Source organism: Beta vulgaris, chromosome 6 (assembly GCF_026745355.1).
Source record: "Beta vulgaris subsp. vulgaris cultivar EL10 chromosome 6, EL10.2, whole genome shotgun sequence".
In the NCBI taxonomy this organism is placed as follows: Eukaryota; Viridiplantae; Streptophyta; class Magnoliopsida; order Caryophyllales; family Amaranthaceae; genus Beta; species Beta vulgaris.
This window is the reverse complement of record NC_079207.1, coordinates 8732972-8804042: the sequence shown is the minus strand read 5'-3', so window position 1 is coordinate 8804042 and position 71071 is coordinate 8732972. Positions and strand designations below refer to the sequence as shown.

At 36.7% G+C, this 71071-nt stretch overlaps 7 protein-coding genes and 1 long non-coding RNA gene across 9 annotated transcripts in view; 6 read left to right on the top strand and 2 right to left on the bottom strand.

Moving 5' to 3' along the window:
• LOC104895491 (uncharacterized) overlaps positions 1–1805 on the top strand; it is a 3479-nt gene extending 1674 nt beyond the window's left edge. Inside the window, exon 2 of the long non-coding RNA XR_790302.4 lies at positions 1460–1805. This is a non-coding gene — a long non-coding RNA (uncharacterized LOC104895491). The remainder of the gene's footprint in view (positions 1–1459) is intronic.
• Positions 1806–2660: 855 nt separating this feature from the next.
• On the bottom strand, positions 2661–5724 carry LOC104895490 (uncharacterized). Its single transcript, XM_010682013.4, has 6 exons — positions 5507–5724; positions 5343–5369; positions 5183–5245; positions 3173–3251; positions 3048–3093; positions 2661–2908 (listed from the first exon to the last, which is right to left on the bottom strand). The coding sequence occupies exons 1-6, from the start codon at positions 5546–5548 to the stop codon at positions 2899–2901; spliced, it is 267 nt and encodes an 88-aa protein (XP_010680315.1). The 5' UTR covers positions 5549–5724; the 3' UTR covers positions 2661–2898.
• Positions 5725–27712: 21988 nt separating this feature from the next.
• On the bottom strand, positions 27713–31671 carry LOC104895489 (protein NRT1/ PTR FAMILY 5.5). The gene is made up of 3 exons (XM_010682012.4): positions 31450–31671; positions 30299–30525; positions 27713–29242 (listed from the first exon to the last, which is right to left on the bottom strand). Exons 1-3 carry the CDS (start codon positions 31466–31468, stop codon positions 27890–27892), a joined length of 1599 nt encoding a protein of 532 aa, XP_010680314.1. The 5' UTR covers positions 31469–31671; the 3' UTR covers positions 27713–27889.
• A 3947-nt stretch (positions 31672–35618) lies between these two features.
• On the top strand, positions 35619–37871 carry LOC104895488 (tetraspanin-8). Its single transcript, XM_010682011.4, has 2 exons — positions 35619–36198; positions 37149–37871. The coding sequence occupies exons 1-2, from the start codon at positions 35746–35748 to the stop codon at positions 37434–37436; spliced, it is 741 nt and encodes a 246-aa protein (XP_010680313.1). The 5' UTR covers positions 35619–35745; the 3' UTR covers positions 37437–37871.
• Positions 37872–42900: 5029 nt separating this feature from the next.
• On the top strand, positions 42901–44930 carry LOC130591757 (uncharacterized). The gene is made up of 4 exons (XM_057395657.1): positions 42901–43447; positions 43527–43657; positions 43733–44152; positions 44223–44930. The coding sequence occupies exons 1-4, from the start codon at positions 42901–42903 to the stop codon at positions 44928–44930; spliced, it is 1806 nt and encodes a 601-aa protein (XP_057251640.1).
• An 8773-nt stretch (positions 44931–53703) lies between these two features.
• Positions 53704–56336, top strand: LOC104895487 (tetraspanin-8). The gene is made up of 2 exons (XM_010682010.4): positions 53704–54359; positions 55927–56336. Exons 1-2 carry the CDS (start codon positions 53841–53843, stop codon positions 56200–56202), a joined length of 795 nt encoding a protein of 264 aa, XP_010680312.1. The 5' UTR covers positions 53704–53840; the 3' UTR covers positions 56203–56336.
• A 1432-nt stretch (positions 56337–57768) lies between these two features.
• On the top strand, positions 57769–66113 carry LOC104895486 (fumarate hydratase 1, mitochondrial). Of its 2 annotated transcripts, XM_010682008.4 has the most exons (17): positions 57769–58007; positions 59632–59749; positions 60045–60194; positions 60307–60417; positions 60641–60724; positions 61517–61615; positions 62646–62696; positions 62780–62829; positions 63406–63487; positions 63593–63687; positions 63765–63831; positions 63963–64013; positions 64265–64360; positions 64986–65084; positions 65208–65237; positions 65338–65403; positions 65651–66113. In XM_010682008.4, the coding sequence occupies exons 1-17, from the start codon at positions 57871–57873 to the stop codon at positions 65735–65737; spliced, it is 1473 nt and encodes a 490-aa protein (XP_010680310.1). In that variant the 5' UTR covers positions 57769–57870; the 3' UTR covers positions 65738–66113. The 2 variants fall into 2 exon arrangements, with proteins under 2 accessions (XP_010680310.1, XP_048501970.1); XM_048646013.2 differs by lacking the exons at positions 57769–58007; positions 59632–59749 and having other exon boundaries at positions 60057–60194; positions 60616–60724.
• Positions 66114–68810: 2697 nt separating this feature from the next.
• Positions 68811–70840, top strand: LOC104895485 (ubiquitin-like protein 5). Its single transcript, XM_010682007.4, has 2 exons — positions 68811–69099; positions 70588–70840. Exon 1 carries the CDS (start codon positions 68878–68880, stop codon positions 69097–69099), a length of 222 nt encoding a protein of 73 aa, XP_010680309.1. The 5' UTR covers positions 68811–68877; the 3' UTR covers positions 70588–70840.
• Positions 70841–71071: the final 231 nt, after the last annotated feature.

The following is a 71071-nucleotide window of genomic DNA, read 5'->3' as shown; positions in this document are numbered from 1 at the left end:
GCTTATTTCAGATTTAATCAGGTCAGCCAGATTAGATCAGATCAGAAAAAATAAGTTCGGATTAGATCAGATCATGTTTATATTTAAAAACTCATTATTACTATTAAATATCTTTCATTACATATTAGTAAAAATTATAATAATTGAATATTAATAAAGTACTCATCGAGACAAATCAAACAAGACCCCATATGATTATATATTTTTCTTATATATTGAGAAAAATCTAAAAGATTGTCTCTAATTGTCAATAGTGGTGAGATTCTAAGTGAGAAAGATAAAAAAAAAATACAAAGGGAGTATTATTATCTATTAGTACATTTGTTCAAAAGGATTATTATTGTTGTTGTATTTATTAATTATTAATATTGATAATTATTATTAATCTTGTTGTTATCATTATAAATATCATTGTTATCATTATCTTAAGTTATTTTGTTGTTACTAAATAATAGAAAATTAAAAGTCACGTGTTAAGAACATAAGATTGACGCAAAAATAAGAAATATATAAAATATGATAGCTCAAATTCATCACAACGAAACGACTAAGTTCAGATTACATTTCAAAATAAGCTAAGTGCGAGATACAAATTATAAATTTAGATTCGGTATACCTCTTCCTACCGAATTCCAAATCTCTCTAGCTATTTGAAGTTGCACGCTATTTATTTATTTCTTGCGCAAGTCATAGTTGTTTGTACATCTTATTTTATTTTATATGAAAAAAAAAGAGTTGAGTCTACCGACTTCTCAAGTGTGAAACATTTTTTTAAGAGAAAGTGTGAAATATTGTATAAGTGCTCTTATAAGGTAATGGCTTGGGTTATATAATTATGCACTTATACAATTATTTTTAGTAATAATGATTATTATTATGATTATAATTATCGTTGTTGTTCTTATAATAATGATAATAATAATAATAAATAATTATTAATAAAAGTTGTGTAAAAGTTGTAATAGAAATAAAATGATAATAATAGTAATACTATAAATAAGATCTTATAATGTATTGCATAATAATGAATTACAAAGTAACAATATAATAGTATATATATATATTTATAAAAGATAAGATCTTGTAAATCAGATCAGTTCAGATCAGATCAGAAAAAATAAGTTCAGATCAGATAAGTTTAGATCAGAAAATTTCAGGTGAATTAAACATAGCCTTAGTTGTGACACTTTTAAAATCACGGACTCTTAGGTAATTTTTGGAGAGGAGAGAGATAGAGAAAAAAGACGTACTCATTCTTAACTTTTTACGCAAAAGCAATGAGAATTATGTACAATAATGACAATATTTCACCTAAATAGAAGCGAAATATATCGTAATACGTTAGATTAATGAAAAAAATTATTCACATAAGTTCAAGAAAATATGATTTTTAATATCTATCAATTAATTATTTTTGGTAAATTCTTCTCAAAAAATAAAATTCTTGGTAATTTTGCAGATCCAGCAATGGCAAGCACGATTTCAGTTACACAACATTTAAAATGCTACCCAACGGGTTATTATTGTGTATATTCAGAAGATTGCTGTGAAGGAGTATGCGATTTAAATATGGGTCAAGGTGGTGGTTTTTATGGTATGTGTTGTATTGTACAACCACCACCTATCTATTTCGACTGCGGCTGGTAGGTTGTAGCCAAGGAAACGATTCTAAGAGTGAATGATTGAGTCGTTAAGTTTAATAAGCGATGTTGGCAACTAAAAGTTATTCGTGTTGCTACTCGTATAGTTTTATATGTACACCTCAAGAAAGTATGTGAATCGACTCAAATTATTTTGAAGCTATAGCTTTGTTGTTGTTGTTGTGATGATGAATGTTACATCTTATTGTCCAACATATACATACTTGTCTCTTTGTTGTTCTTTATTTTGGCGAAAATATTAAAACATACTTCCTCCGTTTAAAAATAGTTATATCATATTCAGTTATTGAAAATAGAATATATTTTGTTGCTGAAAGATATGCTCAAAATAAACATTTGTTGAAATAAAAGATTTACTTATCAAAAATGGAGTAAATTTACTGGGTACATGGTGTCAACCGTACTCCTGGAAACACAATAGAATTTTCACATTTACATATTCAATCTCATCTTATACTTTAATTATCTTTGATGATTTTAAAAAATATACAATACGACGATCTAACAAGATCTCATACCATTATGTTATTCCTGAAGCTTCTTTTAAAAAATTAAAGATAGGGCAAGGAAGTTGTTCAAATTTCACATTTGCGCTCTGATCCAACTAGAATGACCACCATTATGGCATTATCAAGTATCAACCAAAGCAATGATAAAAGAGCACGCTTACTCTATATGCGATGTCTCATTTCAATGACCAAGGTAACGCAGGTCTACCAAATAAGCAAAATTCCTCCATATCCCACAAACTCATTCAAGCAAAATAAAGGTCCCAAATGGGAAAACTCCGAACAAGATTATGTTGCATCCTCAAGAGTCAAGACTTAATTTTCATAGCTCTCATTAGGCTGAAACGATCCCGTCACATGATCCAAATGTGTGGTAATCGATGATTCAAAGACTTCGTTCACTCGAATATACCATCTACTGTAAACTACACACATACCTCAGAGTCATAGAACAGAGTGACATTCCCCATAAAGGGACAGTATGAGCACGTAATCAAACCCGAATATACTACTAGATATGAGAAAAGACATCCATCGATCCACTAATTCACAATCATCAATGATCATAGTACATTTCAACTATACGGAGAGGAGGCAAATGCCAGGAGTAGATACTACCATTAATCAATAAGTTTACACAAACAAAACTTCTACGGGGAGTGAGCAGTTTGCAGCGGCTTTCAGACCAACACTTCCATTACTGCAGAGCAAGTGCGCATCACTGGGACTCATTTTCCACTGCAAAGATATACAGACAAAAGAAGAATTAGGTTTTCAAGAGAGGACCGAAATAACATACATCAGAAAACAGAAATGCAAATGACAGCGGTTAAAAAAAGACTAACAAAAGTGACATAAGTAACAAGATTTGACTTACGAGTTCATCATCAGAGTAATATTGTCTCCTTTCAAAAGAATCCTCCCTGAACAAAAGGAAACAATAATAAGAAACTTGAAAGAAAAACTACCATATAAAAAATATTGAGCAAAAACTGCGTTCACCTAGTGGTTTATTGGTCTTCTTTTTAACGTTCACCTCTTCAGCATCGTCTAAAACCAAATTCATGTACTCATCAAAGCCCTAGAGAAGAGATCATGAGTCAAAACATATACATATACGAGAAACCAGATAAAGGATCATATAGAGATAGATATCAGCAAATTTGACAAACACGACAAATCACTTCTGAGGTGGAAAACAAATACTTCTGCAAAACTACCCCCCCTCCCCTCTAATACTGAGTTCCAGGTTTAGAATGAACTCCCCATCATAAATTGACCAAGTGAAGCAAAACGAGGTGATTCAAAAACCTTAACTCCCATTATAAATCAACTCGAAAAAATTTCCAAGGTAATATCTTATATACACATGCGTTTTCCATATGAGATGAGAAACACTTAATATAAGCATCTTCTCTAGCCTGTTTGGCAATAGCGTTTTAGGCAGCGGGTAGCGGTTGGACAATGTCAAAACGCTACTTATGAAAATTATGAGTGTTTAGTGAAGTAATGGTTGCATTAGCGGGTCGCGGTTTGAATAGATTATGGGTAGCGGTTGTAGAACGTTAATGCAAGTAACGTTTGAGATTTATAGGTAGTAGTTAGCGAATAAATACTATGTAATGAATGTCATTTATTGTATTTTACAATTTCAACCGCTACTTTTGCCAAACACTCCTAATTAAACAATTACTTTAAACGCTAATCTCTAACAACTACTAGTAGACAACTACCCCAACATCTACAACTACTAGAACCGCTAGTTTTGCCAAACAGACCCTCTATATGCCAAACAGACCCTCTATATGCACCTAATCAAAGAAGAAAATATCAGAAATCCTAAAACCTCTTTTCTATACTTTTGCTGAAGTTGTTATCTTTAGTCAACTGTAATACCTTAAGGTTGCTTGGTAGCCAAGGTCCAAAAAATGGATTCAAGTGCCCTACTCTAAAAATAAAGAGTATATAGGACCAACACAGAACTCAATAATTAAAAACCTCCACTTTGAAATTAAAAATTGTGCCAAGCGTTAAAGGAGCCTTAAAGCCGCATGACCCGAAAATCCTAAGGTACTAGAATTATCAACAAATTCACAAGATAAAGAGGGCCACAACATGCAACAATGATAACTCTGTAAGTTGTTTCACCACCGCTGGTCCTGGCAGGCTGGTACTACCTCAACATATCCCCCTCAATATCACTACCAACATATTTTTGCGTTCATCATTTGAAACTCAAGGTGCTTCAAACAAAACCAGAACCAATTCTTATTGCCATACTTTTCCAGCTAGAAGTAAGTCCTTCCACATGTTATTTAGCAGCCTAACAAATTGTTCTCAAAACAATTGTTCAAACAAGGTCATGTCATCTTTTGTTACAGGGAAAACAACCCAAACTCAATGAAAATTAAGTAAAAATAAATATGACAACAATGGCACTAAAACCGATGACATTCACACAATGTAACTTGAATTAGCATTATCTTCCTAATACTACACTCATTGTTGAGAGACCTGCTTAATTCAAGGTGATGAAACTAAGAAAAGCGAAGCAGTTTTTTTTCCTCCATATTCAGATTATGGGTGTAACAAAGTTCCACAAATTTCTCGTTCAATCCTTCTCTACGTGCCACCTAGTTCTATAAGGCGCGAGGTACACCAAGGAGCAAAGGGTCCCTTGAGTCTAGGCACGAGGCGCAAGGCAAAGGAGTGCGCATCTATCTCATAGGGACGGCTCACCTTTACTAACAATTTCTTCTTTTTTTTTTTGGTTTTGTAGTTTCAAAATTATAGTGCAAGGGTTTCAATTGATCTAAACAATCTCAACTTTAATCCACAATACATGTGCACACAATTTACTAACAAGCGAGCATCCTCAAACCCTAAAAAAATTCTCAACACCTGAATAAATTCTATTTCGAACCCTAAATATAGAATTAAAACTAAAAAAAGAAGCAAAAACACCAATTCAACAATAATAAAATTACTCAATAAGAAAAAAAAAATGCTTACAATTATACGGCCTTCAATCCTCAGATCCTTCTGCTCAAACAGCCAAATCTGAATACGAGCTTTCTGCAATTCAAAAGGAAAACAAACAAACAAAAAAATCATAAAACAATAAACAACAAATAACAATTTCTTTTGTTAAAATCAGGAAGTTGAGACTTACGCTTTGAAGAAACCTGAAGATCAGGTTCTGAAGAATTCGACATCAGAAAAAAAAAAAAAAGCGTCGCAAAGAAGAAGAAAGAGAAAGATGAGTGAGATCATAAAAGTAAGAGAAAACAGCAAAAAATTAAATAGAAGATGGAAGTGAGAAAGATATGAAGTTACAATAGGCTGTGTCATAATACGCTGGACTTTGGTGCTCGCCATTGTTGCTGCTTTGAAAATTTGTCTGCTGCTAAAACCCTAGATACAGTGCTACACCACCGAAATAGAGACTAAAGAGTAGAGAATAGAGAGAGACGACGAAGAAACCCTTAGCGGAGTATAGTTTCTTACTTTCTACTACGCTCTTCGGCCGTCTTAGCCCCAACTTTTTCTTTTGGAATAGTTCCTAATACTAACTCTGGTCTCTAGTCTTTATTAGTGTACCTCGTATTTTATTTTGGGATATCTCTTATTATTTTACTCATTTTTTTTTGTTTTTATTTTTAGAATGAGACCATTTTTTAATCACATATACATTCAACTTTAACATAAAATAATAGTTTATCTTTCATTCTATGTCCCACAATATTGTTTTTCCTAAAATTTTGTACAAGATAAACGGGTATACTAATAAAGATCGAAGAGAATAGTCAGGAAAAATGCCAAATCTCGAAGTGTTATGCATAAGAATGCAGTGTTCTCACTAAATATCTCCGAGTTTTTGATTTATTCACTAGTTTTTAAAAAAATTCACCAAGTATTCTTCAATTTCTTAGTTCTACATCAAAATGCCCTTAATAACTAAACGTGGTAAGCTCTATTCGTCACTAACCCTAATTTTTTTTTAAAACCCAGATTAACCCCTTGAACCTAACCTCCAATCCCCAACCCCTAACCCCTTAACCATAATCGCTAACCCTAACCCTTAACCACCAGTCCACCCCCTAAACCCTAACCACCACCACATCTTTGCACCCCTTACCCCTTCCCCCCACCCATCCCCCATTGTGTCAGCCCCCACCCTCGCATCCTAGCAGTTCAACATGCCCCCTCCCCCACTCCTTTAATTTGAAGTACAAACAAATCAACTCATAAATCGAGGAAGCTCTGAATTATTGGAGGAGAAAAGATAACAGTAGTGAAACTCGATAAATCGAAGGGGGGGGGGATTGCGGGGGTGGGAGGTGCGGAAATCGAATAGGTAGGGGGCTGCTAGGCTATGATGTAGTGGGTGGGGGCTGCTAGGCTACGGGGTGGGGGAGGGGGATGAGATGGTGGGGGTTGGCGGAGGTGGTGGAGGTTAGGATTCAGGTGGTAGACTGTGGTAAGGGTCAAGGGTTAAGGCTTAAGGGGTTAGGGTTAAGGATTAAAGGTTGGAGGTTAGGGGTTAATTTGGATTAAATAAAAAATTAGGTTTAATAATTAACGAAGTTGAACGTCATTAGTCATTAAGGACATTTTGATTTATTACCAAGAAACTGAAGGTTACCTCATGAATTTAAAAAAGTGCGATGGTACCTAATGAATAAACCGAAAACTCGGGGAATACTTGGTGAAAAACCGTAGAAAAAAAAGTATATATCAATGGCAGTGTTCTGAATAAATTGCATTATATTTCACGAATCAGTAAATGTTGTATTATAGTTTATGTATGTTGTATATATAAACCCAACGTCATGCTCAGTTTTACCATTGACATATCGGTATTTTCATCAATTACACTCGATTTTTCAGGAAATTCACGCGATACTCTTGCACTTTTCAAAAAAAAAAAAGGTACCACTCATATTTTTGATAATACACCTAATTAAATTCCCTTAATGACTAATGGCGGTTAACTCCGTTAGTCATTAACCTTAATTTTTAACTTGAAAGCCTAATTAACCCCTAATACTAACCCCTACCTCTAATCCTAATCCATACCCAAACCCAAAACACTAAATCTAACCCTAAACACCCGTTCATCACCCTCTCACCACCCCTACAACCCCCTCCTCTACCCCCAGCAGCCTTAACCACCCAACCCCCATCCAGCAACTGACCCCAGCCGACCCATCCTCGACCCCACCTTACACCCTTTACCCACCCAACCCTGACCCCACCTCACCGCCAACCTAGCCCCCACCCTCCCCCATCCTCGCAGGCCGCAATCCCCCACCCCTTCTCTGGCCTTTCCTCTTTGTCGTTGCCCTTTTTGAAGTCGTCTTTGTGAGCACCTTCATCTCAACTTCACAAACCTTAAACCGTCCATCTCTCATCGCTGCCCTCTTCGTGGTCGTCTTTGCGCACGAACCCTAAACTCCCGTTCTCTCGTCGATGCCACAACTCCCACGAGAAGACGACCCAGTGTCCCTCCCTCCTCTCCTTTGATTTCTGCGAGCAGACTAGATGAGGTTGATTTGGGGCTAGGTGTGGGTGAGGTGAGGTGAGGTTGAGGTTGGGTGGGGGTGAGGTGGATTCGGGGTTGGTCGGGTTGGGATAAGAGGTTGGGTGGCGGTGCTACTGCTAGCTGAATGGGTAGGTTGGGATAAGAGGTTGGGTGTTGCTGCTAGCTGAATGGGTAAGTTGTACCTATGAATTTTTTGTTTGTTCTAGATTGTACCTCTCTGTTAAGTCAACGATGAGTTTTAAGTTAGTTTCTTATTATTAATTCTCTAGACTTAATTGAAAGCAAGAAAAATTTGTCGGCTTTGAAAGAATTAGACAGAATGGAGAAGTAGCGTTAAGTTTGACGGAAAAATTTCCTCCTAATGTAAGTATAAAGAACTAGGAATAAGAAAATAAACCGATAACTTAAAGTTGATGTAAGTATATAATACATTACATTTCTAGCCGAAATCGAGAAGACTTAGTTTTACTTAGTTTGATGTTGTTGAATTTAAATGTAAGTCAATATATGCGCAAACTTGGTCGTTTGAGTGAAAAAATTTAAGTTCAAGCTGGAGTGCTAAGTAACCAATATTCAAACAATGAAACTAATAAGATGTAGTTGTTGATGCCTTTTGTATCTATGATAACTAATTATTAGGCCCGGGCTACGTCCCGAGTAAGGAAAATTTTCATTTATTAAAATTATAATTTAAGTTGATAACACTAAATATTATTTGGTCTAGGGGTTAAGACTTTAGTGTATGTTCTTGAGGTCCCGGGATCAAACCTTATACTATGCAATTTCTAAATTTTTTTATTGTTGTGGATTACATGGAGTAAAACTCCCTTAAGGAGAGCGCCACGTGGCACCGTTTATGGCTTAGGCACGCCTTTTAATATATTAGTATAGATATTTGGAAAAATGGATCAGAATACCCCCAACTTTGGGCGGTCCGCTTTTAATACCCCCAACTTTAGATTATTTTTAAATAACCCCAACTTTGGAGGTGGTCCGCCGAAAATGCATCCATATGACTTGTAACCTATTAACAAGGTAATTTTTTTTTTTATTCCATCCTCTACTTCTTCTTCCTCCATTACAACCACCACCTAGCCACCAGCCCACCACTACCACGACCTCCCACCAGTCCCACACCCCATCCCCACCCCAGCCACCCACCGGAATCTCCCCAACCCGAGCGACCACCTTTAAACCCCTCCTCCCCAACCCAGCCACCAAGCCACCACCTTTGAACCCCTCCCCCCCCCCCCCCCAACGCCCAACCATCACCTTCGAACCCCTCCCCTCCATGCCCAGCCCAACCACCACCTTCGAACCCCTCCCCTCCACGCCCAGCCCAACCCTTGCATCCCCCCAACCCCACCCTCGCAGCCTCCCCCTCCCCACGCCACCCCGTCGAATTCCCGCCCACCCACCACTGCTCACTGCCACCGTACGAGACCCAGAGAGAGCCTCCACAACCTTCAAGAAGGAGGCGGCACCGAAGCGAGAGGTGAAAGACGACATAGCGAAGTGGTTGTTGAAGGTGGTCGAGAACAGACAAAGAAGAGAGAAATTAGAGGTGGTTGTTGGTGGGAATGAAGGTGGAGACGAAGGTGGTAGGGAGGAGAGAGAAATGGTGGTGAGGGAAGGTGGCAGTGGGGGTTGGGGTGGGGGGATGAGGAAAGTAGAGAGAGAGATGAGCAGAGGGGGGTGGGGTTTTTGGTTTACCAGTCCATCTGGTCATAACAAGTAAATGGTGCATTTTTGGCGGACCACCCTCAAAGTTGGGGGTATTTAAAAATAATCCAAAGTTGGGGGTATTAAAAGCGGACCGCCCAAAATTGGGGGTATTCTGATCCATTTTTCCTAGATATTTAACCTGAGCTAAGTCAGGCTAAAAATTATATGTTCCTCAATTAGTCAAATATATGACTATTTTGTATAGATATATAATTATATGTCAGACGTATACAAATTACAGTCCAAACCATTTTTACCCCCAAATAAGATATCAAGTGTAAACTTTGTTTTAAGTTGCACCTAATCAAACTTTATATTTTGGCCACACCATCACTAGGCAGCTAGGTTCATGGCCTATACATGATTTGACTCGTAAGGCATATAAGGATCATGTCGTAGTTACCACCACAACCATGAACCATGCATCACATACTTGCGGAAAATGGCTGAACACAACAATTTCTTTTTAACATGAACAATGTGAAATGGATGTATCATAAAACTAAAGTGAAAGTATTGGGTCAGACCGTCAGACCCACCACTTTCCGTCGGACGGGCTGACTTTTTTAACTTCTTCTCCACTTCGACAGGCAATATATTGTACCTGCTTCAGCTTCTTGCCTCTTCCGAACTTGAAGCAATTTGTTAAAGTTCAATTGGATTGCACGAGGAAAATTGACGTTGATTTATCGTGTGCGAGCAATACTTAATTCGAGATAAAGAGAGCCAAGTCGTTGATCTATTGCATGTTTTTACTGATTTACATATAAAGTTCAAAATTTAGGAAAAGAAGGAGAGTGCAATACCCAAGTGTTGGTTCTGTAGGAAGAAGCTTGGATTGGTGTCATTTAGCTGTAAATGTCGGAGAAATTTCTGTAAATCTCATAGGTACCCTGAAGATCATCTGTGCAACTATAATGAAGACTAATTGAAAAAAAAATGAAGACTAACTGAAAAAAATGAAGACTAACTGAAAAAAAATGAAGACTAACTGGAAAAAAAAATGAAGACTAACTGAAAAAAAATGAAGACTAACTGAAAAAAAATGAAGACTAATAGAAAAAAAATGAAGACTAACTGAAAAAAAAAATGAAGACTAACTGAAAAAAAAATGAAGACTAACTGAAAAAAATGAACACTAAATGAAGACCTAAGTTACTTTCATTTAGACCTAAGTTACTTTCATTTAGACCTAAGTTACTTTCAGTTAGACCTAAGTTACTGTCAGTTAGACTCAAGTTACTTTCAGTTAGACCTAAGTTACTGTCAGTTAGACTCAAGTTACTTTCATTTAGACCTAAGTTACTTTCAGTTAGACCTAAGTTACTTTCATTTAGACCTAAGTTACTTTCATTTAGAAGTAACTTACTTTCATTTAGACTAACTGAAAAAAAATTAAGACTAACTGAAAAAAACTTGAAACCAACTGAAAAAAAGGAGACTTACTGAAAAAAAATGAAGACTACCTGAAGTCGTCCGACGACGAGAATATTGTATACGAACTCAAAACTAAAATATCATCATTTTCGTTAATTCATTGTTTAAAGCTTGTACATCTCAATCATACTAATGAACTATTTCTTTCGATTATTATAAAAATATCATTAAGCAGAATATTAATGATCATTCAAATTTAAACTTAAGTTATAAAAAATATGATGATTGAATATAATTTAACCACACATTTATGAATTAACCAACTAAAATTTAACCACACCTTGGCTTTAATATAAAAATGATGATTTTAGTTCCAATTATCCATCTAAAAAAGAGTAATATAAAACATTTTGGAGTACAAAATACAACCATTAGAAACAAGCAACTTCTTCCAGTTCCTAATTTTCACTATATCTTTACAATGAGCAAACAAGTAATGAATCGTTTTCTACTCATTTCATTTAATCAAACATTTTAATATTTAGTATTTATGAACCAACTTGATATTTTCTAATTCACAACCTATCATGATTAGAAAAATGATCAGTGCAACATTATTCTATACTTTGGAAATCATGCATTACACGTATTCGAATCTTAATTGTGCCCGTTTCTTAATTAGCATGTCATTATTTCTTTCATTATTATTAATTATCTTAAATACTCCCTCTGTTTCATATTATAAGGCATTTTAGCTAAAAGAATTTGTTTCAAAATATAAGGCATTCTACAATACCAATGTAAGATTAAATGCGACTTTATATTATCAAGATAAGCTTATAGGTTATTTTGTATTATCAATACAATATTTAATGTCAATTCTTATTACCCATGCAAATCTAACTAAAATTAACTAAATTCTTAATCTATGTGCAAAAACCTTAAACGACTTATATTTTGAAACGGAGGGAGTAGTGCTCTTTAATTTATATGCACTTAAATTACATCCATGGGCTACAATTATAAGGAAACTTATGCCTTATTCTTTTGGACCAGATTGATTGAAATTCAGTTTACTTTAATACAGACAAATTAAGTTTAATTTAGTCCACTTTAGACAAATTACTTCAATTAAATTCAACTCAACTTTACCCAATTAAGTATTAATATCATTATTATCTTTATTTATTAATTATTATTATTACTTTTTGTTTATTTATATCATAATAATTATTATTATTGTAATAATGGTAATAATAATTTTAATTTTGCATTTTATTTTATTAGTATTTATATTATGATAAATTTTTATTGTTATTATTTATATTTATGTTATTAGTTACTATCATTATAAATGATAATAAAAATATTATTTAGCTTGTTATAATTAACTAGTTATTAGGCCCGGGCTATGCCCCGGGTAAGAAAAAATTTCACTTATTAATATAATACTTAATGATAATAACACTAGATACAACTTAGTCTAGTGGTTAAGACTTTAGTATATGTACTTGAGGTCTCGGGATCAAACCCTATACTAAGCAATTTCTAATTTTTTTTATTGTACATAGATTACATGAACTAAAACTCCTAGGAAAAGCGCCATGTGGCACAATTTCTTGTTTATGCATGCCTTTTAATATATTTGTATAGATACTCCTTAATTTGTCCGAGCTAAGTTCAAATCTATTTAGTCCAAAAGAACAAGGCCTTACATGATGCTATTGTTTTTTCTTGATATGTTTGTTCTACATGTTATATAAGTATATGAGACGATGCTATTGTTTTTCTCTTGATATGTTTGTTCTACATGTTATATAAGTATATGAGACGATGTAAAATTTTATTTTACAATATAATTTAAGTCATTATAAATGATAATAGTAATTTGTATTTGTTCCCCTCAAAAAAAAAAAAAAAAGTAATTTGTATTTGAATTTATATGTATCGTAACAATGTTTGCGTAATCAATGACCTCTCATTAAAATAATTATATACCTGTTTAGATGGTTATCGAGATAAGTGATCGTGGTCCTTAGCTAGTTTCAAGCACCTAATGATTTATAACAATTGTTTAACATAAATCGTGCTAAAGACTTATTATTAATCATATATTTTTGATGTAATAGTTATTGTTTTCATAAAGATGATATTGCAATTTACTATTATAATTTATAAGAATTGTATTACACATGCAATATCGTTATTATGTAATAACTATTGTTTGCATTATCTAATGATTTCTCCAATTTGAAAGAATAAATACCATTTTAGATGATTGCATAAAAGACTATAAAAAAATTTACTCCGAACCATTTTCATTCATCAATATAAGACAAAAAGGTTACATATAGTCGTAAGTTGCATCTAATCAATCTATATATATTGGTCAGACCATCAATATGCTCATGGTCTAGTTATGATTTGACACATAAGGTATATAAGAATTGTGTCGTGGTTGTCACTACAACCATGTATATTTATGAAAAGTAATTAAACACGTCATTGTTTTGGCAAGGACAATATCAACTAGAAGAATCATATTCACTTCGTTCTCAATATTTTGTGGAAGTTGGCCTCGATCCGGATGTAATCCGAAGGATGAATTGGATGAAAATATCAACAAAAAAAATTTGTGGAAGTTTGTATAGGAGAGTAGATTGTTTTTCTGATGGGAATGAATAGGTTGTTATAACGAGATAAGTGTGAAGAAAATAATAGAGTAATATTAAGGATTTTTTGATTTTTACTGCTTTTTAAAATTCCAATTTTAAAGATAATCATCTTATAAGTTCATTTTTTTAAATAATTATCTTATATAACTTAAATCTCTTTAAATACATACCAGCGGACGGATTTCGTCCAACAAATGGGTCTTAAAGAAGAGTTAAAATCTTATAATCAGTCTAATGAATAAAGGTGATTATATAATAAAAATAATCATATAAGGTGGTTATTTTGAAAAACTTGGTTTCATAAGATGGTTAAAGCAGTCAAAATATTAACAAAATATTCTAAGTAGGAAGGATAAAAAAAAACAGAGGGAGTACAACTTCACAATTTATATTTCTACAATATGTACCTAACCAATGAGCCATTTCTTTCACGTATAATAACAAAGCCATTAAGGTTAACTTATATTAATCTATGTAAACTAGCTAATATATTAAAAGGTTTTCTTAACTAAGGAACGACGTCACATGGCGCTCTAAATAGGTTGTTTTACTACACATGATCCATATACAACAAAAAATAGTAAATGCTTTGCATAGGATTTGATTACGTGACTTTCAAGTTTATATACTACAGTTTTAAACCAAATGATATTTGGTGATATGATTTTAAAGTAAATTGTTAATAATGAAAACTATAAGTACTCGGGACATAGCCCAGGCCTACAAAGTAGTGTAAATTAAATGTTGAGCTATTATTTTGGAACAAACTAACATAAAAACGTGGTCTATTAAATACTTTAAAACTGAAGAAGTAATATCATCTTAATAAGAGCCATGTTAGTAGGAGACAAATAATATCTGTTTTCCAACAAGGCCGTCTTAAATATTTTGAAGCTGTGCTAACTATAAAATTGGACTCTAAATTTTTTTTTTTTTTTTTTTGCATATATAGTAATATAGATGGTAAAATTATAAATAATGTATTTTACGAAATATATCATTGTTAAGCTATTTTTGACAAAATAAAGCTCGAATTTTGACAAAGGAAAAACTAGGTCGTTACTAGCCTCCTAAAATCAAACAAAACCTAACTAAATCACTAAACTAGGTAAAGTGATAAGTAAGGGTCGAAATCCACAGGGACTAAGGAACACCAAAATGTATTGATAAACAATAAGCTAGGCCGGAATCAAGTCGGAAATTGTCAATAACCAACTAAGAACTACGAAAAAGCTAAATATCAAAGATAACTAAAGTTAGGAGATGGGATTAAACACCAACTAATCATGAAATAGACATAAGAATATCAAGCATAGAGATAATACATGAACACTACTTGAATTAGCTATTGACCCAACACACAACTCTCATCCTACTCTCATAGGCGGAGAAATCCTCAAAGACATCAAATAAGGACTCTCATCCATTACTAACATATCCCGAGGTTCAAAGTAACCCAAGTCAATAATAGAAATCAATAGGTCACACTCTCATGCCAACCTAAATCAATCAACTCCATCTAATACGACATTCAAGTGATCAAAGAGAATGCAACATAGATGAGAAGAGCTAAACAAGCAATAATTTAATCACGCAAATCTCTAAATCCAATCTCAAATGCCCAATTCAATCATGGTTGGGTTTTCACCCAAACCCTAACAACAACTACTCCATAAATACAAAAATGAGGAATTTAGAGAAATTAAACTTTAATAACATGATAATAATCATTAATCTAACATTAAACTAAATAAAATAATCATAAATAATTAAACTAATCAAGAACAACTAATCTAAGAAAAACAATGAAAATAAAACAATAAAAGAGGAGAAAGAGTAAGAAATGCTCATTGATTAATGGTTGAAAGTTTCGATACAAATGTCACCCTTGAATCTACAATCTTCCATCTTTCTTTGAGTTTTCTCCCTTTTCTCCCTAAACTAAACTATGGAGGTTAAACCTCCTTAAAACCCTAAAACCTAAAAGTGGTGAGAATAATAAAACTAGGCTAATAAGAAAAACTCCCCCACAAAATGTGGGTTCAAAGTATTTATACTCCTACTAAAATTAAAATAGAAAATAAGAAAAAGGGGAAAAAAATAAAAAGGAGAAGTTAAAGAAAAGGAGTAAAAAGAGGAAGTAAAAAAAAGAAAAAGAAAAAGAGAGAACATGGAAAACACGTGAAGTACAAGGGAGAAAAGAAAGGAAGAAAAAGAAATTAAAGGAAAAAGGAAGTCCAAAATAGAAAAGTGAAAAAACCCAAAACTAAAACCATCAGACTTCGTCTTCTTCGCGATTTCGCCGCACATCACCATCAATGTCCATGGCCGTCGATCTTCATCGCCATCATTATCAACCGTCCATCATCATCATCAATTCATCATCAACGGGAATAAACGGCCATTGATTTTCGAAATCAATTTGCTTCTCTGTGATTAATCTCTGCCGTTAATTCATCGCGTACGAAGTAATCTTAGGATGCCAGGTAAGACCACATCACGTGCTGTTAGTAAATGGGTGAGATTGATGAGCGCCCGCTCCATGGTCGCTCATGGGTCGCTCATACATTCTGGAATTTCACTGTTTTAGGGAAAATTCAAACGGAGCGCCCGCTCCGTTTTACAGAGGAGCGCCCGCTCCGTTTGCCTGGGCAGATTGCGGAGGTGGAGTAGGCGGTGTTGCAGGCCATGGTGATGGTGATGCTGCGGTGTTTGGACTTTGGAGTAGGGAAGATGGTGGTGGATTGGTGTGATGTATTGGGGAGATGGTGGCTTGTGGTGTAGTTTAAGGAATGGTGTGGTGTAGGTTAAGTCATGGTGTGGTGTAGGATATGGAATAATGTGGTGTATGATATGCCTTGTATATGATATTTCCAAATTGTACATCATAGCTCCAACAAGCTCACCTACAAGCACAATTAAACATGGAGGGAGAAACGAGACGTGTACAAATAATAATAACTAAAAGAAAGAAAATTAGAAAATTAAACTAAACAATCTATAAATTAGAAAATATATAAATTATGAAATTAAGAGCTAAAAGCTAGTAAAAATAACTAATTACTCCAATTAAGCTACAAAATATAAAAAGAAGAAATAAAGACTAAAATAGGTAGACGTTTATGAAAATAACTATGAAAACAATGTAAAAACTACTCCTAGAAGTGACATAAATGTCACTTATCAAACTCCCCCAAGCTAAAGCTTTTGCTCGTCCTCGAGCAAAACAAGATGAAACACAAGGAAAAGTATGAAATTATTCAAAGAAAACAAAAGGAAAAGAGATGAGAATATGCACTAACTCACTTTCGTAGGAATCACGGTTGCATTTAGCATATGCAACAAGCTCTTTAAACCCCTAAATCGCTCTAGAGGGCGAGTGAGATCTCGCGAGGGTTTCCCAAGAGCTTAAACCCACAACTCTTAGCTTTTCATCAATCATTTATTCAACAAACTCAAGATTTATGCCCAAGTCAACTATTAATGAAATGGTTCACAAGCAATGATAAGAGCAACTTTCAAGACAACTAATTTCCGAATGTACTCATAGGTTATTGGTGGAGAAAGAAACTAATCAAGATTGCAATAGGACACCTAATTAGACTTTTTACTCGCTCATTAGAGAACACCTAGCTATCCAAAAGACTTATGGCTCTTCAAGTGTTATAGAAGCTTAAACCACAAGTCCACCATCCCTAGACACACAAATAAGCCTTAGACTTCACTCTACTCAAAACTTAAGAAAATAGAACTAAGTGTGGGAGGCATCCACAAATTGACCTCTTTTATTGAAATTCTTCTATTCATTTTTTTCGTTTTTCTCACTTTTCACGCCTTTTTTGACTTTTTTTGGCTTTTTCTTTTTCCCTTATTACGGGAATCTTTGATATACAAGGAAGGGGTAACTACTCACTAAAGAGAAACATAAGAACTTGTGGCTTTTTGTGCCACTTATTTCAAACGAAAAGAACTAAAAACTAAGCTTCTTGTAGAGCTTTGCTTAGGACATGATGAGCATATCTAGGGACACAAGGGACCGCAAATTTGAAGCTAAAATTATCCAAGCATGAGCAACATCGTCAAGATTCAAGACTAGACATCCATTGAGCATTCATTAGTTTCATTTTGGTAGACTCTAATGCAATCAAGATTAATCACCTCCTAAAACATCACAACCCAAGCTCACACTCTTCTAAAAGGAGCTCTAAACATTTACTCAAAATCAAAGCAAGGAATCCACATATATCATCAACTAGCATCTTCCTTGGGCATGAAATGATTTGTACTTTTCTTATTACTCATTTTTTTTCATTTTGCCAAACATCCTTTTTTTCATTTTTTTTTTCAATTTTTTTTTCTCTATTAAGAAGAACTCAAAACTTGAAGGAAAAAGCAAAGAAAGAAAAATATTTTTTAAAATTTTGAAATTTTTGAAAATGAGAAAAGTAAAGAAATAAAGTATATACACCTCCCCCAAGCTAGCGAATAGCTACTCCCCCAAGCTAGAATAAAGCATTGTCCTCAATGCTTGAACAAGACGATCAAAGGGAGGAGGGGGGAACAAACATCCAAACCAACACATATGGTCCATAAATCATAAAACATTGAAAAAATACAAAAGGAATGAAGCTACCGGATAGTATGTGGGTGTAATACCCGCAAATGACCCAATTTCTCCACTTATAATCAACTTTTCAACATCATGATTTGTTTTCCACGTGCTCTTGAGAATGAGTGTTATTCCATTTAGTACCTAAATAAAAAAAAAAGGATAGAAAAATAAAAATAAGAAAGGCTAAAAGAAAGAAAATGAAAGCAATAAACCACGGGTTACTTCCCGAGAAAGGCTTATTTAAGGTCCTAAGCTTGACCTTTCTAGTAAATAGCAATTCAAAGATCGCAAGAGTTTGTCAAATGCACTAGCACACATTTCCATTAACATAGCATATGCAATAGTTAAATAAAAAGCATGCACAAGATATAGTGCAACTTGATGCAAAAGAGGAAAAGTATGCCAAAAACAAGAAGGATCAAAAGGAAAACAAAGAAAAAGAAAAGAAGAATCAAAATAAAAGAAGAATAAAATGGAACTCTCCTCAACAAAATCTTTTTTGGTGGCAAGCTCACTCTTTTCCTCAATAATGAATGGATTGGGAACTTGAAGGTCAAAAGAGGCAAGAAGCTCATCTAGATTTGGAGTTTTGATACATGTGAATGGATATAAAATGGGACTAGAGGGAATAATGTCAATCCTTCTTGCAAATGGAATATGAGGAGAAGGGATAGAAACAAGGTTTTCACAAACCACTTCACTCACATCACAAGACTTAAGAGGGGAAACTTCTTCCATTAATGAGGTCCTCAAAATACTTCCATTATTCATCAAAACTTCAAAATCATCTTCAAGCTCTATGCTACTCTTTCCCAATTGATTTTCGTTTTCAACATCCCTCGAATCAACATAATCAAATTAAGAATGTCATCGTTACATCCCCATTTTTCCCTAAGCAATTTCAAATCAATTTCTAATTGCAAAAGGGGATCAACAATGGTTAGGGGAGCATTTTGAGAATCAAATTGGGGAAGGGGTTCATAGTCAAGCATATGAGATTCATCATGGGGAGCATAGGATTGATCATAAGAATTTATGCAAGGGTTTGAAGACAATTCATAGGATGCATGGGCAACATTAGCAAATTCATCCAAATGAAAGGAAGATGGGGGAGAAACACAAGTCTCGGGTTCATAACTAGAGAAATTTTCAAGATTTTGATTAGCATTCATTGACATTTCCCATTCATATGTATCTCTAGCCAACCATTCAAATAGACTCCAAGCCTCATCCAAAGATTGAGCATGGAAATCACCATTAGACATAGACTCAACCATCTTTCTAGTTTCTTCATTTAGACCCTCAAACATCACATCACATATTTCCCATTTTTCAAAACAATGGTCACAACCAAGAGAATCTCCAAGCCTCCAATAGTACCTCCAAAATACTTCATATTCATATTGGGGAAGGGAAAAGATTGCCATTTTTCGAATTTTTTTTTAAGAAAAGAAAATGAAATCAAATAGAAAAATAAAAGAGAAATATTCACAAATAGCCTAGACTCATCTAATCAACACAAATCAATGTTAGCCGAAGTCCCCGGCAACGGCGCCATTTTGACAAAGGAAAAACTAGGTCGTTACTAGCCTCCTAAAATCAAACAAAACCTAACTAAATCACTAAACTAGGTAAAGTGATAAGTAAGGGTCGAAATCCACAGGGACTAAGGAACACCAAAATGTATTGATAAAACAATAAGCTAGGCCGGAATCAAGTCGGAAATTGTCAATAACCAACTAAGAACTACGAAAAAGCTAAATATCAAAGATAACTAAAGTTAGGAGATGGGATTAAACACCAACTAATCATGAAATAGGACATAAGAATATCAAACATAGAGATAATACATGAACACTACTTGAATTAGCTATTGACCCAACACACAACTCTCATCCTACTCTCATAGGCGGAGAAATCCTCAAAGACATCAAATAAGGACTCTCATCCATTACTAACATATCCCGAGGTTCAAAGTAACCCAAGTCAATAATAGAAATCAATAGGTCACACTCTCATGCCAACCTAAATCAATCAACTCCATCTAATACGACATTCAAGTGATCAAAGAGAATGCAACATAGATGAAAGAGCTAAACAAGCAATAATTTAATCACGCAAATCTCTAAATCCAATCTCAAATGCCCAATTCAATCATGGTTGGGTTTTCACCCAAACCCTAACCAACAAACTACTCCATAAATACAAAAATGAGGAATTTAGAGAAATTAAACTTTAATAACATGATAATAATCATTAATCTAACATTAAACTAAATAAAATAAATCATAAATAATTAAACTAATCAAGAACAACTAATCTAAGAAAAACAATGAAAATAAAACAATAAAAGAGGAGAAAGAGTAAGAAATGCTCATTGATTAATGGTTGAAAGTTTCGATACAAATGTCACCCTTGAATCTACAATCTTCCATCTTTCTTTGAGTTTTCTCCCTTTTCTCCCTAAACTAAACTATGGAGGTTAAACCTCCTTAAAACCCTAAAACCTAAAAGTGGTGAGAATAATAAAACTAGGCTAATAAGAAAAACTCCCCCACAAAATGTGGGTTCAAAGTATTTATACTCCTACTAAAATTAAAATAGAAAATAAGAAAAAGGGGAAAAAAATAAAAAGGAGAAGTTAAAGAAAAGGAGTAAAAAGAGGAAGTAAAAAAAAGAAAAAGAAAAAGAGAGAACATGGAAAACACGTGAAGTACAAGGGAGAAAAGAAAGGAAGAAAAAGAAATTAAAGGAAAAAGGAAGTCCAAAATAGAAAAGTGAAAAAACCCAAAACTAAAACCATCAGACTTCGTCTTCTTCGCGATTTCGCCGCATCATCACCATCAATGTCCATGGCCGTCGATCTTCATCGCCATCATTATCAACCGTCCATCATCATCATCAATTCATCATCAACGGGAATAAACGGCCATTGATTTTCGAAATCAATTTGCTTCTCTGTGATTAATCTCTGCCGTTAATTCATCGCGTACGAAGTAATCTTAGGATGCCAGGTAAGACCACATCACGTGCTGTTAGTAAATGGGTGAGATTGATGAGCGCCCGCTCCATGGTCGCTCATGGGTCGCTCATACATTCTGGAATTTCACTGTTTTAGGGAAAATTCAAACGGAGCGCCCGCTCCGTTTTACAGAGGAGCGCCCGCTCCGTTTGCCTGGGACAGATTGCGGAGGTGGAGTAGGCGGTGTTGCAGGCCATGGTGATGGTGATGCTGCGGTGTTTGGACTTTGGAGTAGGGAAGATGGTGGTGGATTGGTGTGATGTATTGGGGGAGATGGTGGCTTGTGGTGTAGTTTAAGGAATGGTGTGGTGTAGGTTAAGTCATGGTGTGGTGTAGGATATGGAATAATGTGGTGTATGATATGCCTTGTATATGATATTTCCAAATTGTACATCATAGCTCCAACAAGCTCACCTACAAGCACAATTAAACATGGAGGGAGAAACGAGACGTGTACAAATAATAATAACTAAAAGAAAGAAAATTAGAAAATTAAACTAAACAATCTATAAATTAGAAATATATAAATTATGAAATTAAGAGCTAAAAGCTAGTAAAAATAACTAATTACTCCAATTAAGCTACAAAATATAAAAAGAAGAAATAAAGACTAAAATAGGTAGACGTTTATGAAAATAACTATGAAAACAATGTAAAAACTACTCCTAGAAGTGACATAAATGTCACTTATCAAATTTGAACGGCTAAAAAATACTTAATTTATGACCTTTTAACTCTTTTAAAAACGGGGCCTCTACTATTAATCACTTTATATGCCCTATTAAACGGTCCTGTCTCTGGACTAGGCAGAAAAGAATGGGGAAAGCTCTCCATGCATCACCATGTGAATCTTTGAGGAGAACGAATTAAGGACGTTGCCTTAGACGTAAGTCACGTGACCTTTGCTTTATTATGTCGGTTGTTTAGCTTAAATACTAGTACTAGTCATATATATGTGATTAAAATTGTGATAATCTTGATAATTAGTGGAGTAATCTCATGCCACGTTTAGTTGTTTAGGGCATGAAGGTTTGTCTCAATGGTGATTAGATGCAAAAAGGCCATATCATATGAATGATTTGGGCCTTAACTAAGATAATAGAACACCTATCTTGATCAAACTTGTATGCTTTGTTTCCTGAGAAATAAAAGAACACTCGACAACACCCAATGTTTGGGAGGCCCACCACTAAGGCCCACTGGTGAAATGAATCTTTTACCATGTTTATGGCCCATGGAAAATATCCTGATGTGGTCCCATATGTTTTTTAGGGCCCCTTTCGGAAACCCCATGGTAAGAAGAATTTCTTCTTGATTGCGCTCATACAGGATCACTCATGTTGTCAAGTGGCGTGTGTACGTTGTCAAACACGCTTTTTAATAAATTGTTTCTTGCACTCTCTTACATCATTCATTATTGGAACATAACCTTTTAAATATATATTTTGTGGTGTCTGTTTATGTCCATAAATTATTTGACGTATGAAAATTAACAATTTTGAAGTATTACCCATCAAGTAAACATTTAGAGGTTGTTTGTTTGATGGAAGATGGAGAAGAAATCGGGAATTTTAATGCCAATTTGTTAATAATATACATCTCTTAGCTTTGAAATAAAGGAAGAAGGGAGGACTTGATATCCACTTTTAATTAAAAAAATTCACTCAAATAAAAAACAATTAACACATCTTTATCAAAAAAAATTTATAACGAAAGAACGTGGCCAATTCCTTTTTTTAAGTTAAAAACAATAAATTGCATAAATTTAAATACGCACTTTAACTTTCTATTCACTTTTGCATGTATAGCGTGTAAATATTTAATATCTGTTAAGGAGGAGTATAATGGAATAAGTGGGATACAAAATGAGAGTTGAGGGCCTCCATTTCCAAACAAACAATTACATGAGCAAAAATTATTAAGAAAAACGGTCTAATTTTAATATAAAAGTAAACTTAGTAACCAAATGGATTAATTTAGTCACCGAAAGAAAGTAACCTAGTTACTATTGGGCTTATCATTCCCTAATTATATTTTAAAATTGACGGTTTCTTACAAGACAAACTCTTACATAAATATTTATATAGTAAAAATTTCCTCAACTTTTTTATAGAAAAGTGTCAGAACTCGGAACACATATTGATTTATAATGTATTTCTTGTAAGTATATTAAAAAAAATGTGACACCTATGCTAATGTCAAACTGTCAAAGTGGTGTCTCCTCGTTCCCAATTTGTTACAAAGATGCATGCTCTTTGAAGCGGACCTTCTTGACTTCTTGTGTCGTGCCTACAAGAGTGCCTATAAGGGAAACATGAAAAAGAATCAATTTTCCAACCGTCAAATATGTCTAGATCAATAAAAATAACCGATAGTCCGTTAATGTATGTTATATACGGGCTATTTAGGGCGTGTTCGGCAATAATAGTTGTGGTAGTAGTTTTTAGCTGTTATAGTAGCTATTAGTTGTGCTAGCAGCTATTAGTGGTTGGTGTATAGCTGTTAGCTGTCCAAGTAGCTGTATAAGATATTGATGTCCAAGTAGTTGGCAGCTGTTAGTGGTTGGTATAAGATATCAATTTTCACAAACACTACTAAAACACTACTTGTAACACTAAAAGCTACTTGCACCACTAACTTACCAAACACGACTATTTTTCTTAATTAGTGTTTTGACCTAGTCAAGACACTAAAAACTACTTAAAAAGCTTGTGCCATACACGTCCTTAGTCAAGTGGTCTTGGCATAGTGGTTGCTCATTTTGTCCCTTGACTAATTGATCGGGAGTTCGATCCTCAACCTTTGGAAATAGAAAGAAATTCTTGGCCAGCCCTGAGCCCTTTACTCTTGGAGCAGATGAGGCGAGAGGATTAGTCACTATACTCACTACTATCGACGGTGTCAAAGAAAACATATCGGATATTCCAACATGGACGTAAAACTTATAGGTACTTCTAAGACTATATATTCCACAGAAACTTCTTCCGTCTATATAAACTAGCTAATACAAGCTAATTAGAGCCATAACTTGGCTAACCCCATATTAAAAAGATGGCCATGCCAGCATGCAAGCATCTCATTCTCGTCGCCCTCTTCGTCGTTTGCCTCATTTCTGCTCCTCAGACAGGTAACTCAGTCATATATATTTATCATGTGTTCTGTATATAATATTATATATATACATTTTCCAATGTTTTTACTCCCATCGTTCTATAAAGAGTTAGTCACTGCATATACATATATAATTTTATGTAAGAGGTTTACTTCACATGATGTCTTTACTAATATCTTGAGTAGAGAAGGGGATATGAGTTTGTCTATCTAAGAAAAATGGAGAATATGAGAGAGAGTGTGTGCGTGCTTGTTAATCAAGGTTATGTTCTCCGCAACTTATTTTCAGTGTAATTCAGTTCAGTTCAATTCAATTCATTTCAGCTCTCGACAATACTTTTACTCTTACATATCACTATTCGTTTCAGTTTATTTCATTCCAGTTCAACTGCTTTATGCCGAAAAGAACAAACTCTAAGGATGAGTAGAATATTACATATCCTTTATAATTATGTATGGAATTAATGGACAGAAGAAGAATCGAGTTTTTTGTTTTGAACAAAAGGAATAATTATTGTAACATTGGACATTTTTGGTCGCTAATCGTTGTAAACATAATCAACAAAATGTGATCTTTTTATTAGTCTTTATTTATCATCCATCTGATTCTTTTAGTTGGTCGGTGATCATATATATTTACTATAGGAAAAAAAAGCTAAGGGTTGCGGTTAAAAGTAGCTTAAGGATTGCGTTTTTTAACCGCAATCCTTGGCATAATAACCGTTAATAAGTCTGAAGGGCTGCGATTTGAAATCAAGATCGCAACCTTTTATCCATTAACGACCTGTTTGGTAGTCGTTAATAAATTGTGGTGATGAGAATGAATTTTAAGTGTAATTTTATTAGGGAAGCACTCTTAAAATCTCTATGGGGAGACATTTTTTCTCCGAAGGCAAGCAATATCACTCCTGAACTTGAGTTTTTTTCTCTAAGGGGAAACAATTTTCATTACCACTCATTACCACCTACAAGGTGGTATTGGATGAAAATGAAAATTCAAGAATGAAATTGGACACGCACTTTAGGATAAATTAGCATTATCATGGAGATGGACAATGATATTTCTCACAAATTTACACACAAATCTATTCCCATTACCACCACTTATAACCAACTACCAAACGAGTTGTAAGGACTATGATTATCTCTCAAAACCGAATGAGATGAGAGAAATGATGTGCTGACTGGTTTGCAATCAAAGGGAGGGAGAAGAGAGAAATGGGATTTAGTTTAGGGCTGCTTGCAGATGCGAGAAAATTGGAATTAAAGGGAGAGAGTTTATAGCATTTTAGGGTTATGGTTATCCCAAAAACACCAGCCCTTCATACAACAGCCCACCAGTAAAGGACTGCTTTTGTGGGTAACTTAATTTAAGGGTTGCAATTTTTGCATTAACCGCTGCCTTTTTTAAGCAACACTTGACCTTTTTGCCTCTGGTGATTTCATGATCTCCAATTTAGAACATACATCAAGTATTAAGTTTTTTAGTTACATATTAGTTAAATTTATGAAAAGTTGATATTATGATTTACAGTAAAATGAATCCAGCAAGATCATCATACTTAGGCTCTGTTTGGGAAAGCATTTCAGGTGACTTAAATGATTAGGTGCTACAATTTTAAGTCACCTTATATGATTAGTGATGTTTGGTGGAGGAACTTAAATAAAATTTAAGTCCAAAATTTGACTGAAATTGAGTTGGAATAAAATATAGCTTCTGAGATAAGGTGCTGAAATTTTATTATTATTATTATTTTCTTTTTATCTTTTTAAGCCTAAAAAGATATTTTCTTTTTATGTTTTTAAATTTAAAAAGATATTTCAGCTACAGTCATAAATAATATTACCAAACAGGTTATGTAATCAGCTAGCTTAACAGTTTCAGCACCTTAACAGTTTCAGCTGCTACCTAATCAGTTTCAGCCACCTTATCAGTTTCAGCTCCATTTCAGTCAGTTTTGCCAAACATAGCCTTAATAATTTTTTTATTCTATACTTGCGAGTGACTTGGTCAATATATTATAACTTTGACTATAAAGTAAGAGAGACAGACAAAAAATACAAATAGATTACATATATCATGTGAGATTTTACTAAATTTATATCGATGTAAATTTTTAAAATACCAATTCACTTTGCTTATTATTCTACTAGAATTTTTTGCACGTGATGTGTGCTTGAATTTTTTTCGAAACAGAAACTTGGTTTTCTTAGACATAAGAGTCAAAATTCGAACATTAGACATACGAAGTATAATTGTCTTTAGCTGCAAAATTTGATTGGTTTAGTTTCTGTCACTTAAGTCTCTCACCAATCTTTTTGTTTTTTTTTTTTTACTTTTTAAAGTTAAATTCTATGAACAATTAGAAATTTTATTAAATTTATTTATGATTTCTAATATTATAATTTGTAGAAGCAAGTAGGAATGTGGCAAAGAGAAGTACAGGAACTCCGAGGAACAACGGTGAAGGTCAAAGTATCTCTATTGATGATAATAGCATGCACAACGAAGATCCAATGGTGATGGATTACACCCCCGTCAAACGCAAATCTCCAATTCATCACTGATAGATTTTACTATTTACCACATGAATATTATAGGTTAATATGGATTGAATTTGAGTCATCAATCAGGTGGAGCTATACCTAGCTAATCACCAAGCTTAATGTTGTCTATAGTGACTATATGTCTATATGCATGTTACTTTAATACTTCATCCGTTTAGAAATAGTTGCACCGTTTCTACTTTTCACGCATGTCGATGCATGATTTCAACCATTAATATCTTTAATTATCAATAAGTAAAAATTATAAAAAGTTGATATTAAAAAAATTTACATCGAGACAAATCTAACAAGATCCCACATGACTATGTTTTTTCTAAAATATAAATCACCAAAGACAATATAAGTGTAAGATGTGAATAGTGCACAAAATAGAAATGGTGCAACTATTTCTAAATGGAGGAAGTATGTTACACTGCTACTTAGTGTGAAGAGTGTCGTAGATAGTGAGATAATATATTGTAGTTACTATATAATTTGCTAAATATATCACCAATTCACCATATATATATAACTTAATTTTGTTTCAAATTCTATGTATATGTATATGCATGCAATAGTAAAAGTTACTTTTATTTATAACCTATACTATTTAATATTTGCCTTTGTAGTGGTCTGGTTGATAATAATGTCTAGTATAATAACGCTCTATTATAAAACATCTATTTTAAAACCTTCGGTAATTGGGTGAATGGTTTACCATCTAAAATCTAGACACTGCTCAATGGACTTAACAATGGAATACAAATATGCTACCATATCAATGAGAATTGATGCTATTTAAATCCCTCATGTACCCAGCCAAAAAAGAAATCTTCCAATCTCGAGTTAAGTCGCCTCCTTTTTCATAGTCTACCTTATTCTACTTCTCTTCCATTGATTTGTCATTTAAGGTGTTCATTTTTCTATATCAACAAAACCCGATAAATTCCATGCATATATATGTAAACCCCTAATGTCAAGTCAGGGTCAGGAAAATTGAAATACGTGTCAAATACAAATTTCTTAACTAAGAAAATAACATCTTTAATCTTTATTACGATGTTTTACAACATATTGCTTAAAAAAAAGGATGTTAAAGACATAATTACTGACGTAATGGCAACAAATCAAACCAATCCAAACGCCTGAACTCTAGTTCTTCAACTTCCTCAATTTCCGAGTGAGATTGAGGTTCAGTTTTCTCTGATTCTATAAACTTGGAGCAACATAAAACTACCAACATATAGAAAGCAAGATTTATTGCACTCAACACTGCTAGCATCCAATAATAGTAGTCCAGACGACTTCTGTTAAGATTGTGCTGAAACCAAGTTTGCCTTCCTCCTCTACCACTAACTTTTCCTACTAAATATACCGATAACACATTGAACAATATCCCTAATCCAAGTACAAAATGCATCAAGCTATTCAAGTACTTCTTTAAAGACCTTGGTGTTTGTTCTTGAAAGAACTCGAAAACACAACAATTGTAAGCTCCATCAAAAACTCCCAAGAGAAAAAATTGTGGTAGCATAAGAAACATACTTAGGGGAACTAACTCGTCGGACTTATCGATCAAACCATGACTCTTCACCACGTCTAGCCTTGTTTTCTCGACTAATGCAGCATTCATACAACATATGACGGAGATTCCTAGTGAAAATGCGGTAATCCATCTAGATTTGTTCGAGTTGGAGGAGATGATTCCTTGACATATCTTAGTAGAAACCATGTTTACAAGTTTATAGAATAACAAGAAAAAGGCTGTAGGGACTTCCCAATGTCCGAGCTTTGGATCCATTTGTCCGGCTTGCTCCATGAAATAAGTGTTTCCAACCGAAGAAACAAGGCCTCCGATCACAAAGGTAGACCAAATAGGAAACTTACACATTAGAAATTTTGCAATGGTTTTGATCATTAACGAGATCTCAAAGGGTTCGATTGACACCCCTTCCGCTCCAATGATATGGTACCATGGCTTGGCAACAAACAACAAGGTCGACATTAACAATATTATGACTGGAATTCCAAGCCTTAAGGACCAAGGCATTACCCAAAATACTAAGACTACAAGAACCATAGTAAATACCCCATTGCAACGATATAGCCAAAGCTCACTAGGCCATTGATATGCTATATTCTTCAAAACGTTTGGATTGACATGTGATTTCGCTTCTTGAAGTCGTTCTAGGAGTGTTTCTTCGCCTCCCTTTTGCACGAGTGATTGTCTTACCATCCATATATCTTGCGGTTTCTTGATTCCCATGCTTTTCGCGCGCTTAAAGATGTATGGCCTTAGTGATGTAAGGCAAGTAGCCATTGCTGTGGCTAATAGAACTAAACCAGTGTAGAAAAGTGTTATTTGTGTATGACCTATACACTTGAGTTTGTATTCGATACATGTACCGGTAACCTTTGAAAGCATTGGTGGTGTGGACAATGTTACAAGCAACAAACCCTGCAATGCAATATATAGACATATAGTCAAAGTAAACAACAATATCTACATATATACTGTGTGTTAGTGAGTGTATGATTTAGGGAGATGAATACTAAGGTGGTGTTGAACCGCTAACAATCACCACAACAATGAATGAACACAAATATTCTATCTATCTAGTTTATGTACCACTTCTTCTCTACGGACAGCGGACGGTAAATGACGTTTGTCTTGCAAACGGGCGCTAAAACAGACGCTAGTTATCGTCTGCATAAAAGACGGACGGTATGTCGACATATATACCGTCTGCTTTGTCTGACGGACGCTAATGTCAGACGCTAAATAGGCGGATTCTTGTTGTGCTACTATATATCAAATTTAAGTATCAATGTTTCAACCCATAACCTCATGTTTAATAAGGTCGTTTATTACCACCACACGAGTTTCACAACTAAGGTGAAATAGTAAGTAAAATAGAGAATATGGTTCCGTTTGGGGAAGCATTTTAGCTACCTTAAATGATAAGGTTTTAACATATTTCAAGAGCTAAAATGATTAGTAGTGTTTGGAGAGCACCTAAAATAAAAACTATTGCCTGTCGAAGTGGAGAAGAAGTTGAAAAAGTCAGCTCGTCCGACGGAAAGTGTTGGGTCAGACGGTCTGACTCAATACTTTCACTAAAAAATATACTTTTTCAAAATCAGGTGACTGAAATTTTGGAAATCTTTCCAAAATTTTGACAACAGCTCAATTTGCCAAATTAATTTATCAACTTAATCAACTAAATTTTGCCAAACAGTTAAACTAATCATTTACCTTACCAGGTCCAACACCTTATCAGTTTCAACTTTATCTTATTAGTTTAAGCTCATTTTCAGCTAGTAATACCAAATAGAGCCAAAAGTCATGCTCATCAATTATTCTAACTCTTCATTACTCAAGTTACTTTAGTCCAAGACTTCAATCTCTTATAACCAATTATACCCAAAAAAATTTTAAGGGAAGAAACCCTTATTATCATCTTATTTTGTAATGGAAATTGAAGTATGTGGTAAGAAAAGTGGAGAAACTTACCAAAGTACTAGAGATCCCACACCACAAAAGCATCAAATAATCAGCCATCATGGAATTACCAATTGAATCAATAATAAATTTCAACCCGAGTGGAAGAATGGCAACTACTCCATCAAATATGTTGATAACTGCAGCTGCTTGCATGATGCTCATATCCCATACCTCCGTTAAATATGGCATCATCAGCCACATCGTGTATGATCCATACATAATCACTTGCGCCATAACTGCACAATTAACAACATTACATACCCTAATTATTCTAATATTATAAGCTTCTGAAGTAGAAGTGAGAAATAATAAATAAAGATGATATATTTAAGCTACCTTTAATGAGGCATATGATTTGGGATTTATAGTGGCCAATGATCATGTGGTTTTTTTTTATCCATATGAGCACGAAGGCAGTACAAAAAAGGAGAAGGAGGTTTCGGACCTATTCACAACATCTCAATTTTAACCACTAGGCCAAGACATCCTTGGTAATGATCATGTGGTTTTGATAGTTTTATTATATCTCTTTCTGTTGTAATTAACGGACGCAATAAAGTAACAAAGAATTAAAGAACAATCGACACAAGAATTTAACGTGTTTCAGTAACAATTTGTTAGCGAGATCCTGTACTTGGTTAATCCTAACGCCAGATAAATAAGTTAAGGTATATATCAATATTTTTTTCTTCTCAAAACTGCCACCTGCTCGCAGATCTGGTACTTCTTCGTCACTTTAATGTAAGCCCACATATATTAGCTACAAGAATCATAACCCTCTATATATGCTCCATTATTCTTAATCTTTTTCATTTTAATTTGTAAAACACTTGTGTTAACATATTTCATGCATGACTAATTTTAATACCTTAATAATATGAGATAATACTATAAGAACTAAGAACTAAGAATGTAATATACTTCCTCCATTTCGTTTTAAATGCAACAAATGGGTATTATTTGTGAAATACAATATATATATTTGTTGCATTTAAAACGAAACGGAGGAAATATAAAGAATGTAAATGGAACTAATAACAATATAATTTCTATGTACTATAAGCATAAAAATTAAATTAGTTAAATCATAACAATGAACAATATTATTATCAAAAGAAAGAAAGATTACAAAATTAGTTAAGTAGAAGTGGTAAGATTACCTGTTGCAGTGACCAACATTGTAATAAACCGATGTTTGAATTTGCAAAGGAAACTAAAGTGTTTGATTTTGTATGACAGTATGATACCAACGATGGAATACTCTGTGAAGTTATTGATGAATGAAATGTGGACTTGCTAATCGATGAGATAATTTTTAATTATATCTGTCTTTTTCTGCTAATTAAGATAAACTTCAATTGTTTACTTAAGATAGATAATTGGAGTACGTAATTAACTCCAATGTAAGATTTAATTTTTACTATTATTCATTGTTTACAAGTAATCATGTATGTTTACACCTAATCGTGGAGTTTTAAAACCATCCTCGCTGTAATACAATACCTTTAACCCTCTATTCTATCGGGGTCTGTTTGATTCAACTTAGGGCTTGTTCTTTTCGGCATAAAACAACTGAATTGAAATGAATTGAAATGAATTGAACTGAACTGAACTAAAATGAATAGTGATATGTGAGAGCAAAAGTATTGTCAAGAGCTGAACTGAATTAAATTGAACTGAACTGAAAATAAGCTGGAGAGAACATGTCCTTATTTTGTCTTATTTTATCTTATCTTGTCTGATCTTAGTTGATCTTATCTTATCTGATTTTATCTAATCTTAACATATATTATAAGATAGTTAAAATAAGTTGAACAAAATATGTTCTAAAGAAATACTACTTCAGTCTACTTGCTTCTGTAGTGCAAATGAAAGAAAGAAGCTTGACTTAGGCTATGTTTGGCAAAACTGACTGAAATGGAGCTGAAACTGATAAGGTGGCTGAAACTGATTAGGTAGCAGCTGAAACTGTTAAGGTGCTGAAACTGTTAAGCTAGCTGATTACATAACCTGTTTGGTAATATTATTTATGACTGTAGCTGAAATATCTTTTTAAATTTAAAAACATAAAAAGAAAATATCTTTTTAGGCTTAAAAAGATAAAAAGAAAATAATAATAATAATAAAATTTCAGCACCTTATCTCAGAAGCTATATTTTATTCCAACTCAATTTCAGTCAAATTTTGGACTTAAATTTTATTTAAGTTCCTCCACCAAACATCACTAATCATATAAGGTGACTTAAAATTGTAGCACCTAATCATTTAAGTCACCTGAAATGCTTTCCCAAACAGAGCCTTAAAAGTAATTCAACTGCTGGTTGAAACTCTGAATTCAGATTAGATTTTTAATGTTAAGTCGTTGATTATATTAGTCTCTATCCTAGATTGTAGTGTAATCTTAAGTTTTCAAATCCCACTAGCTACATGACTTCTTATAGTAATAGTTGCTTGGTGGAATATTGATTAGGTTCTTGGAGTAATCTTGTTAGGGTGCACGAAATCTCAAATCTTTATATATTTTTGTAATATACTATTTCTTCCGTTTTAATTTAGTTGTGACACTTTTAAAATCACGGATTCCTAGGCAATTTTTGGAGAGGAGAGAGATAGAGAAAGAAAATAAAAGGGTCTCATACAATAGAAGAGAAATAGAGAGAAGTTATTAACCAAAATGAAAATGTCACAACTAAATTGAAACTTTCTAAAATAGAAAGTGTCACAACTAAATTGAAACAGAGGAAATACTATAATATAATCACATGAAATATTGTTGGATATATTCATAGTTACATAGATAATAGATAATAGATAATAAAGGATATAAGAATTTAACAAGCCACACCTAATAATCATCATGGTTAATAATTGATGGTGGACTTTTATGTCCTTTTGATCTTTGGATCAAGTTGGAAATTTGTAATGCCACTAATATATGTATCATAACATTATATTATCACATGACAAGTGAAATTTTACTAAATTAACTACAATGTAAAATTAAATTATTAATTTTCTTTGTTTACAAGTAATCATGTATGTTTCACCTAATCTTGGATTTTCTAAACCATCCTGGCTGTAAACTGTAAAGCATTACCCTAGCAGGTTTCTCGATTAGTGGAAGATTATTTTACTTCTACAGTTTATTCTAAAAAAATTGACTTTAGAGTTCTTAGTAAACGACTAAGTTTAATCTAAAAGCAGGTTAAATTTCAATCCTAGATTATAGAAGTATTTTAGTTAATGGAGTACTTCTAGGATGCACACATTTTCATGTCAAAAAATATAGATGCACGATTTTCATTTTTAACCCTCCTTGTCTCCTACCGACTACCACGAGTCCACGAGTAAGATGGTTAAACATTATCGCCCCAAATTACTTAAAATTGTCTCAACTCCTCTCTAAAAGTACTATTATACTCTTAAGATATTTTTTTTGATTTTTTACTCCAACTTAACTCCTCATCTAAATCATATTCTCTCTCATTTTCGCCATCACCACCGACAATCAACACCGACGAACACAAAATTCCAACCAGCACAAAATTCTTGATAAAGTAAATTTTTTTTTTAACGAATTTCATGAGTTAACGTGTGGCCTGGACGTTGTGTCCATGCACACAATGATTGGCCTAGACGTTACATCCATGAACACAACGTCCAAGTCACACGTTGTGTCCATAGACATAACTTTCACGACACACGTATCCATGGACACAACATTTGTCTTGGACGTTGTATCCATGGATGCAATGTCTAGGCCACACGTTAGCCCATGAAATTCGTTTAAAAAAATCACCTTCCGGAAAAAAAATTACGTCGTTGGATGACATTGTTGTCGTCGGTGGTGATCGTCGGTAGATTGGAGGTAGCGATTGGTGGTTAGTGATTTTAGGTGGTGGTGGGAGAGAGTTGTAAAAACAAACAAGGTTATAATGGTACATTTACATAGTAATTTGGCAGATTTTAAGTATTTTTCAGGGTGATGAATAGAAGTTCAGCTAGTAATGTCTTTTTTTTTATTTTACTTTTCAAATAATGTAAAACTACAATCACATACTACTTCCGTACTTTTCTAGTTGCACCATTTGGTTTTATAGCACTATTCATAAACCAACTTTGTTAAGTTATCTCGCATTGTTATATAAGAAAAAAAATAGTCAAGTAGGGTCTTTTTAGATTCGTCTCAATGCGAGGATTTCAAATATCAAATTTTTATACTTCCCCCGTTTCAATTTAGTTGTGACACTTTCAAAATCACGGACTCATATGCTATTTTTTGGAGAGGAGAAAGAAAATAAAAGGATCCCATGTGATAGGAGAAAGATAGAGATAAGTTATTACCCAAAATGAAAGTGTCACAACTAAATTAAAATTTCCTAAAATAAAAAGTGCCACAACTAAATTGAAACAAAGGAAGTAGTATTTTTTACTTACACCCAATAAGAGATATTAATATTCAAAGAATCATCTCGACAAATTTAAAAAAGCAAATGATGCAACTAAAAAAATACAGAGTTAGTATATATTGTACCTTCACAATCACTATTCACTACTATGATACCTTTACAATCACTATATTAGAAATATTTGAATACAAAACCAGATGTTAGTTGGTTTTGGATGTCACGAGTTATCTAATTATGTAAAATGATATTCCCTTCGTCTCAAAATGCAATTTCTGTTTTTATGTTGGGTGTCACAAAATATAGTAAATTATAAGTAGATTATATATTAATGATAGAATTGATCAAAGTATTAAAGCTAAAAGTGAAATTATTGCAACTTTTTTTAAAAAGACAAGAGTACATCATTCAAACAATGTAGTCTAGTACCAATAATGACGAATCTGTAATAGTACATTATAACAACTAAAATTAAATATAATGATGATGCAACCGTCTCCATATAAAAATACAATCCTCGAAAAATAGGGAGATTGCTACATCTACCCACTTGGTAGACTATCTATTAGAAATAGGCAATTAAAAAATAAATAATTTTGCTGAGTTGGACTCCACTTATTATTAATATCTATCTCTAGTGGGTAGATTACCCAGTAGGTAGATAAAAAATTTTCCAAAAAATAGGAGGGTTTGGAAATTACTGAAAAACGATCATAACTTTCAAAATATATTGATTTGTTGAAAATGATTTGGTAGCATTTAAAACGGTGGTAGGCTTGTAGCCTGTAGAGGTATTAATGTATTATCTGATCCTACACGATACTATTTTTATATCTCTTCTCTCCTTATTTATTACATACTGCATATCAATATATTACTCTAATGTGTTTAAGAGAGTTGGCGACCTTAAAGATTACTCAAACATTTTCCTAACCCCTGCACCCTTAGTTAGTTTTAAGTGACTTCAAATCACAAATTCTTGACACAATCCTACACACCCCCAAATATAGTCACTCACTAGCTAATTAAAAGAACAAAAAAAGTCCCAAAATGTACATACGCAGAAGAAACTGCATAATCCTGAAACTACTCCTGGTGGTGATGGTGGTGGTGCCAGTGATATCTAGCGGAGTATGGCTGAGCCACCAGCCGAGCACGAGGTGCGAAAGGCATCTCAACACACCCTTTATCGTGTTAGGAGTCTTCCTCCTCCTTCTATCCTTGGCTCACTTGGTGCTTTACAATCACCAAGCTGCTGATAACTGCATCAACTTTAGCTTCTTTGTGCTCTTTCTTGTTCTGTTAGGCTACACCATTTTCGCTCTCGTTGTTACCACCACCACCACTACCTCAACCCAAGGTAGCTACTCTAAGTGGCTTCACAATCGTGTGCTTGACAACCACCATTGGCGCCATATCAGAGATTGTTTTATTTTTAAGACTAAAGTGTGTTCACCTTTACTTGATAATCACCAGCAGTTAAAACATCTTTCCTTTCTTCAGGTAATCCACCCACTCATTTTATTTTATTTTTGAGTAGGAAAGATAATTGGTTCGAAGACCAATCCCTGCTAGGTTATTAGCTTATTGGGGCACACCAGCTAGGTCAGAGGCTGGGTATAAGGCCAAACAGGCGAAACAGCCCATAATTTATTTTGAAAAAATGAACCGGCACCTAGATCTTGTTTAATTGTGCTCAATTGTTCTTGATGATAGTAAAAGTAAAAGTGTAGAATGAATCAGCACCAATTTACAATGTTGGAAGAAAAACAAAACAGAAAAATTTACTGTGTTTGTTGTTTAATTGTTTCCATCTAATATTTTAGTTAGCTACATACCTTAATTAGTTTTTTCATGGATTATTGACTACTTAGCTTATGCAATTAGGACTTTAGGTGCTTTCATGAGATTCTGTGCTATTAAATTTTTACACATTTCATAATGTAATTTTGTACGTAATCCTTTTTTTTAGAGTATTCCTACTCCAAGAGTGTAAACATTTGCTTCCACATCAGGTCAAACCTTTAGTTATATATATTTAATCGTTGGTAACTACTAAATATATGTGAAAGTATTACATACGCATGTTAGATCTATATGAACGGTTCTTTCACATTATCAGCTCATAATATGAAATACCTATATAATTCGTTGGGTAACTATTAACTATATTTCCTGAAATGGTATCTTGTAATGCATTTCAAAATCACGCGTCAATTGGTATAATTAATGTTTAAATGCATTTAATATTTTCATTTTTATCATCTTATCTAACACTCTAAGGAACTTGTTAGCTTTTCTATCTATCTATCTATATGTATATGCTTGCTTGTTTAATGTTATAATTAGTCAAAATTGTTTATGTATTGGTAATTTCCTTGTCTTTTTGCCATTTTTTTTTTGTCTCGACCATAATTATTGGGTGTTTACAATGTTGATTATGAGCTTATTAGATTGGTTGCTGCACGCCATTGAAAGAATGCAATTTTACGTACACTAGCCGTGACGTTTGGACACACCCAAGAAATGATACAATTCGAAAACTGGACGAATGTGATGAATGGAGTAATGATCCATATGTACTTTGCTTCAATTGTCAATCATGCAAGGATGGTTTCCTCCATGACATTCAAAAAACCTGGAAGAAGGCTGCTATCATTAACATTATTGTCATATTCTCCCTTGCCACGCTTTGGTGGTGCGGCGATTGTGGACCTGATCCTGAAGACGATGATGTTTAACTCGAATCAGAAAATATCCTATACAACCGTTATATTGTACCTTGGTAACGAAGATGTTAAACTCGAATTAGAAAATATCCTATACAACCGTTATATTGTACCTTGGTAACGAAGATGTTAAACTCGAATTAGAAAATATCTTATACAACCGTTATATTGTACCTTGGTAACGAAGATGTTAAACTCGAATTAGAAAATATCCTATACAACCGTTATATTGTACCTTGGTAACGTACCATTATATTTGGTCCTAGAAGCTTGCATTGTTTGCTAAATTGTTGAAACTTCTATTGTTTCCCTAAGGGGAAATGAAGTTTTTAGGAGAATTTGTATTGTTTGCTTTACCTTACAATATCACAATTCTCATTGGTAGTTCCATGTTTTACTTTCATAGTTTTTGGTAATCAATAAATTAAAGTAATTTATTTTGTGAAATTGATATATGTGTATTTTTGTTTATTCTATAGCGTTGTATTAATGATGAAAATCGTTAAACTTAATTTTCCATTAGTTATACACAAGCTAGTGAATGAAGTAAAAACAAATTATTTTAGATACAACATAAAATTGCACAAGATAAACCAAACCTATTGCAATCCGCTGCAATTTATATGTCATGCGGGTGTATTGTACAATCGAGGCTATTTTCTTGCTCATTTCTCGTTTATAGAGTACCAAATGAGCAAATTAAATGAACAATGAGTAAAAAAATAATTTTGAATACACGATACACCTGAATATATTGTATAGGTTTTGCAATCCCACTGGTTGCTTTACTTATCTTCTCGCAACATTTCACCACTTGAAGATATTCAACACAATAGTTAACAGCGCCTTTGAAAATATATATCACCACAACTTGCATTGTCCATTTGAGTTTTGACCAACCAATATATATCTAGCCAAGACAAGGCCATTATTATGCAAATCATCATAATTTCAGCTTGGAAGGACGACTCCAAAGTGTGTAATGAAAGCAGCTTGAGATCATCTACCATAGTGATCATGTAGTACTGATAAAATATATATATATATGATAAAATATATATATGGAAGAAAAAAGGTTCGTATTATTATTAATTTAAGGGAAAAGCTATATGCAGCCCTAAGGACTATATATAAGAAGCTAAAAATGGAAATAAGTTGCATTAATTAATCATTTATTTCATCGGTTGATGTAAAAATTTTCAATAAATTCACAACTTATTTCCATTTTAAGTAGTGTATTTATGTCTTATATGCAACCCTAAGGGCTGCATATAGCATAACCCTTAATTTAAATACATCATATAAAACTTAACTTAGGTAGAACTATGATAACATATCCTAAACTAAATATAATATTAATAAATATTATCTCTAAATAAACACTTGTAAATAAATATGTCTAGGTAAACACTTTTAAATAGATAGATTTAGGAAATGCTCCTAAATCTATCCTAACAATTACCCCTTCTCATCCGGTCGTGGGTCAAGTAGCCAAACAACCCTTCAAAAAAAATGTAGCAATTAAAAAACGGAGAGGAGTAGAATTTATTAATTAGGTGTTGTAGGTATTATGGGAGCTAGCTACTGATTTTGCTTAAGTGTGATGTGAAATTAAGACTTTTACCACAAATATAGATAAGTTTTATTAGAGAGTTGTTATATTTAGTCATTTTCTAAAACTATTTTCTTCTATGGCAAGGAGACAAACTAATTATATATGGGGATTCCCCCTAAATCGTAGTCAAATCAATTTTGTCGTTTATGCATGTCAAATCAATTCTTTAGACCTAATCTTCTTGTGAACATTTTTTTTAATCTATCGATTTGATTAATTGGAGAATCTCGATTAGTGTCACCTTCCTAGTTTTTCTAATTGAAAGTAGATGGGTTTTTCTAAAAAAAAATTCTTTCTATATTTTATCTCAAGTTGCTTCATTTCTAAGCATGCATAAAAAGAGTAGCTAGTAAAGATTGTATAATGTAGTATATGCATATACTCCATCCGTTTCCTAAAGATTTTTCCTTGTTACTGTTCCTACATATACAAGAAGGATCCATTTGTGTGGGGGTATGAGGTGGGTAAAGTAAGAGAGAGAAAGGAGTTAAGATAAATAAACAAATAAAAAATGTTAAGGTATGAGAGTGAAATGGAGTAAATTGAATTAATAATATAATGGCGGACCATATGATAGGGACATGAGAGGGTAAAAGGGAAAAAAAATTCCAAATAAGGAATAAAGTAAAAAAAAGGGAAGATCTTTTGAGAACGTACTTAAACGGAAAGATGGAATATCTTTAGGAAACGGAGAGAGTATATTCTATCATGAATGACTATTCATAGTAGGGAAAACTATTCTATCTACCACTACCTAAAGCGCTCGAGCGAAGAAAAGGGGAAGCAAAAGGTGGGTCAGTCGAACAGCGGGGACACGGAAGGATTCATCGGTGTCATCGCTGGCGGATTCGCGTCGGGAGGCCTAACCGGCCGAGCACGCAAGGCTCACCTCAATACCGGGTCAGATTCGAATGTCCTGAGTCCAAAGTCCGTACGCCGGAATCCTGCAAAAGTAATGGTTAGACTGCCCCGGGGGTTGTTCCGGGATCGCCTCTCCGACGCTCAAGTCAGTAATCAAGCTTAGAGAGATAAAGTCTAGAGAGAGATGCTCTGGTTTGTTAGGTAAGAATTCAATACCTTCTCATTGATGAGGGAGTTGAGTATTTATAGTGCTGGGGATATCCCAACTGTAGGCCAGCTGGAGGGCACTGACAACTGGAAGGCACTATCACAGGTGGGGCCCTCTGGAGGTTTAAGGCTTTATTGGGCTTGATTGTCCCTAGCTGGCTTAACCCAGGAAATAAGCCCAAACAATTAGCCCCACGCCAGGAATGGGAAACGTCGAGGCCTTGCAGAAACGTGTCCCGTTCGTGGCGGAACCTAGATAGCCCTGAGCCTAGGCTGACGTGGTCTCCTGGAGGAGGAGGGAGGCAGCTGCCGACCCAGTCCCTTTGAGGAGAGAGGTGGCAAGTGCCGACCCAGTCTCTTCAAGGAGAGGGGGTGGCATGTGCCGACCCGGTCTCTTCAAGGAGAGGGGGTGGCATGTGCCGACCCGGTATCCTTGAGGAGAGGGGTGGCAAGTGCCGACCCAGTCTCTTCAAGGAGAGGGGGGGAATGTGCCGACCCGGTCTTCTTGAGGAGAGGGATGGCATGTGCCGACCCGGTCTCTTCAAGGAGAGGGGGTGGCAAGTGCCGACCCGGCCTTCTTGAGGAGAGGGGGGCATGTGCCGACCCGGTCTTCTTGAGGAGAGGGGGTGGCATGTGCCGACCCGGTCTCTTCAAGGAGAGGGAGTGGCATGTGCCGACCCGGTCTCTTCAAGGAGAGGGAGTGGCATGCGCCGACCCAATATCTTCAAGGGGAGGGAGAGCTTATATGCCGACCCGGTCCCTGGGAGTAAAGGGGGGCATGCGCCGACCCGAGCCGCTAAAGAAAGCAAAGGCTTTGCTTATGCATGGCTCGGACGAAGGGCCAATGAGCCCCATGCTTGTCCGAGCCGGTCTTTGCTCTGGCAAAGTCACTTCTTGGACTTGGAAGACTTGCTCAACCAAAGAGGAGAGCCTCCTTGGCCGAGTTGGTTGGACGCGGCTCGGATGAGGGGCCAATGAGCCCCATGCTTGTCCGAGCCGGTGCCTGCTCTCGCTAAGTCAATCTGGGACTTAGGAGACTTGCTCAACCAAGAGGAGAGCCTCCTTGGGCCGAGTGGTTGGACGCGGCTCGGATGAGGGGCCAATGAGCCCCATGCTTGTCCGAGCCGGTGCCTGCTCTCGCTAAGTCAATCTGGGACTTAGGAGACTTACTCAACCAAAGGAGAGCCTCCTGGGCCGAGCTGGTTGGACGCGGCTCGGATGAGGGGCCAATGAGCCCCATGCTTGTCCGAGCCGGTGCCTGCTCTCGCTAAGTCAATCTGGGACTTAGGAGACTTACTCAACCAAAGGAGAGCCTCCTTGGGCCGAGCTGGTTGGACGCGGCTCGGATGAGGGGCCAATGAGCCCCATGCTTGTCCGAGCCGGTGCCTGCTCTCGCTAAGTCAATCTGGGACTTAGGAGACTTACTCAACCAAGAGGAGATGCCTCCTTGGGCCGAGTGGTTGGACGCGGCTCGGATGAGGGGCCAATGAGCCCCATGCTTGTCCGAGCCGGTGCCTGCTCTCGCTAAGTCAATCTGGGACTTAGGAGACTTACTCAACCAAGAGGAGTGCCTCCTGGGCCGAGTGGTTGGACGCGGCTCGGATGAGGGGCCAATGAGCCCCATGCTTGTCCGAGCCGGTGCCTGCTCTCGCTAAGTCAATCTGGGACTTAGGAGACTTACTCAACCAAGGAGAGGCCTCCTGGGCCGAGGGTTGGACGCGGCTCGGATGAGGGGCCAATGAGCCCCATGCTTGTCCGAGCCGGTGCCTAAGGTTTTGGACCACTGGCTGAGGTGACCGAGCTGGTAACCTTGAGCTGATGAACTGCAATCTTGAGCTGGTGAACTTAATAGTTTCTTGGAAACCCAAATGCCACGTGGCAACGGTGGATTATTGGGGTGCTTGAAAACATGGTGGCGATTCAACTTCTGGTCATTTATGACTTTTGTGACGATTGATATTCCGGAGCTGTGCCTTTTGAACAGTTTTGGGCATTTGGGAGGCCCATTAAGGTGCGAAACACAGGCCCGGTCCAAGATGGACGCGGGACACGGACGAGGATTTTGCCTATAAGTAGGAGAGAGGGGAGAGATTTTGTCACTTTTACAATTCTTCTCTCTCTCTAAATTTGAGTTTTCTGCTCTCTCTCTCTACTTTAGAGTTCTTCTCTCTCTAAGTCCGGGTCCATTCTTCGTCCGACCAGGTACGCCTTGTTTTGCTTTTTCACTAAGTTTTTCTTCTCTTTCTTTTAATAAAATCGGCCGACCCCCTTCTGTTGATAAATAATGGGGAGCTCGTCCGAGTCAGTGACACCCCCTCCCTCACCTCCTTATAATTTAGCCGAGGAAGTGAGGGTATGGGAATGGATTGGTGTCAACTTTAATAAGTTGCCCGGATCCCTCGGCTGTGCCTGAGGCGCTTTCCCTCCCGAGTACTCCTTCGCAAGCCGAGGAGGAGGAGGCCGAGGGTACCATCCCCCTACCCTGGGAGGTGTCCCTGGCCTATCCTTCTTCGAGGAGTTACTTAGACAAATATTGTCTGATGGTGTAGTTAGGATAGCTATGCCGGAGAAGAAGGTGAAGCGTCGACGTCCGGGGCTCGTGTATCCGGAGCTTGATCCCAAGGCGGACCGGGAGCGAAGTTTCCACTTCCATCTTAATAAAGGCTTTGCTAGAAGATGCCCGAGGCCAAGCGGCCAAATTTCAAATAAATGACCCTTACTTGCTGGTCCGACCCGATGCTAGCCATACCTTTATCTCCACCGCCCGGGTGCACTGCATTTTACTATAAAGCAATGGAAATGGGCTTAAGATTCCCGCTGACCCAATTTGAGAAAGACATTTTGAACTCTTACAACCTATGCTTGGGTCAGCTCTCCCCAAACTCTTGGGGCGGCATTTTGGCGGTTCAGGTAATATGTGATATCATCGGCGTTAAGCCGACCCTCACACTCTGGCGCCATTTGTATAAGCTGTTTGAGATGCCGGCCGGGGATCACGGACCTGGTTGGTGGTGCTTCCAGGCTCGACGAGGCTACCGAACCGTTCTTGACCTACCCACTTCTCAAAAGGGGTTTCGCCGAGGATTCGCCTTTGTCTACTATGGGGGAGAATGGGGCATCCCGACCGTGCCTCCATCTGCTGACCCAAATCACTGCCTTAATTTCAAAGTGCCTGAGCTATCGGAGGATGAAGCCGTGGCCGCTATATATATGCAGCTAGAGGCCAAAATAGTGGATGGCGGCGAAGTTTTTGTAGCGGGGAACTGGGTCCCGAGCTGTAAACTCTTTAAAGATGAGCACTTCCTGGCGGCGTTTGGTCTAAGCCCGGCTTTTCCCAAGGGTAATTCGGCAAAAGGGGGTCCGGTTGACTTGTTTTTGCTTTACTTGCTATATTTTGCTAACTGTCTGTCTTTTTGCAGAGGCTTCTCTAGCTTATATAAAAGAAACAGACCAGGACATGACCGAACGACTGACCTCTGCTGCTCTGAAGGCTGCTAGGATTAGGGCCGAGATGAAGGCCAACAAGATTAACAAGCCTTCCAAGCCAAAGGTAAGCGCCCTTTTTATCCGACCCGGTTTAACCTTAGACTTTCTTATTCTCACCAACTTTTTATATGTTTTGTAGGATCCTTCCAACCCTAAGCCGAGGAAGCGCAAGGAACAAACCGAGGAGAGAGTGGAGATGACGGAGAAGGCCTTGGCAAAGGCTCGAGCCGAGAAGGAGGCCTCGGCAAAGAAGGCAAGGCAAGAGCCTTCCGTGGAGGTGACTAGCCCTCGCCAGGCTTCGGGGGATGACAATACCCACATCTCCCTCCACCCGGAGGACTTCGAGCCTGTGCGCAGTCCGAGCCACGCCCAGGGGACTTCGCATACCGAGCAGACCTTGTCCGAGGCGCCGGTCCCCTTTACTGAAATGTCCAAGACGGACAAAAGACAACGGATTGCCAGTGCCTTGGAGATACTGGTTACCCAAACCGACCGAGATCATATCAACGCGGTAAATGGGAGGAACGAGTCGAGCGAACTCTTTCGCTCCTGGATGGACGTAAGTACCTTTGCTTTACTCCGCTTTTTACTTCTTTATTGCTACTTTTTAACTGGTCTTTGTTTTGCAGTTTTCCATCCGGATGACTAAAGTAGCTGAGGACCGGCTCGCCTTGGTGCAAGAGGTCCAGAGCTTGAAGGAGGCGGCTCGGTCGCACTTTGATGAGCTCTATCAGGCCAAGGAGGCCAAGCGTCTGGCCGAGCTTCGTTTGGAGGAGGCCAACAACAAAATTGACAAGGGCGAGGCGACCTGGAAGCAGGAGAGGGAAGACTGGAAAGTGGAAAGGGCCAACCTTTCTCTTGCCAAAGAAAATGCCGAGTCTGCCAAGGTTACGGCCGAAACCAAGCAAGCTCAGGCCGAGAAGAAATTGGAGGAGGTCAAGCTCAAACTCTCTGCGGCCGAGGCCCAACTAAAGGAAGCTCAGGCGGCCGCTTCTCGTTCCCAGGAGGAGTGGTTCAAGACCTGGCAGAAGTCGGATGACTGTACCGAGTTCTGCGCTGAGGTGGGCCAATCCTCCCATAAGATGGGCGAGGACGAGGCGCTCTCCAAGCTCAGGGAAGCCTTGGCCGACTCCTGTCCTGAAGCTGACTGGAATTCAGTCTGGTCTCGCTATCAGGAGTTGTCTGAGGCCGAGGCAGCCGAGATTAAAGCCAAAATGGCTGAGGAGATGAGCTCGGACAGTGATACTGATGATGATGAAGAAGATGCTGCTAGCACCGAGCCACCTCCAACCGAGCAACCTGCTGCTGAGCAACCTGCCACCGGTCCTTCTTCTTAGCTGCTTTAGGATTTTATTTTCTTAGTTTTGGCCTTGTCGGCCTTTTCTGCTTTCGACCCTATGTTTTTGTAAACTTTTGGTTGTATTTTGCAACTTTTGATCAATTGGAATACAACTACTATTTTGCAACTTGCCTTTTGTCGCACATTTTTCGTTATTTGCAATATTATAACATTTGATAGACAATAAACTGGTTAAGTCTTGTTTGCCTTTTTGATCAAAATAATGAGACTGGCTAAGTCTTTTTATTTCTGGGGTAGAAACCCGACTTGGTACATGGACTGGTTAAGTCCGAGTTACAATCGGATTTGCTTGCTAAACCGACCAGGTAGTGCTGGCCTTACAACATGCCCCTATTGCAAGTAACGAAAAGAGTTTAAACATAGAATCTTTTGAGGTTGTCTAAGTTCCAAGGTCGAACCAAGGGAACTCCTTCGGGAGATTCGAGTCGGAATGTCCCTGGCTTGATGACCTCTGTAACCTTGTAAGGGCCATCCCAATTTGCCCCCAACTTCCCTTTGAGATGGGAAAGTCCGGTGGCTTCGACCTTTCGAACGACCCAGTCGCCCAGACCGATTGGCCGAGGCTTTACTCGCCTGTTAAAGTGCCTTGTGATTCTTTGCTTGTACCGAATGACTTGTAGCAAAGCATTGCCTCGGGTTTCTGGCAACAGGTCTAAGTTGACGGTTTTTTCTTTTCGTTTTGGTCAAACTCATAGAATGTCATCCGAGGGGAGGGGATTCCCACCTCAACGGAAGGACAGCTTCGCCTACCATAGACCAAGCCGAAAGGGAGTGCCCCGTGGCCTCTTTCACTGTTGTTGAGCCGACCAGAGTATCCGGATAGGTCGTCTACCCATGCCCTTTAGCTGCATCGAGGATTTCTTGATACCCTTTAGGACAATTTTATTGCCGACTCGGCTTGCCCGTTGGTCTGAGGGCGGGAGACTGCCGAGAACCTTGTTTGAATGCCGAACCGGGCACAATACTCTCGAGTCGGCCTGCTGTTGAACTGTCGGCCATTGTCCGATACCAAGGCTCTTGGAATTCCGAACCGGGTGATGATATTCCTCCATATGAACACTGGAACCTGCTTGTCAGTAATTGACGCCAGTGGCTCGGCTTCGGTCCACTTGGTGAAGTAATCAATAGCCACAATTAGGAACTTCCTTTGCCCAAAGCGGGGGAAAAGGTCCGAGCAGGTCCATGCCCCACTTGTCGAAGGGCAGGACTGCTTGAATGGTGGTGAGGGGAGTGGCAGGCGCCCTTGGTATGTCCGAGTGAATCTGGCAGGAGGGACACCGCCGGACTAAGTCCGAGGCGTCAGCTTTCAAGTAGGCCAATAGTATCCTGCCTTAGCCTTTCCGGCTATGTTCGACCCCCTTGATGGCTTCCGCAGGCTCCTTGGTGTATTTCCCGGAGGACATAATTTCCTTCCTCGGGAGTTATACATTTGAGGAGGGGATGAGTAAAGGACTTTTTATAGAGCTGCCTTTCATGCCAAAGGAACCAACCTGACTTATGCTTAATCCGGTCGGCTTCTTTAGGATCACTGGGTAAGGTCCCGTCTCGCAAGTACTCCACAATTTCACCCATCCAGTTTGAGGATCGATTGAGTACGAGCTGCTCTTTGGCATTTATGCTAGGCTCCTTCAAACTTCCCAAGTTATGGTTCTGGGGGCCGACCCTTCAGCAGAACTAGCCATCCGAGCCAGTGCATCAGCTTGCTGATTTTCCGAGCGAGGAATGTGGTAATCCGGAATCCGGACAACCTTGCAATGACAGCTCGGGCTTTGGCCAAGTACATCCTCATGTATCCTCCTTGGCCTCATAGTCTCCGAAATCTGACCCACTATGAGTTGTGAGTCGGACTTGGCTATGATTGATGTTGCCCCAGCTAGGATGCATAGCTGTATTCCGAGGATGAGGGCCTCATACTCGGCTTCATTGTTAGATCCGAGAAATTCGAACTTAACAGCATACTCAATTTTTTCTCCGACCGGGGGTTTGATGACCAGCCCGGCTCCACAACCATTCTTTGTGGATGATCCATCAACAAACAACTCCCACTCCTCTTGCTAACCGACCGGGGTCGAGTTGCGCATTCAGTGATGAAGTCAGCGAGTGCTTGGGCCTTGATGGCTCTTCGGGGCTCGAACTCGAGCCCAAAATCTGCTAACTGGTCTGCCCAATCCTCATCCGACTCGAGTGATTTCTATTCTCAATAAGCTTCCGGAGCGGTTGTCCGGTTAGGACTTTGATGGGATGCTTGGAAATAGGGCTTGAGCTTCCGGCTCGCCATCACCAAGGCAAAGACCATTTTCTCAACATCGCTGTACTTCGCCTCGGCCCCCCTATAGGCGTGGCTGATGAAGTAAACAGGATGTTGCTTTCCTTCTCGCTCGGCTATTAGGACGGCGCTAAGAGCGTAGTCCGAGACAGCCAAGTAGATAAACAGGGGTTCCCCCGGCAAGGGGGAGATCATTTGGGCAAAGATGCCAAGTGATTCTTGAGGTCAGCGAAGGCTTGCTCGGCTTCGTCATCCCATGCGAACTCTTTTCGCTTCAGGGCCTTGAAGAACAACAAGCTTTATCGGCCGACCGGGAGAGGAACCGACCGAGGCCGCTAAGCAGCCGGTTAGGCGCTGTACTTCCCGAACATTCCGAGGCGATTTCATTTCTAAGACCGCTTTGATTTTGTCCGGGTTGGCCTCTATACCTCTCTCATCTACTAGAAATCCGAGGCACTTTCCCCCTTTAACCCGAAGACATTTTTTAGGGTTGAGCATCATTCGGTATTTCCTTAGGGTGCTCAGCGTTTCTTTCAGATCTGCAGGGTGATCCGACTGGGCCTTGCTTTTGACTATCATATCGTCAACGTATACCTCAATGTTCCGACCCAATTGGTCGCTGAAGATTTTGTTGACGGTTCGCTGATATGTGCCCCGGATTTTTGAGGCCGAAGGCATCATTTGTAGCAGTAGACACCCTGAGGAGTGATAATGCCGTATGAACCCTATCCTTCTCGGCCATGGGAATTTGATGATAGCCGGCATTTGCATCCATGAAGCTGAGAAGGGCGTGCCCTGCCGTTGAATCGACCAGCCTATCGATCTTTGGCAGAGGTGATTGTCTTTTGGGCAGGCTTTGTTTAAGTCGGTGAAGTCGACACACATTCGCCATGCCCCACTCGGCTTTTTGACCAAGACCACGTTGGCCAGCCATTCCGAGTATTGACATCTTCTATGAAACCCGCTTCGAGCAGCTTCTTGACTCTGCTGCTGCCGCGGCATTTCTTTCGGGACCTTGGTCTGAGCTTTTGCTTGATGGTCTGAACCCCTCTTTGATGTTAAGCTCATGACACATGTTTTCGGGTCGAGCCCCGGCATTTCTGTGGCCTCATAGGCAAAGACATCTTGGTACTCCGTGAGCACTTGGATGATATCTTGCCTTGTTTGGGGTCCATGGCCTTGCCTACCCTGACAGTCCGACCGGGGTCCTGGCCGATCGCGACTTCTTCGTCATCCTCGGCTGGCTGAGGACTCGTATTGCTTGGGGTTTTCAGTTATGTACACCCCGAGGCTGTTGAGGGCTGACCCCCTTCCATTTTCTTTTTTTTTTCGAGTCCTTTTGGACGTCGTTGTCCGAGTCCTTTCGGACGTCTTATTTTTGAGGCTATTCACATAGCACTCTCTTGCGGCCTGTTGGTCGCCTTGAATTTTTCCTACCTTCCCGTCATCAGTCTCAAACTGCAAGAGGAGCTGGTAGGTGGAGATGGCGGCCTTGGCTTGTTTAGCATGGGCCTCCCCATTATTATGTTGTAAGGCAAAGGGATGTCTACCACCAAGAAGTCGATCGGTAGGCTTCTCCCCTTACCCTTTTCACCCATCCGAGTGGGTAATTTTATTGATCCGACCGGGTGGACAGAGTTGCCCCCGAAGCCTATGAGCGGCTGAGCCATGGGGTAACATCCCGCTCGGTGTACTTCAACTTTTTGAGGCAGTCAGAGGTGATTATATCAGCGGATGACCCACTCCACCAATACCCTCTTCACCTTTGTATTGCTACCTTGAGCTCGATGACAGGGGGTCGTCGTGCGGAACATCGCAACGTCCGACTGGTTCCCCAAGTTCATGACGGGGCACTAGCTCGGGGAGCTGACATCAAGTACCTGATGTTTAAGGTTTGGAGGTGAGCCTTGCGTGCTCGGCCGGTTAGGCCTCCCGACGCGAAATCCCCAGCGATGACACCAATGAATCCTTCGTGTCCCCACTGTTCGACTGACCCACCTTTTGCTTCCCTTTTCTCGCTCGAGCGCTTTAGGTAGTGGTTGAGCTTGCCCTGGTCGGCCAAACCGTTCAAGGATTTCTTGAGCTCCGACAGTCTTGGTGGTGTCCACATTCCTTGTGGTAGTCACACCAACTTTTATCCCTCCGAGACGATGATGTCCGGATGGGCGTTGGCCTGGGAAGCCAATTTTTGTTCCGGATGTCAAAGTAGATTTCCTTCCGGTTTTTATTGAATCGGGGGTCGTTGCCATTATCGGTGAGCCGATCCCCTCGGCCCCTCGTTCTTTGATGTTTAGGCTGACCCGATGACCCTTCATCTTTCTCTTTCTTGCCACCTCGTCCGAGTAACGGCAGATTCCGTGCTGGATGAACTTTGGGCCCGAGCCATGGCTTCCGAGTAAGTTTTACTTCATTCTCGGCCAATGACCATCTGAGCCGACCCGGTTGGAGCCGGACATAGGGCAGCGAAGGCTACAGCGTCCTGTAGGTCGGTTATTTTGAGAGATCCTCGTTGAACCTCTTTATGTAGTCCGACAAGGATTCATTCTTGTCTTGCTTCACCCCCATGAGTGAAGGCTGGTTTTTCTTTGCCTCTTTCCAGCTACGAACTGTGGATGAAGAGGTGTTCCAATATGGCGAAGTCAGTGATGACCCCCGGTAGTTCTTGGAACCAATTGAGAGCCAGACCTTTGAGGGTGGTAGGGAAGAAGCGGCACCAAGTGGCCTCGCAACTTGTCTGCACGCTCATTTGAGCCTTGTAACTAGCCATATGATCATCTGGGTCGGTTAGGCCCGCAAATGGCTCGATCAGGGGGGTTTTATTTTCCCGGGGTTGGGTCCCTAGGATTTCTGCTGAAGGGGATCAGGAACTTGAGCCCTCCTCCAGTTAGCCTAGGAGGCTGAGAATGAGCCGAGTCCCCTTGGCCCTCTCGGTCATTTGCTTTCTTCCTGAGGAACTCCCGAGCGTCATAGCCTTGGCTGAGGCGCTTCTTGTTGTTAAGGAATTCTCGGGCATCTTGGGGTTTCCGACCCGCACCCCCCCTTGGGGATTTAGATATATGGGTTCTGCATGCGACGGGCCGACCCCTGTCGCGCTGATTTTCTTTTCCCGGTGGCTCGGGTCTCTCGCATCGGACCGTGGCCGGCTAGGCTGGGATCCGATTAGAACGAGAGTTGTCCCTCTGGGAGCGGACGACTGTGCGCTCTCTGGGCTCATGCTGATTGAGGGGACGACTTGTTGTGGCTGCCTCTGTCTGGAGCATGGCCATCATGTCCATCATCCCTTTTGGAAAGTTTCCTGGAGCTGAGCCGTGATAAGGGCCAGGTCAGACGCAAAGACGGCTGAGGCTCCACATGCTGAATATGCTGGGATACGACCGAGGGTCCAGAGTTTGGACGGTAGGTGACCTCCGAGCCGGTGAGGGGTCCGCTCGGCCTCCGGTTATGCGCAGGCGAGTGACCTCGCTCCGGCGAGGGTTGGGGGTCCCGATTATGCGCGGGGAGTGGCCTCTTCTCTGGCCGACAGACCTGGTCAGAGGCTTGCTTGCGCGAGTGTTTTTGGTTGGTGCCATTGTCAATTGGCGTTCTGAGCTGAGTAGCTGAGAGTAATCTGAGTGAGTGGTGGCGAAGTAACTTTTTGTACATCCCACAGACGGCGCCAAACTGTTTCTGTCTAGAAATTAAGGGTTTGATTCCTTTGCTTAGGGAATACGGGTCAGATTCGAATGTCCTGAGTCAAAGTCCGTACGCCGGAATCCTGCAAAAGTAATGGTTAGACTGCCCCGGGGGTTGTTCCGGATCGCCTCTCCGACGCTCAAGTCAGTGATCAAGCTTAGAGAGATAAAGTCTAGAGAGAGATGCTCTGGTTTGTTAGGTAAGAATTCAATACCTTCTCATTGATGAGGGGTTGAGTATTTATAGTGCTGGGGATATCCCAACTGTAGGCCAGCTGGAGGCACTGACAGCTGGAAGGCACTATCACAGGTGGGGCCCTCTGGAGGTTTAAGGCTTTATTGGGCTTGATTGTCCCTAGCTGGCTTAACCCAGGAAATAAGCCCAAACACTATACAACCGTTATATTGTACCTTGGTAACGAAGATGTTAAACTCGAATTAGAAAATATCCTATACAACCGTTATATTGTACCTTGGTAACGTACCATTATATTTGGTCCTAGAAGCTTGCATTGTTTGCTAAATTATTGAAACTTCTATTGTTTCCCTAAGGGGAAATGAAGTTTTTAGGAGAATTTGTATTGTTTGCTTTACCTTACAATATCACAATTCTCATTGGTAGTTCCATGTTTTACTTTCATAGTTTTTGGTAATCAATAAATTAAAGTAATTTATTTTGTGAAATTGATATATGTGTATTTTTGTTTATTCTATAGCGTTGTATTAATGATGAAAATCGTTAAACTTAATTTTCCATTAGTTATACACAAGCTAGTGAATGAAGTAAAAACAAATTATTTTAGATACAACATAAAATTGCACAAGATAAACCAAACTATTGCAATCCGCTGCAATTTATATGTCATGCGGGTGTATTGTACAATCGAGGCTATTTTCTTGCTCATTTCTCGTTTATAGAGTACCAAATGAGCAAATTAAATGAACAATGAGTAAAAAAATAATTTTGAATACACGATACACCTGAATATATTGTATAGGTTTTGCAATCCCACTGGTTGCTTTACTTATCTTCTCGCAACATTTCACCACTTGAAGATATTCAACACAATAGTTAACAGCGCCTTTGAAAATATATATCACCACAACTTGCATTGTCCATTTGAGTTTTGACCAACCAATATATATCTAGCCAAGACAAGGCCATTATTATGCAAATCATCATAATTTCAGCTTGGAAGGACGACTCCAAAGTGTGTAATGAAAGCAGCTTGAGATCATCTACCATAGTGATCATGTAGTACTGATAAATATATATATATATGATAAAATATATATATGGAAGAAAAAAGGTTCGTATTATTATTAATTTAAGGGAAAAGCTATATGCAGCCCTAAGGACTATATATAAGAAGCTAAAAATGGAAATAAGTTGCATTAATTAATCATTTATTTCATCGGTTGATGTAAAAATTTTCAATAAATTCACAACTTATTTCCATTTTAAGTAGTGTATTTATGTCTTATATGCAACCCAAGGGCTGCATATAGCATAACCCTTAATTTAAATACATCATATAAAACTTAACTTAGGTAGAACTATGATAACATATCCTAAACTAAATATAATATTAATAAATATTATCTCTAAATAAACACTTGTAAATAAATATGTCTAGGTAAACACTTTTAAATAAATAGATTTAGGAAATGCTCCTAAATCTATCCTAACAATTACCCCTTCTCATCCGGTCGTGGGTCAAGTAGCCAAACAACCCTTCAAGAAAAATGTAGCAATTAAAAAACGGAGAGGAGTAGAATTTATTAATTAGGTGTTGTAGGTATTATGGGAGCTAGCTACTGATTTTGCTTAAGTGTGATGTGAAATTAAGACTTTTACCACAAATATAGATAAGTTTATTAGAGAGTTGTTATATTTAGTCATTTTCTAAAACTATTTTCTTCTATGGCAAGGAGACAAACTAATTATATATGGGGATTCCCCCTAAATCGTAGTCAAATCAATTTTGTGGTTTATGCATGTCAAATCAATTCTTTAGACCTAATCTTCTTGTGAACATTTTTTTTTAATCTATCGATTTGATTAATTGGAGAATCTCGATTAGTGTCACCTTCCTAGTTTTTCTAATTGAAAGTAGATGGGTTTTTCTAAAAAAAAATTCTTTCTATATTTTATCTCAAGTTGCTTCATTTCTAAGCATGCATAAAAAGAGTAGCTAGTAAAGATTGTATAGATTGTATAATGTAGTATATGCATATACTCCATCCGTTTCCTAAAGATTTTCCTTGTTAATGTTCCTACATATACAAGAAGGATCCATTTGTGTGGGGGTATGAGGTGGGTAAAGTAAGAGAGAGAAAGGAGTTAAGATAAATAAACAAATAAAAAATGTTAAGGTATGAGAGTGAAATGGAGTAAATTGAATTAATAATATAATGGCGGACCATATGATAGGGACATGAGAGGGTAAAAGGGGAAAAAAAATTCCAAATAAGGAATAAAGTAAAAAAAAGGGAAGATCTTTTGAGAACGTACTTAAACGGAAAGATGGAATATCTTTAGGAAACGGAGAGAGTATATTCTATCATGAATGACTATTCATAGTAGGGAAAACTATTCTATCTACTTGATGGACTAATTACCCACTAATCAACATAAAATAATTTTTAAAATTACGTGTTACCTGTATTTACTAGGTTGATTAAGAGTGGTTATATGTACCTAACCCTTTATTTGTTTTTTAATCTAACTTATCTAGATGAAGTAAATCAGTAATTAAGTTTGCAATCAACTAAATTAAATAAAGTTGACCATAAAGACTTGAGGTAACCATATAAGCTAAATTACTACAATCAAGGAACCAAGTTATATGGTTTTTGAATATCAAGTATTAATTGCATTAATTTCCAAAGAGGTAGTCTAAACTTTGCACATTATCTACAACATATTTAAGAATTAAGATAGCTAGCCATGTATTTCCTATACTCAAGGGAGAGTATAAGCGTATACATATGCATAAGTGTGATCACATTTCTCTTAGGTATTCCCATCTTTGTGATGGGAATATGGCTTACACATCAACTAAGCACTGAGTGTGAGGTGTTCCTAAATGCACCCATCATCACCCTTGGAACCCTCATCCTCGTCCTATGCCTCGCCGGCGTTTGCTGGGCGGCGCGGCTTAAGGGCCTCCAGCTTTGCTGCCATGGCTATATTATGTTCGTCCTGCTTTCTACTCTCTTAGGCTACACCATATTTGCGCTTGTAGTAAGTGCTAAGGGAGGTGGTGAGCCTTTGGGTTGGAGAGCTTATAAAGAGTATAGGTTGGATAATTACTCTCCTTGGCTTCAAAAGAGGGTTAATAATGCTAAGCATTGGAATGATCTTAAGAATTGTATTGTTAAGAATCAAGTTTGCTCAAAGTTCCAACATAAGTTTGGTGAAGACACTCAGGATCAATTCTTCTCTAGGCGCTTGTCTTCCATCGAGGTACTAGTATTAGTGTATTACTCTCCTCGTCTCATAATTACATGCCACATTTTTAATCTATATACTTAATTCCTCCGTTTTTTATTAGATGTTACACTTTTCAAATCACGGACTCCTAGGTAATTTTTGGAGAGGAGAGAGATAGAGAGAATGAAAAACAAAAGGGTCCCATGTGAACATGTGATAGGAGAGAGATAGAGAGAAGTTATTACCCAAAATAAAAGTGTAACATCTAATTTAAAACTTCCTAAAATAGAAAGTGTAACATCTAAAAAAAACGGAGGAAGTATGATCGTACCGTCTATGTAGGCTCAAGAGTATTGCTTTCTTTTACGCAACTAATACTTAAGGATTGTTTGGCAATCGGTTGTTGGTTGTTGGCTGTTGGCTGGCTGAAAGCTTAGTCTAGTTGTAATGTTTGTCTATTTTTTTTTGGGCCCCTATGGGAGACCCCTTGGTATTAAGAAGAAGGATTCTACTGAACTGACACCTATTGCAGGTCGGCCAGCCCAGCTATATAGGTTAACGTTTGAGAGTAGGAGATATAAGGGAATTCCTACTCCCAAGCACAAGTAGGTAGCTTAGTGGGGTTCAAACTTGTGACCTCCAAGTCACAAGGTGAGTTCCCCACCACCTCCACCAAGCAAGCTTGGTTAAGTTTGTCTATGTAGGCTCAAGAGTATTGCTTTCTTTTACGCAAGTAGTACTTAGTTTAGTTGTAATGTTTGTATCTTACAACCTTGAACTTAAATCCGACTCGCTAAAAACACTTTTGGGGTGAGATTCTCTTATCCTTTCCCCCCACTTCTAAAGAACCTTACGTACGTAGTTGGGTTAGATTAATCTGCAAGAAGTTCCAGTTAATAGAACACTCCTCCTTACCATTCTTTATAAAAATTTAGGCGCAAGAGTGATCTACAATTTATCTTAGGGTCGAATGAAGTCGCTACCTAAGGTTGAAGTATTATCTATTTTATTTAAAGTAATGTTTTGAATTAAGCTGCTTTTTTTTTTTACCACTTGGCTTAGCTTAAACCTATGAAGATAAGGATAAAACTTTGAGTTATAGATCTACTAAAGTATTTAATTTCCTATATTATTAAATTATATAAACGATAGCAGATCTATATTTTTCATTTATGAAACCGATAAATCAAATATCAATGTATATATGTTAAGAGAGGGATTAATATGGAAAAAACTTGATCTACTCAGTAACAGACATTAATAATTAATGGTATACAACTTTTAATCATGTTTTAAGTATCCACATTATTATATATGTACCTTTTAAATGTTGAGTTTTCTTTAATATATTTTTAATGGAATGGAAAAAAATGCATATCAAATTTGTAAAACAGTACCAAACCGAAGCAACGCCCAGGACCAAATACTAGTTATCTAATTATAATGGGTAGTCTACTGTTGTATCAATTTCCGTCTAATATCAAGTCTATCTTAATCATGCATAAAAGTATCTGGATAGTTACATTTGATCAAAACGACGCAAATCGAGATTGATAATTGCCATAACATTTACTAATCACATTTACATTAAACTGGACAGTCTGGTTGTTGCAAACCATCAAATGATTGCAAGTTCAACTACACAAGCCCAACTGAATGGACAAAACCCAAGGATGTCAACTACACCAATACAGACTGCTATAAGTGGGAAAATGATCAAGATGTGCTTTGCTTCGATTGCCAAGCATGCAAGGCAGGTTTAGCTGATGATGTCAAAAGGAATTGGAATAAAGCAGGAATTGTCTGCATTATCTTTGTCATTTTACTCATGCTTTCTTCTTTTCTAGGTTGTAAGGTTATAGAAAATCCGGTTTAATTATGGCCTAATTTGATAATTCGCGATTGGTTGTTGGTTGTTTTATATGGCTGGTTTGACTAGCTGTTTATATTGGTTGTTTATGTTGGTTGTCTGACTATTTTTATTTTATGAACATGTTTGGTTAAATTATCTTTGGTTGTTGGTTGTTACACTACAAAATCACTATTATGGGCATTGATTTTTTTTTTTCCATCCAACTTATACCATAAGGATATATTTGTAATCTTATTATTAAAAAACCAACAGCCAAAAAGAAAAAACTACTCTAAGTAGCTTTAGGCTTTTGGCTGAAAAGCCGGCAAAAAAGCCACAAACCAAACATGATTTTTGGTTGTTTGACCAAACTAAAAAGCTAAAATCCAAAAGCTAAGCAAAAAGTCATTTGCAAAACACCCCCTATATTAATCTGTATGACTATGTCTATTAATTGGACTTTGAGCTTTGTATCATGTAGGTGTCTTATTAAATTGAAGTATTTGTTATGAATGTACAAGCTTATAAAGATTTTCCATTTTGTTTTTTCTATGCAGTGTGAATATCTTTAATCGTTCAAATCTTTAATATATACTATCTTCATTTTCTTAATATTAGGTATTTTAAAACTTTTACATCATCTACACACTTTCCTCTAACTAGTTGTAGCTTGTACATAAGGATAAACATAGTCATATAGGATTTAAGCCCCATTCTTTTAGACTGAGAAAACTCGAATTGAAATGCGATAAACTGAATTGAGCTGAAAATAAGTCTAAAAAAACGGGGGCCTAAAGATTTTTCTCAATGTGTATACTCACAAAATATCAACTTTATTTTTATAATTTTCCCTCATTGATAATTGAAGACATCACTGGTGTGCATCCAACTCTACAGCATGTAGACATAGTAATTAGTAAAGAAAAGAGGGAGTATATACATTGAGAAGAATCTAACTTATATACACATGATTATATTTTTTGTTGCATATTGGTTAGGATTCGTGATCAAATAAAAATCAATTAAAGACGAACGAAATATAATTTATATATGAAATTTTGGTTCATATGCTTTCTCTATTGTCATGATTGTCATTCCCAAAATGTTAATGTACGTGGATGACATTCGACATAAATTTTTTACTGATACAACTATTAACTAATCCCATCCTAGTGAAATTAAGATGATTACATGGTTGTTTGTTGTAGTAATTCATTTGAAACAAAATTTTTGTGTTATATTATCTTATTTGTTACATAATTGTTGTGAAGATATATCTTACATATAAATTTCCTGAGGAAAACTACTTCTTTGTTGAAGGACCAAGGAAAAATATTTTATATAATTGTTTTTCTTAAAAAAAACTCGTTTTCTCATTAATTTCCACCAAAGAGGTAAAAATTCCTATTATTAACCGACCCTTTTTCCATACCCTTATATCGCAGTACCGTACATACGCCAACGTCAAGTATACTCTATTGCCCGTTCTTTTAGACTAAACTGCGCCAAATTTAATTGAACTGAACTCAATTAAAACTATGAAAAACAACTACTAAACAGAACTAAAATGCCCGTTCTTGACTTTTAAAATTAGTAAAAAGGCTATCACATCACAGCTTCCAAAGTTCCTCCCTCGTAAACTTGTATTTTCTCTCTCATCAAGTTTGTCCGCAGTATCCTTTGCACACAACAATGGCGATGTATCTCGCTAATCGTCGGCTCACAACCGGATCGTCGGCTGCACTGCGTTGTGCGTGGTTCAGATTTTACTCCTCCTCGTTTCGCGAGGAACGCGACACTTTCGGCCCTATCCATGTCCCCTCTGACAAGTTCGTCTCTTCTCATACTAATTAATTTTAACCTAAGTTTCGATTTCATTTCATGCGTGATTTTTAACTACCATAGTAGTATTAGTGTTCTGGATTGGTAGTTTTTGAGCTGATGATAATTTATTATACTAGAACTGTTATGATTTAGTTCGTGTTGCGAAATGCAAACTTATGGATGATATGATGAAATTGTTATTTTGAATTTATAGATGTTATTTTAACCTAAGTTTTTAATTTATTTCATGCGTGATTTCTTACTATTATAGTAGTATTACTATTCTGGATTGGTAGTTTATCAGCTGATGATGATTTTATCATACTAGAACTTTTATGATTTAATTCGTGTTGCGAAAATGTGAACTTATGGATAACATAATGAAATTGTTATTTTGAGTTTTTAAATGTTATTTTTTCATTGTAAATCGATGAAACTAGCTTGCTTTAACTAGAGGATGAGTTTGTTAAGAGGAAATGGAATTTACTTTGTTTTTGAAAGATTGAATTCAAATTTAATCAGATCAAATGATTGCAAGATTAATGTAAGTTGGATTATATGAAGACTGCCATTTTTCTTGTGTCGTGATCATACTAGAACTATTATGATTTATGGTAGTTTTTGAACTGATGATTTTATCATACTAGAATCATTATGATTTAATTCGTGTTTCGAAATGCAAACTTATGGATGATATGATGAAATTGTTATTTTGAGTTGTTAGATGTTAATTTTTCATTGTCAGCGGTAGAACTGGCTTGCCCTAGTAACAGGATGAGTTTGTTAAGAGGAAATGTGATTTACTTTGTTTTTGAAAGATTGAATTTCAAATTTAATGAGATTAAATATGTGATTACAAGATTAATGTAAGTTGGATTGAATTAAGACTGCCATTTTTCGAGTGTCGTGATCAGTTTATACAACTTGATTGCTTCACCGTGCATCATGTTTTAGAACGTTGGATTGGGAATTGAGATGTTACCTGAATGTACCACATTTGTCTGCTGATTTTGGTTATGATTGTAGATAAGATGGACCTCTGATACTTGAAAGCCAAGAGCATAAATTAGTGGAACTGTTGTGCCGTCAGATATCTGTCTATTCTGAAAGAGAAGTAGTGAAATTAATGAACAATCTTGTTCTACGGTTGCGAAGGTTTCAAGTGAGCTATTTGTGTTTTGGGATGGAAGGACAAGGAAAACAATGTCTTCTTTTACAGCTTGGGAGAGGATAGGTTATAGCTTAGGAGCATGTGCGTATGCTCTTCTCGCAAGAGCATATTTCTATGGCTTCCTTATTGGCCAAAGCTGAGTCTTTCATTCTCTTAGGCCGAATAATGTGATGCAAGAATGATTCACTACTTCTTGTTTTAATCTACTAAATACTAAATATTGAACCAAAAATCTGATATTTGTAATTGCGATAAATAATTCATTACGGTGATTGCGTAGCTTGTGTGACTGAGCTCAATATATTCAAAGATTAAACTGTCTAGAGTCTTGATTTGAGCCTGCTTATTAGATATATGCATGAACTTCCCAGCTTGAATTGCTTTTCAAAAATTAGCTACTCTACTTCCATCATATTGTATCCTGACCATGTTCTGGCTGTTGTGACGGATTATTCCAGGTTGTGGGGAGCTCAAACTCAGAGATCCCTACAGAATTTTGAAATTGGTGGGGAGCGTGAACGTATGCCTGAGCCTATCGTTCGAGCATTTGGAATTTTAAAGAAATGTGCTGCCAAGGTATATTTTATTCTTGTTTCTTTTTCCACAATGAAATGCGAAACACCATTTGGTAGTTGGTGTTAAGCAAAGATTTCTCATAATTGCATAAGAAATCGCAAAATACATTTCAATTGGTTTTCCTGGTGCAGTCAGCAAACTCATCAAAGGTTAATTTATTAGAATTTAAGAGGTGTCTTTTCTGCAATATGTTGGTGGTAACTTAAAAACCTGAGCTTGTACGATCATGTCTTCCAGCATCTTAAGCTTTTAGACCTAGCTTCTGAACTTAATCTTATTTGATGTATTGCTACAGGTGAATATGGAATACGGCCTTGACCCAACAATAGGAAATGCAGTAATGCAGGCTGCTCAAGAAGTGGCTGAGGGGAAACTAAATGACCATTTCCCTCTTGTAGTATGGCAAACCGGTAGTGGCACACAGAGCAACATGAATGCCAATGAGGTTAGTGTTTGTGCTTCTTGCAAGCTTTATAAGGGACATGTGACAGTTTCATCTATTTCCCCTTTGGATGTACGTGTTATATGTGTTTTGTATATGTTGATAATTAATGCAGGTTATTGCGAATAGGGCAGCTGAGATCCTTGGACATAAGCGTGGTGGAAAGTTTGTGCATCCAAATGACCATGTAAATAGGTCCCAGTCTTCTAATGACACATTCCCAACTGTAAGTGCTTTTCTCTCTTTTAGTGCTTCTTCATTGGTGTAGATATTACATCTGCATTTCTTTGTGAGTCTATTGAAGGATGTGAAGGTTCTTCATTCTTTAAGATGGTCAAAATACCATTTCAAGATTGTTCTGTTTTGACTGAAACAGATAATTTAGTAGGTTCTGCATTGAAAATTTTGTTTTCTTTTGCATCAGTACCGACTTGTCATTTTCTCTCCAGGTGATGCACATTGCAGCAGCTATGGAAATAAATTCACGATTTCTACCAAAGTTGAAGAATTTACATTCTTCACTTCATGCTAAAGTGAGTGACCATATAATTCATATTTAAATTTTTGCAGGGCTTCTCAATATAATCGTCGTAGTTCTTTAGAGTTCTATTTTATCATTCCCTTTGTAATCCATTCTTTAGAACAAGTGTCTTAAGTATGCACAAAAATATCCAGCATCCTTCCCTCTCTCCCCCTCCCTTGTATATGAAAATTTGCAACAGCACACACAGACATGCATAGCTCAATCTACATGGAAATAGGTAGAACTGTAGTTTAACTTGCAAGCTCCTGTTTTTCCCTCTTTCCATCTCTACACTCAGAAGAGCTCTTTGTAGAGCCTAGTTGCCCATTTGGTATACGAGGAAATGGAGAAGTTAGAGCGGTGCAATCCTTGGGTTTTTATACGGGTGCTGAATATCCATACGCATCTTAATGATACCAGTTTAGGTAGTAGAACTAAAGAGTTGCCAGCTAGGAGAATCACAGGTGTCGAACCACAATTTTGGCTCCTTAGAAGCAAGTCTTTGTAACTCACATTGAAGTAGAAAGATAAGCTTTGAAATTGCACTGAACAACTTTGTCAGGATAATTTCATTCATACTGTGCCTGAATATTTGTGTTGGGGGAAAGGGAGGTGGGAATTAATGACTTTATTACTCCTATTATACGAAAGGCATGGAACTATGCAAGTAGCGGCTAGCATTCACAGATTTGCACAAGCATTTTTGTCTGCATGATTTTTACTAATGTTGTGTTAAGTGTACATTTTTTTTCTTTTGCTATTTTATGGTGTAATTAATACTTCTCTTACTTCCTTTTATTAGTCTGTTGAATTTAAAGATATAATTAAGATTGGACGTACACATACGCAAGATGCTACACCTTTGACACTTGGTCAAGAGTTCAGCGGCTATTCTACACAAGTGAGTTATTTGCTTCTAATATCCTTTTTGTTTGAACCCCCCTCCCCCCTCTCCCTCTGAATTCTGACCCTCTCCCCGCTGCCCCCAAAAAGAGAACAGGGTGTAAACTTTAGATTTTCAGGATACTTCCCATCTGTGAGTGAGTAAAACTTTTTGGTCCAACGTCTAATGTCATGATCATCTGAAAAGAAATATTTAGTTTTCCCCTAATGTGGTGGCTTACTACCATGCCATAAACCATCCTGGGGATCATGACTTCTTAATCAATGTCTGCGACTCTGCCGGCTCTTGAATCTTGATTTATCTAAAATTACACTCAATGACACAAAGATTGACTCAACCAAAAACATTTGGCATGAGCTTGGCACACTAAGAAAAACATCTCAAACTTGGCAACTTTAGACAATTATTAGCACAAGGCACCTATATTTGCATTCCCAACTATTTTAAACACATTCAAAAATCAAACAGTCAATAAACAATATACAAAATAAGAAACCCCAAAACTTCGACTTTTTTTAATGTTTTTTTGAATGTTTAAACGTGTCCGGCAATAGCAAAAAAAAATATATTGATTTTCTTCTATGTTGTTTAAAAAAGAAATAAAATTCATTTTGCACTAGAATCAAACTTAATCACCGGATACCCTCCATGTAGGGTCGGGTGAAGCTCGATTTTTTTTACTTCACGCAATTTGTCTCTCAACCAAAAAATATCGCACAAGCAACTTGCAATCGTACGTGGGCTATATGTCCATAATTACTTGATTAGTGAAAAATGGGAGATTCTTTTTCTTTTAGTAGTATATAGGAAAATGGTTGATTAAATATGCAAAAATACTTGCTTTATGCTAACAGTTGTCAAGTTGAACTGATTTATTAGTGTGTCAAGTTCGTGTTAATGGTTGTAGTTGGGACAAATTTTGTGTGAGTGAATCTAATTTTCCCTAAATTATATGAATTCGAAAATCTGTCTTTAATTTGATCCCTCGGCTTATTTATTCTGCTCTAACTTTGTGTTATGGTTGCAGGTCAAGTATGGAATTGACAGAGTTGTATGCTCCCTGCCTCGAATGTATCAGGTAGAAGCACTCAGCTAATTTTTTTTTTCCTTTCTAACACTATTCCATCTGTTTCCCACTCTTGAATTATGTTCTTGTTGCAGCTTGCACAAGGAGGCACTGCTGTAGGGACTGGATTAAACACAAAGAAAGGGTGTGTGACACTCTCAGTATCTGATGTCGTTTATTGTTAAATAGTGATCAAGTAGGATCATCAGCTCTGAGCTGTTTTTTGTTTTGTATGGACCTTGGTGCTTTCACTTGCCAAATGTCAAAGCTTATAGAATGTTGGGAGCAGTTGGTCTCCTGTAATGTGTTGTATGTCATACTGATTGTCTTGAAGGTTTATTAAAGTAAATTCGATGATAACATGACTTGTGTTTGAGAGAATAATGGGTTTACATCTATCATATACACTGACTGCTTACTCATTTATTATCACAAGGCATGTTCCATTGGTTGCTTGGAAAGAGGGGGTCTAAAGAAAGTATTTTCTGAGACAAAAATGGGTTGATTTCTATATAGTGAAGACATTTTCTTTGCCACAGCATTACCACAAATTATACTGAGGTTTTGTGTAGCTAGATACAGAGTGTTTGTCGGATAAGTGTCATACAGCTTTTAGATTATGTCTCATCTAAATGGCTTCTATAGTATGTTTTCCAATGTGTATTTAGACTGATGTGATAATTTGCTATAACACCTTGATCTTCCTATGAATATCCTACAGGTTTGATGTCAAGATTGCTGAAGCAGTTGCTGAAGAGACTAACTTACCTTTTGTAACTGCTGAAAACAAATTTGAAGCATTGGTTAGTATTGATGCCTCTGAATGACTTTCTTTTTGTACTCACTGTGCTTGCTGGGTAAGTTAGCACCATATAGTTGTTTCCTCTGATTTGATGTGTTTTTGTTAGGCTGCACATGATGCTTTTGTTGAAACAAGTGGTGCTCTGAATACTGTGGCTGCTTCTTTAATGAAGATTGCCAATGATATACGATTTTTAGGAAGGTGTGATTGCTTGAACAATAGACCGGTTTTTTTTATTTCAAGACAAATCTGTTTTGCTCATTTTTCTCTTCTTGTAGTGGTCCACGATGTGGTCTTGGTGAACTCACTCTTCCAGAAAATGAACCAGGGAGCAGTATCATGCCTGTAATGTCCTTGTTCATCTGTGTTCCTCCTTTATATCCTTTTCTCCTCCCTCCATTTCTTATGTAGATGAATTCTTATTATTCTGGCCTCAATTAGTAGTTAAATCTGAAAATCTACTTTATCTGTTCCAGGGGAAGGTTAATCCCACACAGTGCGAGGCTTTGACTATGGTCTGTGCTCAGGTAAAGCTAACATGTTGCATTGTGTTTTATAGAATCGTTCTAGAGGGAATATGATTTTGGCTTTTATGGCATGTTGTTATATCATGGTTTTCTTGCATGATCCAATTCTGCAAATCTTTCACAGTACTTTGCTATAGATATGCTTTTTATATCGTACTTTTAGGTAGGACTGCTTCAAATATTTCAAGGGAAATGAACGTTCCCATTGGCCGAGACATTGTCATTGATCTTTTAATTGCTTACACTGGCAGGTAATGGGAAACAATGTAGCAGTTACTGTTGGAGGCTCAAATGGTCACTTTGAGCTAAATGTTTACAAGCCCCTCATGGCAAATGCTCTCCTACATGTACGTATTGTGATTCTCTCTTGATCATATGCAATGTCATTAACACCAACTTTTTGAGCTGAAGTAATATGCAAATTTTGATTATTCTTTCTTCCTTATGTTTGGTAAATTATATCTGATTTCTCATTTCTTGGTAGATATATTCATAACTCATTGTTAAGCTGAATTTGGTAGTTAAGAAAAAAAACTCTCATATAATTATGAAGCATTGCTGAAAACCAACGGATCAAGTATTTGAGCTTCCATCAGATATTCCAATTCACCCTGTACTGTGTTCATTGCCTGGACATGATAGGGTGGATCACGTCAATATAGTGCATAGATAAATTAACATCAACGTTACACTAATGTCTTTAAAGAGGCTCCTACTCTAAGCTTCTTTTGCTTTTCCTTTATTTTTGTTTTTTGTGTGTGGGGGTGGTGGGGGGAGGGGGAGGAGTTAAGGTGCATGCAACTATGACAAGAGTGGTAGTTTCTAATTGATTCTGGATTTGGTATGTAACAACATTACCAGGAATCAAGTATTGTTTGAACTGATTCTGACTATTGTGTTAGAATCTTGTATACCTCCTGCTCTATTATTTTTGCAGTATTCATTCCTTTTTTTTTCCACTTTTGCTTTTAGTCATTGAGATTACTGGCGGATGCATCTGCTTCTTTCGAAAAGAATTGCGTTAGGGGAATTGAAGCCAACAGGGAGAGAATTTCAAAGTTGCTAAATGAGGCGAGTGCATAATAGTACCTTATGTTGCAGTTATTTATTCTCTGACATATCTTTGGACTACAAGCTTAACTGATAATTTTCCTTTCCTTTTGCTTCTTGATATGTGGCCATCTATACTTGCAGTCACTTATGCTTGTGACAGCTTTAAACCCTGTAAGTTATTGTTGACCCCTTCACTAATCATTCTTATGGTTTCATATGCACTGCTTCACTGCTTCCTGTACTGACTAGATCTGTTATGCTAATCTCTCAGAAAATTGGTTATGACAATGCCGCTGCAGTTGCCAAGAAAGCGCACAAAGAAGGAACTACATTGAAGGTGATAATCGTTTTTGTATAGTTATTTTCTACGGATCAGATTTCTTAATTTATATTCTTATGCGTGCGTGAAGATATCGCTTTTGCTTAAAATAATTCAAGTGCTGATGTGCAAAAAGTCGAGTTTACAATTAAATCATGTGCTAAATAAGCGCCAGAGGATGATTATTTTTGCAGTTTTAGTTTTGCGCCTTATTTTTCACAGTCCAATAATTGAAACGAGATGATAAAGGGTTGAATGGTTGCAGGATGCTGCATTGAAGCTCGGAGTTCTTACAGAGGAAGAGTTTCACCAGTATGTGTTGCCTGAGAAAATGATTGGTCCCTCTGATTAGTATTACTTGCTGAAGATTATGATTGACTGAAGCTGAAACAGCTTCATTTACCCCATTTTTTTGTGTTCCGGCGCCAATTTCGAGTTGGATTAGGAAATTATAATCCAACAACAATATTCATTGTGCATGTTACATTATTGAGGCTTTTAGCTTTCTTGCTGAGGTCTCTGGTTTAGTTGGTTTGTTATATTACGCATAAATTAGTGTTTTTTTTTATAAGAAAGCCATGAGGCACAAGTTAGTATCGGAACTTTACAATAAAGCGGAAAGCCTCTTCATTTTTTAAAGCAATAACAGTGAGAAATACATGATGATTTCTTTACCAAACAAAAACTATTTTGTTATAGTAGGATATGAATTTCTTATCCATTTATAATTCGAAATTCACCAACATATAAGACAATCTAATTGTAGTAGAATATGAACGAATTGCCTATAGTCTACCGTTTGTAGACATATCAGGCAATCAGGTCAAAGGTACATTACCTCTACCAATTTTCTCAGATATATACTCGTTATTAGCAGTTACAAAAAATTTGGTGAGAGTGAGAGATAGTTCAGTTGGTTAGAGCTTTTTTCCTAATTTTAGGAGATCTTGGGATCGATTTTTATTTTTGCTTTTATGGCTCTTTAAACACCATTGGTTTGGACAGGAAAACAAAGAAAAAGGAATGCGGAAATGAACATATATGCCCTTAATTATTATGAGTAGGTTGAATTTGCCTAAAAGGTTTTACCATAATAGAAAATGATGCAATAAGAAAGAAATACCCAAAAAAAAAAGGGGGTGCAACTTATAAAACGGATGAAGTATTTGGAAATTTATCTAGACTTTAGTTTTAGGTCCTGATTGACAATTAGCGGATAGTTGTTAGTTGATAGCTGATTATATTAGCTTATTTGATTAGCTGATTATATTAAATGATTGTATTAGTTGTTTGTATAAAGTTGTTTGGTATATAATCGATAACTTATTGTTAGTTGATTGTGTAAAATAACCAATAAGGATTAAGGATATTGGCTTAATATGGTAGGTTTAGGGATGACTATGTAAAGGTAGTAATTGTTGAGAATTTTAGGACATAAATGTAATTCTTTCATTCTCAAACCTCTATTATCAAAAAGCTCATTTCTCGAACTTTTTCAAAAAGAGCTTTTTGATCTCAAAAAGCTATTTCAAACCTCTTTTTATCAAACATCCAAATTAGTGGACTGACTAGTCAAATCCTCTAATATTACCTCAAACCTCTAATTTTACCACTAACCTTTCCTTAACAATTTCTTTTTATCTATATGAGCCACGAAAGCAGTACAAAGAAAGAAAGGAAATATTCAAACTTGTGACCTATTGTTCACAATATCTCAATCTTAGCCAATAGGCGAATATATCCCTGATAACTTGGTGGCGAGTTGGTTGTCCTTGCAAGCCTATAGAGCATTACACATATGACACTAGAATTTTTTGCACGCGATGCGTGTTGGAATTTTTTTTCGAACAGAAACTCGATTTTCCTCAGCATAAGAGTCAAAATTTGAACATTAGACATACGAAGTATAATTGTTTTTAGTTGCAAAATTTGATTGGTTTAGTTTCTGTCACTTAAGTCTCTCACCATTCTTTTTTTTTTTGTTTTTTTTTTTACTTTTCAAAGTTAAATTCTATGAACAAAATAGAAATTTTATTGCATTTATTTATGATTTCTAATATTATAATTTTTTAGTTGATTTTTGAATTAAGTACAGTACTTCATAAAGTGTAAAGAAAGTAGACACTTTAATTTCAAGTCAATTTTTTCATAGGCTGTAGTTTGTAAGTGAATTTTTAAGTTTTTGCAAAGTTTTCTCATTTTAGTAATTTGCATAATGTAAATTATACAATTTTATGATTTTAGTTTACTTGTGAGTGATTGTTATAGTTATATTTTTGATATTTTTTGTTTGAAGCCCCTTTGATTTATAAGTGAATTTGTAATTTAGAATGGGAATGAGGTAACATAGTCTCTTCATTCAGAGACACTATAGCTGCCCCTTTCCCTTATATAATAGAGATATGTTGTACTTTAATTCTTGAATGATATTTTACATAAACCTTTTTACCTTGATAATTAATCGCTATTATATAATAGAAAAAATAGGTCTAAATATATGTAAAAGTTTCATTATATATAGAAAACACTATAAAAAAAGTAAATAATTTTTTCCTTGTCTAACTTCTAAATTCTGATTTCACTACAAATACACCTCTATATTTTTAATCATGACCCACCATTAATTGCGAATGTTCTTGAGAATAGTGATTTGTAAGTAAATTTTTGTAAATGTTTTTGTATGTATTGACGTTCTAGGTTATTAGCTAGTTTTAGTTTGTATGTTAATTTTACGTTTTAATAAAGTTTCCTGATTATTTGAGTGATTTGTGTGATTTTTATAACGTGATTTTCTCAATTGTATGGGTGAATTGTAAAATTTCTTCTTTTAAGTGATTTGTGAGTGAGTTGTAAATTTATTTTTGGTAGTTTTATTTGAGTTTCAATTTTGATTTTGACATTCCTTTTGTAATTTAGAAAGAGAAATGAGGCAAAATAGACGTTTCAAAAGAGGACGTCATTGCTCCCCTTACCTTATAGTAGTATAATAGAGATAAAATATACTCCCTCCGTCCCATAATATAAGTCCTGATTCTGTTTTTACGCGGGAATTAAGGTAAAGTGGAATCTTCTTTTATTTGAATAAAAATAATCATTTTTATTGGGAAACACTTGCATTGTGTTTTTCTTTTTAATAAAAAATAAAAACTGACATTAATGTTGTATGGTTTAATGTGTAGAGTAGTTCAATGGGGTAAAAGATTCCATTTTGTCATTAATGATGGTGCATTGAAAGCTGAAATTATGAGGACATTTTGGGAATTATATTATTTTCATGAGGATATTTTGGGCATAATTATTGATTGAAAATAGAAATAAGACTTATATTTTGGGACACCTTATAAGGAAAGGGGACTTATATTATGGGACGGAGGGAGTAGAATATCTGAATGAGCAGAAAATTCTAGAATATTGTTTCTGTACGCTATCTTACTTCTTATTCCAGACACATCCTCATTTTCTCTCTCTTTCTCAACAAGAAAAAAAGGAAGGATGATTGAGGTAGTGTTGAACGACAGATTAGGGAAGAAAGTACGCGTAAAATGCAACGAAGATGACACCATTGGCGACCTAAAGAAGCTTGTTGCTGCTCAAACTGGTACTCGTTCTGATAAAATTCGAATTCAAAAGTGGTACAACATTTACAAGGATCACATCACTCTTCGAGACTACGAGATTCATGATGGCATGGGCCTCGAACTTTACTACAATTGAGTAAGTTTCATGCATCTTTTTCGCAGAACAACTGTTGATTCTTTTTATGAACTTCGATTAGTAGAATTTCGCGGCTAGAAAGTAGAAATAGTTAATTGTAATTGCGGAATTTTGTGTTTGAAACTATGGATTTTTTTGTTATGGTTGATTAATTGTATAATTGCGGAAATTTGCGTTTGAAACTATGGATTTTCTGTTTTTATTTTGTGTTTGATGAACTGTAATTGCGGAATTTTGCGTTTGAAACTATGGATTTTTCTGTTTTTAATTTGTGGTTGATGAATTGTAATCTAGAAATTTGAGTTGGTTTTTGATGAACAAACTAAGGTTTAGGTCGCGAACTTTATTTAGTTAGTTAAATTGATTACTCAAGTACTTGAGATTGAATAGGAGTAAGAAAACGCTGAAAGATGCTAAAACCTAATTCTGTCTCCACCTCAAATTCGGGTGCTTGTGACGGAGAATTGAGGATTTTGTGTTTTTGACGAAGATATGCTTGTGATAGAATATAAATCCAATCTTTGGGATCGATCATTAGCTTAAGCTTTTGGCTGAGTTGGTCCCTTGGCATGAAACTGGAGCCAGAGTCACAGGTTCAAATCTAATCTACGTCTCCTTCCCAAAATAGAATCTTTAGCACTGGGTATGAAGGGTTCTGTGTTGCATCCGTACTTCAAGCCCAATGGCTGAGGGGGCATGATAGAATTCTGGTTATCAAGTGATTGAACAACCAGGAGCAATTTACTTACAATACATCTTTGACATATAAAACCAATCTTTGGACTCTTAGACATTAGCTTAAGCTTTTAGTTGAGTTTGGTTGAGTTATTCCTTTAACTGCATGATGAATTGTGGCTCACAACCTTGGGGGTGGTTTTATTGGTTTGTGAGTAATGGAACTGTGTAGGAACCACTCCTGAATCATCTTCTAAAGCCTAATTGTGTCTCCGCCTCAAATTCGGGTGTTTGCGATGATGATTTGAGATTCTATGTTTCTGATGAATGCATGAAGCTGCTCCAGTTGTGCCCTTCCTTGAATGATGTAGAATCTTTTTCAAAATCGTTAATTGTTGCCCAATCGTTAATGTTAAAGAAATCAATTGTGCTTTATTGTGGTTCCTCGTTTTTGCTCTCCTTGAAAGCGTGCTACATATTTGCCTCTGCCCACTATTTGTCGCGTCCTTTGCTTCTACGGTCCAATATTTGCAATTAATTAGCAGGATATTATCTGGGCATGAGTGGCTTGAGGTGGCATTTTATGGTGTGCTTGCTCTAACTTTTTTAAGCAGTGGTGTAAGCTGAACCTCAGTTTCATTTAGTTTCCTACCAAACTACTTCTAATAGAGGTTTGAGATTGAAATATGAAAATGAAAGTAAATTAAAGACATTAGTAATGGATTTAATAATGAATTAGGATTGTGTTCTCTATGTTGCTGTCAAGATGGCGCTAATAGGTGACATTCTTATCTTTTGATATTTGTCATGCAGGCTTACGGAGCTGCTAAGCATGGACGTACAGCTTTACTAATTGTTGTGTGAGCAAATAAATTGCCAAACCTTTTACGACTGAAATGTGTTTTAAGACTTGTGATTGTCTAAATCATGTAATGTAATCATTCTGTGCTCGCTACTATAGCTTTTTTTTTTTTGCTTTCCACTCTAATAAGGAGTATACTTGCTTATATACAAGATATATTGATGCTGTGAATTTTATTTCTGTAACCTATGTCAATTGCTGTTATATATGAGTGTCTTGTCCTGTTTTACAAATGTATACTGCAAAGATTAGACCTTTGCATTTTGTTGGATGAGTTCTGGAAAGACCGGATGGGAAAGCAGGATATGTTACGGAACGAAGTAGTCTAAAATAGATAATTATCGGGTATGTCTAGTTTGCAATATGACGAATATATGAGGAATGAAAACAGAACATCAGTGGTATGCTATACTAGTTTCCCCACATCTACGAGTA

Coding starts and splice junctions, on each gene's coding strand:
- LOC104895487 (XM_010682010.4), top strand. CDS start 53,841: ATGTATTTCCTATACTCAAGGGAGAGTATAAGCGTATACATATGCATA. Junction 54,360..55,926: donor GGCGCTTGTCTTCCATCGAG/GTACTAGTATTA, acceptor TAAACTGGACAG/TCTGGTTGTTGCAAACCATC.
- LOC104895490 (XM_010682013.4), bottom strand. CDS start 5,548: ATGGCGAGCACCAAAGTCCAGCGTATTATGACACAGCCTATT. Junction 5,370..5,506: donor GTATTATGACACAGCCTATT/GTAACTTCATAT, acceptor CGAATTCTTCAG/AACCTGATCTTCAGGTTTCT. Junction 5,246..5,342: donor TCTTCAGGTTTCTTCAAAGC/GTAAGTCTCAAC, acceptor TTTGAATTGCAG/AAAGCTCGTATTCAGATTTG.
- LOC130591757 (XM_057395657.1), top strand. CDS start 42,901: ATGGAAATGGGCTTAAGATTCCCGCTGACCCAATTTGAGAAAGACATT. Junction 43,448..43,526: donor AAGCCCGGCTTTTCCCAAGG/GTAATTCGGCAA, acceptor GTCTTTTTGCAG/AGGCTTCTCTAGCTTATATA. Junction 43,658..43,732: donor ACAAGCCTTCCAAGCCAAAG/GTAAGCGCCCTT, acceptor TATGTTTTGTAG/GATCCTTCCAACCCTAAGCC.
- LOC104895486 (XM_010682008.4), top strand. CDS start 57,871: ATGGCGATGTATCTCGCTAATCGTCGGCTCACAACCGGATCGTCGGCT. Junction 58,008..59,631: donor ATCCATGTCCCCTCTGACAA/GTTCGTCTCTTC, acceptor GGATTATTCCAG/GTTGTGGGGAGCTCAAACTC. Junction 65,404..65,650: donor AAGAAGGAACTACATTGAAG/GTGATAATCGTT, acceptor GAATGGTTGCAG/GATGCTGCATTGAAGCTCGG.
- LOC104895485 (XM_010682007.4), top strand. CDS start 68,878: ATGATTGAGGTAGTGTTGAACGACAGATTAGGGAAGAAAGTACGCGTA.
- LOC104895489 (XM_010682012.4), bottom strand. Junction 29,243..30,298: donor GTGGGATCTCTAGTACTTTG/GTAAGTTTCTCC, acceptor ATTGCATTGCAG/GGTTTGTTGCTTGTAACATT.
- LOC104895488 (XM_010682011.4), top strand. CDS start 35,746: ATGTACATACGCAGAAGAAACTGCATAATCCTGAAACTACTCCTGGTG. Junction 36,199..37,148: donor AACATCTTTCCTTTCTTCAG/GTAATCCACCCA, acceptor TGAGCTTATTAG/ATTGGTTGCTGCACGCCATT.